Source organism: Desmodus rotundus, chromosome 2 (assembly GCF_022682495.2).
Source record: "Desmodus rotundus isolate HL8 chromosome 2, HLdesRot8A.1, whole genome shotgun sequence".
In the NCBI taxonomy this organism is placed as follows: domain Eukaryota; kingdom Metazoa; phylum Chordata; class Mammalia; order Chiroptera; family Phyllostomidae; genus Desmodus; species Desmodus rotundus.
In genome coordinates this window covers 135,181,063-135,253,151 of record NC_071388.1, presented here as the reverse complement: position 1 = coordinate 135,253,151, position 72,089 = coordinate 135,181,063, and the positions used below count along the sequence as shown (strand labels likewise).

Below are 72,089 nucleotides of genomic sequence, written 5' to 3'. Positions count from 1 at the left end.
GATTTTCTTTTCACATGCCACACAAAAAGTAATGTTACAACTGTGTTTTCACTCCCTTTAAAAAGCTCTTCTTAAGGAAGAAAGCTTTGCCGGTTTGTGTTATTTTAAGGTAGAGTTTACAAAATAACAAGATAAATATTGCCTTCACTGTATAAATGGAAGTTTAATTTCCCCAAAGGGATTTCTTGAAAAATCTGATCTATCGTGATGCAGTGATATTCTGTACTTTAACTCACATACTTAAAATCAGAACACTTAGCACTTTCCATCTTCCAGGTGCCTTAAACAGAAGACAAGGTAAAAGAATCAACCAACAAACAATTGTTAGGAAGCCAGTCTAAAGCCATTCCCATTTTGCCGAAGGAGTAAGTGAGGTAAAGTGAATTTATTGACTTCCAAGGCTTACAAAAGTCTTAGTGGCTGCAGGAGGATGAAAATCCACAGGTGTGGTTCTTATTCGAGACAGAGGAAACAATCAATCTTAAAGTGGGATCTCGGCAGTTCAGAAAGGCCTCCAGACCCAAAAATATCTCTATTACTGGAAGGCCAGGTGGCCTAAATCTCCACTCTAGCCTTCCCATCCCTTGAAAATCCTGACCTATTAAAATGTAAATATCATACTTCGTACAATAACAATACCAGCCAGCAACTCATTAGAAGGAATTCATTTCTGTTTCCTAACAAAGGAACTACAGAGAATAGAATCCAGGGCAGAATGTGAGTTAGGTAAAGAATAAAACAGGAAAAGCACTCAGTGTGGAATCCTCTTTCGGCGAACTGAATCCTGGTAGAGATCGTGGGCTGCTCTGGATAATGGTGTGGCTCAGGCCCCTGGCCCGGAAGAAGATGAAAGAATGAGAGGGTAAATCGGCCTCTCTGAACAGGATGGGCACTATCAGAAGTGTCTGCCCAGGGAAGGAAGATAAGAGAGGGTTATTATAAAACAGAAGGGAAAAAACTCTTCCAGGTATTTAACCTTGCCCTTTACCCAAATAAGTTTAAAACTTATGGCCACACAAAAATCTGCACAAGGATGTTTATAGCATCTAAAATCATAGATGCCAAACATGGAAGCAACCACAAGGTCCTTCAGTGGGTGAATAGGTAAACTGTGGTACATCCAGATAATAGAAAATGGTTCGAAGTCAAAAGAAATGAACTCCTAAGCCATGAAAGACGTGGAGGGACGTTAAATACATTTTACTAAGTGAAAGGAGCCCATCTGAAAGTCTAGATACCATACGATTCCAAGTATATGACACTCTGGAAAAAGCAAAACTATGGGGACGTAGTAAAAAGGTGAGGGGTTGACGGTAATCAGGGGAGGGGGAAGGATCAAGAGCACAGGGGACTTCTAGAGCAGGGAAAATATGCTGTATGCTACTGTCGTGGCAGTTACAGGTCACTAGACTTTTATCCAAATCCGGAGAATGCATGACAACACCAAGGGTAAACCGTAGTGTAAACTATGGATTTGGGGTGATAATGATGTCGGTGTAGGCTCATCAGCTGTAACAAATGTATCGCCCTAGTGCAGGATGTTGATGGTGGGGAAGGCTGAGTGTGTGAGGTCAAGAAACAGACGGGAACTCTCTGTACTTTTCGCTCAGTTTTGCTGTAAACCTAAATCTGCCCTAAAAAATAAATCTTACTTTTTTTTTAAAAAGAAACTGTTTAACAACTTTGTCTAGAACAGCCCTTTTTTAATTTTTACTTCTGTTTTGTTTTTAATCTTCATTATTGGTTTTTTTTAAGTTATAGACTTCTTTGATACTCCAACAACAGCTATATATTCTTTCCCACCCCCAAAATAATTACTTCCACACATTCTTACAAAACAGTGCATACAATTTCCAGTGTTCACAAAATCCCTGAAATCCATGCATACAACTAATACTAGCTAATTTTACTGCATGCTGCCAAGTGCCACACACTTGTTAAGCTCTCTGTAATGCTCTACCTTATTTGTCCCAGCAACAACATTATAAGGTAGGTATTAACATCCCTATTTACTCTGGAAGAAATTAAATTGCAGGAAAATTTTTGAACAGCTGCTGAGTGTTTGAGCAGGGACTCCTACCTGGGCTGATCCCAAGCAGCGTGTTCCTAACCATTCCTTACCAGAAAGTCTTGCTCTGGTAGATCATGGACCCCCGCTAAGCAGCCCTCATCTAAGAATGCTTCTGCTTGCCTCTTCCCAAGTTCCTATTCTTCTGTCAGTAAAGTATTTATGTAGGGCCAGCATGTGGGGATTACACAGAGCTGGACCTTCATTGAAATAGATGGTAATCCTTGCAGCTGATCCAGTTTCCACAATTGACCCTATTCCCACTCCCATCTATCCTGCCACCTACGAGGACATAAGTGATGGGAAAGAGCAGAGCCCCTCTGTTTATACCTGAGAGAAGAAAACTTGCTTATGCTGGAAGGATCAAGCATAAAACTTCAAGGACCATTGCCACAAACAGAAAAAAACTGGGTTAGCTGCACATGAGTCTCAGTGTCGGTGCCTAAAAAGGAATATTTCATAATCAACAGAGATTCATACCAGCTAACACACAAACATGTATTAGTAGAGATTTGCAAACTCTGAGTAAATTGAATCAAACATGAATAAATGAAATAAACAGCAAAAGTAAAGTCCAAATCCTTTAATATGGTACAGACAGAGTCCTCATAACCTTCTTCAGCCCCAACTTTATGGCTCTGGGTGTGAGTATCTCTCTGAGGCTAGACCACCAGAGAGAGAGCTCTCTTCTCAGTGTCTCAGAAGGACAACCAGCCCAAGGTGTGGAAAAGAGAATGCATTGTTTTCCCGTCTGGATAGGGTTCTAACTCTAATTTTAAAATTTTAGTGAATGAAATATCTGTCCACAAGTCAAAAAAAACCAAAAAAAAACAGAAAAAACAAATGTTAATCTGAGGCACTTCCTTCTCTCATTCCCAACATTTCAATTTTCACATGTCCTAGGGATTCAATCATTAAAATATCTTTTTAGGCTCTTCCATTATTTGCCAGTATTATAAGAGCCCCTCAACTGGTCTCCCACCCCCAGCCTTAATCCCATCTGCAAGCTTCTTATCAACACTGTCAAATGAGTCATTTATTCTAAAGCATGAATCTATTGTTCTCTTACTGAAAGTTCTCCCTGTGTCCTCATTGCTTTTGTATTGCACCCAAACTCTTCAACATATCATAACAGGTCCTAATGTCCACAAATCTGTACTCCATGCTCCACCCACAGCAAACCACAGGCACCAATTTTTTCTCAATGCACATTCACAGAGAATTTACCTGCCCATAACACACATCACCCCCCAAATCCTGCCCCCTCCTGTGCCCAGCCAGAGCACCTCACCAATTCCTATCATCTACATTATCCCAAGCTCTTCAGCATTCAACTCAAGTATCACCTACTCTTGAAAGTTTTCTTTGAAAGTCCAGCCTGGGTCAGGAGTGCCCATGGCTAGATAATCTAATAGTCCCATCATGTGCTAATGGCCCCAAATAGGAAGGGCACCCAAAAAACTGAGAAAAAATATTAGTTTGAAATCCTTTGATCCCCTTTTTAAAGCAATAAAATATTTATCCAAGATAAAATCAAAATTTTGCTGATCTCCATTGCACTGGTTTTATAGTCAAACGTTACTTTTCAGTTTAATTACACAAGAGTACATGCAATGCCATCTTTACAGTGGCACACCCTGGGCATCCCTCCTTTGTCTGCCTCTAAGTAAGATTCCCTTTATAACTGTTGTTTTTCTTGAGCAGCAACCCAACTAGAATGTGAGTTTCTCGTGAACAGGAACTGTGGCTTTCCTTGTTTACACCTACTTGTCATTATGCCTGTCAAATACTAGGAGTTTCATAAATACATATGTACAGAAGGAAAAACTGAGTAAGAGAGGATGGGAGGGAAGAAGAAAAGAGAAAGAAGAAAGAGGGAGGAAAGAGGGAAGTTCCTCTTAGCCCTAATATGCTATGTTTCTAATGCTGAAAGTGAATTCTCAATGCTCCTTTTGCCCTGATATCTTTGTTAGCAACAACAGAAAGGCAGCTTTTAACTTGGGCAACCTGGAAGGCAGCTAAAGTCAGTTCTTGTCAAGCCCAGTTTACTCTAAGGATGAGCTGATCATTCGACGGCTCTAACCTAAAAAGGGTTTTAACATGAATCCAGTCTCAACTTTGAGCTCCCACAGGATACATAACTAGATGCTATCGGCCACCTTCCCTGACCTTCCTGGTTTCTAATACATACCTGTAGATATTCTCTGAGCCACCAGGGTCTCAGATACAAACCAGATCCCAGAAGCTGGACACCTCTACAAGACAACTTGCAGAGGAACCTTAACCCGAGGCAATCCAGTAAAAGCAGTGTGTTCCCAAAAGCAGTGTGTTCTGCTCACACCAAACCATGGCCTGCCCCTTCTCCCCTATTTGCAAAGTGACAAAAGCTTACAAATTCAAGGCCCTTTTTCCTCTATTAAAAAATAATAAAAGGCTAAACTGAGACACATGCTAAATGAGAGCCAAAGTATTTTGAAAACTTATAATGAATTCTTGTGACAGAAATTATATTATACATAATATAAACATCTGTATTTAAGGAAGATAATGTTTAGCCCCAGGAAATGATAGCTAAGCAGTGATGACTTAAGCAAATGTTTTACAATTAATGGAAATAAAAATTACATATCATTACAGTTAAGAGATGCTGGGAGAATGCGACAGGAGGTAACTCATACCAATGGACTTTAATGCAAGAGATAATTAAAATTTCTATAAAAAAAAGACTCCCCCAAAAAGGGAAACTGCAAAGAGATTAAACTTCTTGAAGTTCAAAAATGTTACATTCTACTACTTAAACCCCGTTACATATATAGTATAGTTACTGGCATAGCCATGTCTTACCTTCATCAGAGCCAATTTACCTTTTAAAATGAGATATTTAGAGGCAAGCTGGTGACCTGGTGTCTTGAGTGGCAGATCAGAGTTTCAAAGCACTTAAGACACTGTAGCACTGGTTCTAAGTAAGTCAAAATTGCCTTCATTAGAAGTTACATGATAGCAACAGATACAACAGAATTTGGCCAAATATTTTAGTGTTCTTCCACTTGGTAATTACTACTTTCGTGAGAAAGACACAGGGGTAGAATTTGGCTCACAAAGAGAAGCATACCAGGTAACTGGCCAAATTTATAATGCCAATAAACGGAGAGTATTAACATCTCCCCTGAAGACAGCTTCCTCCAGGACAAAACGCTGGAGGCCAGGCAGTGGCATGACCCCTCTCTGAGCGTTTTCCCACGCAGAGCAACAAAGAAATGACACAGGTTGCCCACCCTGGCGATTACCTAAGGCTTCACCCCATCCAACTTACTGATGTGCTTTTCTATAATAGGCCACCCTACCAAGACAGGAAGTCAAAGCAGCTCTACCTAATACAGAAAACAAACACAGGAAGGCTGCCAAAATGAGGAGATAAAGAAATATGTTCCAAATGAAAGAACAGGACAAAGCTCCAGAAACAGAACTAAACAAAATGGAGATAAGCAACCTATCACATGTGGAGTTCAAAACACTGGTTATCAGGATGCTCCAGGAACTCACTGGGTACTTCAACAGCATAAAAAGACCCAGGCAGAAATGAATGTTGCATTAAGTGAAATAAAGAAAAATCTACAGGAAACCAACAGTGGAGGGGATGAAGCTGAGAATCAAATCAATGTTTTGGAACATAAGAAAGGAAAAAAGTATTCAATCGGAATAGCAGGAAGAAAAAGGAGTTAAGAAAAAAAATAGGATAGTCTTAGGAACCTTTGAAACATCTTTAAACATACCGACATCTGAATCATAAGGATGCCAGAAAGAAAAGAGGAAGAGCAAGAATTTGAAAACTTATTTAAAAAAATAATGAAGGAAAACTTCCCTAATTTGGTGAAGGAAATAGACATACAAGTCCAGGAAGCAAAGAGTCCCAAACAAGATGGACCCAAAGAGGACCACACCAAGACACATCATAATTCAATTGGCAAAGGTTAAAGATCAAGAGAAAATTTAAAAGCAGCAAAAGAAAAGCAGAGAGTTATGTATAGGGGAGTTCCCATAAAACTGTCAGCTGATTTCTCAGAAGAAACTCTGCAGGCAAGAAGGGACTGGCAAGAAGTATTCAAAGTGATGAAAAGCAAAGACCTACAACCTAGATCACTCTATCCAGCAAAGCTGTCAATTTAGAATGAAGGACAGATAAAGTGCTTCCCAGACAAGGTAAAGCTAAAGGAGTTCATCATTGCCAAGCCATTATTAAGTATATGAAATGCTAAAGGGAATTATATAAGAAAAAGATCAAAATGATGAATATTAAAATGGCAATAAATTCACAGCTATCAATAACTGAATCTAAATAACAAACTAAGCAAACAAACAGAACAGGAACAAAACCATAGATATGAAGATAATTTGGAGGGTTATCAGTTGGAAGGGTGAAAGGGGAGAATGGGTGGAAAGGTGCAGGGATTAAGAAGCACAAATTGGTAGGTACAAAATAGACAGGGGGATGTTAAGAATAGTATAGAAAATGGAGAAACCAAAGAACTTATATGCATGACCCATGGACATGAACTAAGAAGAGAGGATTACTGGAGGGAATAGGGTACTGGGAGGAGGGGGTGCAAAGGGGAAAATTGGGACAACTATGATAGCATAATCAATAAAATATATTTTAAAAAGTTAAATTAAATCTCCCTTGAAGTATCCCTGTTAGTTCATTGATTTCATCACGAATATAAATTCAACCAAAGCCCTGGCTGGTGTGACTCAGTGGATTGAGCACCAGCCTGTGAACTAGAAGGTCGCTGGTTTGATTCCCAATCAGGACACATGCCTGGGTTGCTGGCCAGGTCCTCAGTTGGGGACATGTGAGAGACAACCTATCGATGTATCTATCACACATCAGTGTTTCTCTCCCTCTCTTTGTCCTTCCCTTCTCTATAAATAAATAAATAAAATAATTAAATTCAAACAAAATGATGACTCAGATCCTTTACCAATTCTCCAGAAAGGGCAGTGTGCAGGGAAAAAATACAGCAAGGGATACCAGATAACCAGCCTAGAAAGGCAACTGTGAAAAAACTAAGGAAGAGCTGGATGCTGTTTGGCAGTTTAATAAATTTTTGTTGACCACCCCCCCCCAAAGAAATAAGGAGCCATCACAGCTTTAATTTGGGCATTAAATATCTGAAGAATAAGATTTAGCCTACTTGTGCTTCAAAATGAAAACCCAATACTAGGTTAAGAATGATAGTTATAATGATAGTTGTATATTAGAATACTTCAACTTATATAATATGCAATTTTTCAGTAACATTAATCATGGAATATAACATTTCCTGAAACACAATCACAATTCTCTGTCAACAGTGTTCATATAGTTTTTAAGACCTAATTTTTGTCATAAAAATGGAGACCTTTTTTGACTGGCCTGCTTTAAGTTACAGTATTTAGTTGGAAACTAATTTTAGGGCATTATCAATTTGATATTTGAGTTTAAAGAACATTCAGAATCACAAACTGACACAGAATATAGAAAGACCATATTTTTCTTTTTTTTTATAAATCTTCAGCTGAAGGCAAGTGTATTGATTTTAGAGGTGGGGGGTTGGAAGGGAGAGAGAGAGAAACATCAATTGGTTGTTTCCCACACCAGGCCTGACCAAGAATTGAACCTGTAACCTTTTGGTGTACAGGATGACACTTCTACCAACTGAGCCACCCAGCCAGGTCAGAAAGACTATATTTTTAAAATATATTCTTGCCAGTGTGCTACTTATGTTCCTCCCAGTGATTCACCTGAGGCACTGAACGAGACAACTATTTCATTTCCTGAGAACCAACCCACAATCCCCTTGATGTGGTGTCTTGGCAAGACTTTCAATTGAAGGCCCCGAACAACTTTTCCCCAGTAGCTTAGAACTGACTCTTCTTTGTCATGAAGTCTTATTCTTCACCACCAACACCTCAGTCTTCAGCAGTCCTTAATTCTCAATGGCCCTGGGCTGAGAAACAAATGAAAAATCATACGTATGCCCTACCAAGTAAGGCAGACTGCTGTCCCATTGGCCAGCTCACTCATCAACGCACCATGTTTGTTAACATTCCGAACGACATTTGTGCAGAGAACAAATTGGTGGCACGCATGTTTATATCAGAAATTTCAGAAACGGCGAGAGATTTATTCGTGGAATCTTAACACCCATTCATACTGTCATAAAACACAAAGGACCAGATTCAATAAAAACTCTGTCCAACTTTCACAACACTAAAGTCTGTGTGAGCCTTCAAAACAAAATCCATTTTTGCAGTTTTGCAAAGGGCTGTTCAGACTTCAGTAGCATGGAAGCCAGCTGGGGCATTTCTGTATTCATCCCCTAAATTAGTTTCAAAAGTGGTTTTGAGGACCACATTTGATCAGAAGAATTTCATGCTCCCTCTCCCTCTTCCTCTCTCTCTCTCTCTCTCTCTCTCTCTCTCTCTCTCTCTCTCTCTCTCTCTCCAGCATATTTCAAACTACATCACATGCAGAACAAACAACAGAACTGCGGCATATGTCTCATGCAGTTAAAAGCTTTAAAACTGGCCTGTAAAACAGAATTCTTTGGTACACAGTGAAAAATATTTTTTGATTCCATAATCCATACTGCAGTAAATTTGGGTATAATCATTTTGAAAAGTTGCTGTGTCCATAGACAGCTGTTCTTCATACATACTGGGAATGTTTCCTTAACATTCCTAAGGACATAAGAGTTTGACATTAAGCCAATACCTCTAGAAATGGTGAAAGCTAAACACACCCCATACTGATGCTTTTACTCTCCCAACAAACTTTCTCCCACAACTAAAATGTTAAAACTTTTACCCCACAGCCCACATTCAGAGATTAGTCCAATAACTAATGTTCTGTCCAAGTAAAATACATTTTGTCATAGCTTGAAAATGTTACCTTTCACAGAAGTATAGTATTTCGGACCAGCAGGGAACATATGTCAACATTATCTATTATTACCCAATGTCAGGACCAAAAAGGGAAGGTGGGTGGTGGATGTTAATAACGACTTAAGCGATTTCTAAAAGAAGCATTTGAGAAGTACAAAGCCAGAAGTTTCAAATGTTTTGTCTTATTTTCGCTGTGTCAGCAACCTGCCCCCCCACAAGAACAAACCTAATGCTGCCTCCAACCCAACGCCTAGTTCTCTTTTCAATTTTAGCCAACGCTTTGCTAAGCTGGAAAGTTTGAAAAATACCCTAGAAAACTTCTCCACCAGAAATGAAAAACAAAAACATATGACCAGCAATGATGAAAGCAACTCCCACTCGCTAAGAAAAAGATTTTTCAATCACAGAAGCACACAGCTTTTGGATTTAAAAATTTATTTTCATTTTTCAAGCTACTTGTCTGGTGTTTAGATTTGGGGGTTTGGTGTCTTGTTTGACATTGGAGGAGCTGGGGGAAATGCTGGTGGGGAGTGTAATTGTATTTAAGCAATTTTGACAAAGGTAAGCAGAAAGCATTCTCCTCCTCTAATGAGGCTGCAGAGGGGACAATGCCCATCCCCAGTTAATACGGGTTTCCCCTGCAGGAAGATCTGAAAGCCACTTTCCAAAACAGTCCAGAGGAGGAAATGCATCTCCCACTTTTCCTAAAGTCGGATCAAGGTGTGGTACAAAATATACTGTGAATCTGTGTCTCAACATAGCCTTTATCCTGGGCAGCCAAGACCATAAGCTGCAAAATGTGCTTGCAGGTATGGTGATTGGGAGCAATTAAATTCTTGTTGTTCTTTCGGGTCATGTGGTTCTACCCAGTATTTCTCAAGGAAAAGAAATTTGAGTTCTTAGCTCACACATGAGCATCTTGGGGAATTATTCTGGGTCGGAGGTAAAGGCCTGTGTCCTGGGCTGAACACGGGCACAGGAAATACTAAGGTAACATGTCCCCTGAGTCCTAGGAATTTGTACACTATCCATCAGGAGCACAGTATTTTGGATTTCTGGGCCTGTTGGAAAGTGGGTTCTCATTCACTCATTTGTTTGGTTGCTGCCAAACTGAATGTCTCCCTTTGAAGAAATCATTCGAGAAAGATTATAATACAAAAGTATTATAATCTTATATTATAAGATTATTATATTATAATACAATAATATAAATAAATTGTTCATGCTAGGAGACCCTTAGAACCCAGGAAACTCAACCCATGGCAGAGCACGTGTCTTGAGGCTGTGGAGCAAGGGGCAATGCTTACTGTGTTGACTTTTGGAGGAAGTTATCTTAATTTGTTCTTCCTCATCTCACTCAGTTTCTGAGGACAGAAGTCATGGAACTATAGGTTCCTTCTAGATATATCACTAAAGCAAAAGGATATTTCAATGCTATTATTTTACTAGCTGGCATTGCTACCCAAACAGTACTTCAATTTCTAAGTGGCAGAATTCCTTATTCATCCCACAACTGAATGGTGGATCTCAATCAAATTACAGAGAATTTTCCACTCTTCATATGATGTGATTTTGTCCAATGCCCCAAGCACTGGAGAGTGCTTTGAAGTAATTCCCAGTGTCATGGGAGGGGTGGAGCTCCCTTAGTTCCCCCAATTCATCAGTTCTCTCTGACCTGCTCCTCTGAGACCATGTTTATAACATGGTTGGTGTAGTCAAGGGTTTCATTTGTACTTGCGGTAGAGGACGAAGTTAACCGGACACCTCTCATTTAGAACATGGCTTCAGTGAAGCTCCACCCGAACTAACAAACCACAGACAATATTGTACAAAAATGACACTAACTTAGATATTAGAAAAATTGCTAAATGTTGAGATGGAAAGAATCCTTAAAAGCTCAACCTCCTGATTTTTAAAGATGAGAATTGAAGCCAAGAGACTTGGAGCAATTTGCTATGTCACACAGTATAGTAGGTGCCCTGATTCCAATCCATTTTTGTGTGACATCATGGGAAACTAAGTAGCAGTGTTGGAATTTAGGATCCTGGTCCCCTGGGGACAGAGAGAGTGAGGGAGCAGATTAGAGAGGGTGTGAGGGGATCGTCCCTGGTGCTGACCCCTGGGTAAGGACGCTGTTTACAGGGGCTTCTCCACCTACAACTTGGGCACTGTTCTGCAAGGATACTATCTTTCGATTTAAAAAAAAAGGAAAGGAAAGAAAGAGAAAAATAATTTAATACAGTAAGCTAGTTGTACAGGGTCCAGCACAAATAATGCCCCTGTTTTGTTACAAAATCTTTTATTACAAAATCATAAGCATGTAATTCTGTAACATAACAATATCACACTCAAGCACACCATATGACATTTTAGGTGAAATGTTCACCTAAACAATAATTAAAACTGTAAATTATTACACCTATATTATTACCCTACCAACCAACCACACTCAGGTAGATGTTACTTCTGCCCGACTTTGTGTGTGTGTGTGTGTATGAGTGTGTCATTTCTAGTAAAAATCTCTAGATACGAAATTTAAGATAAAATTAAACTCTACACACAAAGAGGATTGACTTAAGTTAGTTTATCATTCCAACTGCAACACTGGGAAATAAGAGTATCATAAAGAAAAACAGTAACATGCTGAACAAAATAATGATAATATTATTAATTTGTATTTGAAATGTACTAATCAGGTGACGCAATGTTCTATTACTTTATGTTCCTTGAGTTTCAAACAACCTGTTCTGTAAGAAGTTAATTCATATGATCATTTTACAGCCATGCAAACCAAAGTTCACAGAGATTTATTAACTTGCCAAGGGTGACACAGCTCATAGCTGGAACAGCAGGAAGGAAAAGCTGGGTATTTTGAGCCCGGCGTATCTAGGTGTTCTCTCCACTCCAGGGCATTGCCAGTAATAACAGTATCTTGCTTTTGTGAAAACAGGAGCACTCTCATTCATTCCACAAAACACACACAAAAGATCAGCCACTTTGTAGATTACAAACATAGAATGGAAACCTATCTTCAAGAAATTTGGTTTTTTTGTAAGGAAGTGAAACAGCTTCGTTTTTAAGATATAAATTCAATCACCAAAAATTAATCTCATGGGCCAGTTTTTGTCTTCACTTGCATTTTGAGGTGGCCAGAGTCTAAGAAAAGCTGAAGAAGCATTTTAGGCTAAAATTGCCGAGAACTAAGTTCCTTTTTGAGGCCAGAAACATTTTTAGGGGTAAAAGTGGGGGAAGATTTGATATTTTACTTTTTTTCTCTGCTGGTGCATGACTCACAGATAGACCTTTCTTCCTTACGAGGAGGTTCATAGACACTAACAAAAGTATTAGATCCGTTTTTGTTGATTTGCAATTTGGAATCAAAAAAATGTAAATGACCCATAATCTCTACCACACTCCATCTAGCAGAATTTGCAAAGAAAATTTTAAAAGCTTGGAAATGTCAAGATTAAAAGATGAAATTATGTCTGGGTCTTCTTCCTACGGATGTCATCTGAGCAGCAAACCCGAATGAGCTGTGGAAACACTGCCAGTTTTAATGTTGAGCACATTAATTTGTGTGAGAGCCTCCTGGGTGAAGAGGTCAGATGTTCTGCTTCAGAGTTATCCTTGAACCTTTTCCTGGTTAATATCATCACAATTCTTGCTTGTTATATTGGCCTATGATTAATGGATGACATTTGCCTGAATTTGGATTGAGTGTTAATATACCATGTTAGACTACAACTGACAGCTTCCTTTTTCAATTTATTTGAGGCTTCTTGCAGAAGAATTGTAAAACATAGGATGGATCCAGATACAACTAGCCAAAAGCAGACAGCAAAAAGAATGGTGCCAAATTAATATAACTCCAATAATCACGGCGCTGCAGAGTTTAGCCGTCTGTTTCTGACCCATGTATTACCAATTTGGGGCACCGCACAAGGCAGCATCCGTGGCTGCCACAAGAGGAATAGCTGTGAGGTTTAAAAATACCAAAACAATAAGCCACAAACCTAGTTCATGTGTGAATTAGTGTAACTTTCTGAAGGAAAGAGTACTAAAATGAACTAAAAGCCTAAAATCCATACATATTTTTACTCCAGCAATTCCACTTCTAGAGATATGTTTTAAAAGAATAATCAAGAGTATGGACAAATATGTGGCTACATGAAACATTGTTGCCAAGCATATTTATAATCTTGAAAAGATTGGAAACAAACGAAATGCTTAACAATAGGGACTGAACTAAATAAATAATGGTACAGCCAAAATAGTGCTGTGAAAGAACACTTAATGATACTAAAATATATTTAATATATGCTCTTTCATAAAAAGATTTTAAAAATTACAGTAGGATTTAAATTTTTTTAATGTGCATATAACATAGCATATATAGATGAAATGTTTGGAATTATGTGAACCAAAATATTAACAAGGGTTATTTATAATTGTGTAATTGTGGGTGGTTTCTAAAATTTTCATTTTGTACATCTGTACTTCCTAAATTTTATAAAATGAACATGAATTTTACTTTGGTTAAGAGAAAAACAAACTTTTTTAATAAAGAAGAACTGGTCACCAGTATATGACAGAGGTATTTGTCAACACAACAGATGCAAAAAAAAAGGTTACAGGCACATTATTTATCTTAGGTTCTTTTCCATTCCAAGTGAAAACCCTTTTTCAAAAAAATTAAAATAAAATATGATGGTTGTTTTTAATTACTCTGTTTTTCTGTGTTTACCCTATAGTGTTAAATGTTAAAATTATCTGAAGACAATAGTGCAAGTATCTGTTTAAACATAGCAGTGTTGCTCAGTAGGCTACAGCCTTGATATTTAATCTGCTGTTATAAGTTTACAAAATCTTTCAGTGTCTCAATTTAATTATTAATAAAAGGGGGACAGGTTGTGAGTCATACTCAGATAGTTGAAGAATATTAGACCAAGCAAACCAGAAGGGGGCTTTAATTTCATTTGGTCCTAGTTCCTTCATTAGAATAGGATTAAAAATAAGTACAGAGAAAGAGATGGAGAAAGTGAGTCACCTAATTTACATCTAAAATAATGCAAACAAGTATTTCTTGAATAGGTGTTCAGGAGCTGAAGTGCTAAATTATAGCAACTTAGACATAACTTCTTAATGGAAAATCTTAGCATTTTTAATCTTACTGCACATTTTTTTTACCTTGTCAACTCATAATTCATCTGATTTTGATAAAGAAAAACTTTTTACTTGGAGACAAAGTTAAGCCACAGTACACCTCAAACTAATCAAAGATGAACCTCTTCTGGAACAATGGTACAAAGGAAAAAGCAAATTATATTATACAACTCAGACAAAACAGTCATCCACCAAAAGAATATTACCTTCTTTTAGTTATTAGAATAAATCATTCCATGGAAAACTGTTTGGCACATAGTGAAGAGAAGAGAATGATAAATATATTACAAGATAATAAAAGGAGATAGATTCTTTATTCAAGCAAACTCATCCTAGTTGCCAGTGAAACCCTTGAAGGACCACACATCACAAAGTACCTCAGAGGCCTCAAAACGTCCACGGTGCTTCAGGTTTAAGACCTGGGTATAACCTAGTCTGATTAACACTGACCCCATTTAATCTTCAATAACTAGCCTTTAACAGTATTCCAACAAAAATAAAACATCTGAAACTCTTTCTCAAAAAAAAATTAGTTGTTAGGAGAAAAGATGCAGTAGGTATTTTACTCACTACGCGTGGCTTGAGTAACCCTGGAGCTGATGACTTGTGCTTGACCGGGTAGGGTACTAAGCATCTGGGGGTAAAGCAATAGATTGGAGCACAGTGTGGGCTGCTGCTTGAGTTCATTTTTAAGGAGCTTCCTTTTATCTAGAAACATTTGTGGCACTAGGAACCCAGGTAAATTTCTAGAAACTTTTCATGCCTTTGGTTTTGAGCCCCCAGCAGATACTTGGAAACTACACTTGCAACCAGAAGTCTGGTTGATTTGTCTTTTAGTTCAAAGAAAGAAAGTAAACCTAATGAGTTATTGCTGTCTCCCACCCCACTGAGCCGATTGCCCACTGATCCTCACGGTCCCTGGATGAAGTCTCTTTCTATAGGAAGATCTGCCCAATCTATGACCAGGTTTTCTGGCAGTGCTGAGAGTACCACTTCTCACCTTTCCTAAAAGTTGTTTTGCTACGGAGGCTGGATCACTATTGTGCACTGACTTTCTATGAAGTCCATCCTTCAGACTCACCAGTAGCATTTTTAGCTCTGCAGAATGGTACATCACCCTGAGAGGTATCTCTTCATGCAACATATTTCCTGTATTAATAATTTAGCTCTCTCTAAATTTCTGTTTGGGTCTCCCTCAAAAAACCATACATCCCCCTTTAATCTAAGCTATGTTGACCTTGACTAGAACTCTGTCCACTAACCCACCTCCCAGTAAGGTTATTCAATATCTCCCCTCTGTAGTTCTTCCAATGATATCTGAAAGTCTGTGGAACGTTTAGGAGAAAACCTCAATTCTCTGAGGCCATGGGCTAGTTTAGTGAACTTCGGCTCATTGGCTCGTTCTCCTGAAGGACTGGCATTCATGATGAAGTGAAAGAAAGTAGATACATGAGAAATAGGAAATCTCCAATAATAACCATGGTTTGCATAGAAAAATCGAGAGCATAACATTTGACACTAGACAGCACCGGTCTCACTCTGTTCACAAACAGCAGTATTATGAGAAAAGGAAGAGAATAAATACAGAGCATATTTTTCAAGAATTTTGGCCATGAGTATAAATGATGAGCAAAAAAGAATTATTCACAGAGAGTAGAGCTGAGAAAATTTGGTGTGGTATTTCCATTTATGTTAATTTTTTTCAGTTAGGGGAAATGTGACTATAATAATATTTATAGCTTCCATTTAATGCATACTCTGTATTGGGGAGTTCTTTACCTACATTTTTCTTATTTAATATGCACAGTTGCCCTTCCTTATCCCCATTTTATGGTGAGGAAATCAAGGTTTAGAGAAATTAAATAACTCGTCCATTGCCAAACAGCTAGTAAATGAGATAGCCTTGTTCAAACTGAGGTCTACAGTCTCTGAAGCCATGCATGCAAATGAAGGCAGTGAAGAGGGAAAAAATGGTTCTGTATTAAAAGGGGACATTACAAGTAAAGTGGTATTGAATGATCATCAGACAGCTATAGTTTGTAGGAGTCTTTAAAGCTAAATGCCTGTACTGGATAGGATGCTAAAACTTTATTGAAGAGTAGAATTTGGTACAACAGGTCTGTCTTGGACATCAGCCAGTCACTTAGTTACTGATCTTATAATTAGTTTCATTCACTTTCCAAACAACCCCATAATTTAAGCCAGGAGCTATGCATACTACATTCCTTAAGTCACCATACTACAGTGTTACACAGTAATAACAATAGTTGCTGCAATATGGTTCGACAATAAGTGATTTATGTTGAGATTCAAGAGACCTAAGTTATAGCTGAAGATTTACTAACTAATTTTGTGAGTCTAAGAAATTCACTTAACTTCAATGTGACTCATATTTCCAGTCTGTGGAGGAGGAGATTAATTTATTCAACAAATATCCGTTGTGAGCCTACAATGTTATAGGCACAATTATATGTGCTACAGAGCGTATTCTATACCCAAAGTCTCCATTCCTCTGGAACTTACATCCTAGTAGTATGTAGCAGAGCCAGAAAATCACAAAGGAAGTTAATTTTAAAAAAATCTTAGAAACAAGGGGAAATGTGAGAGAATACACAGCTAAGAGATGAATTTCAGGCTCTTACCATATCAAGGTAATACACAATAGTGGGTCTTGGAAAAGTATTGAATATAGTCAAGATAGGAAAAAAATAAGATTTACTGATAGATTAGATATAGAGTGGTAAAGGTAATAAGAAATCAAGGATAAGTCCTTTTCAACACCTATATAGTTGAGGTTGGCATTTACTGAGCTAGAGAAAAATGATGAAGAGCAGGTTTGAGGGTTTGTAAATCATGAGTTTTATTGTTGATTATTAGACATTGCCCTATGTGACCTCTGAGGTTATTCCCATTATAACATTTGGTGACTCTAAACCTCTAAACTGTAATGAGATAAGTCTTTTTGAGAGATGAGAGATAATGAGAAGTAAATTCTATGTCAATGAGAGACTCATTGACATAGGATAGAAATGGTAGCCAAAAAAAAAAAAATTTAAGACGTAGAAACTGTATGTGAGCCCAGTTGGTAAAATCATGAACTCAGGTGTCTAATTCACTGAGTATTAAGATCAAGAATAGGACAAAGAAGAAAATTGTAAGTCTAGAACCAAAGTAGTCAGAGGCCTAGTACATTGCCCGGGAGATTTTTTTTTATATATTTATTGATTATGCTATTACAGTTGTCCCATTTCCGCCCCTTCACTCCACTCCATCCTGCCCACCCCTTCCCTCCCCCATTCCCCCCTATAGTTCATGTCCATGGGCCATACTTATAAGTTCTTTGGCTTCTACATTTCCTACACTATTCTTACCCTCTCCCTGTCTATTTTCCACCTATCATTTATGCTATTTATTCTCTGTACCTTTCCCCCCTCTCTCCCCCTCCCAATCCCCTATTGATAACCCTCCATGTGATCTCCATTTCTGTGGTTCTGTTTCTGTTCTAGTTGTTTGCTTAGTTTGCTTTTGTTTTGGTTTTAAGTGTTGTTGTTAATAACTGTGAGTTTGCTGTCATTTTTACTGTTCATATTTTTTATCTTCTTTTTCTTAGGTAACTCCCTTTAACATTTCATATAATTAGGGCTTGGTGATGATGAACTCCTTGAACTTGACCTTATCTGAGAAGTACTTTATCTGCCCTTCCATTCGAAATGATAGCTTTTCTGGATACAGTAATCTTGGATGTAGGCCCTTGCCTTTCATGACTTGGAATACTTCTTGCCAGTCCTTCTTGCCTGTAAGGTCTTTTTGGAGAAATCAGCTGACAGTCTTATGGGAACCCCTTTGTAGGCAACTGTCACCTTTTCTCTTGCTGCTTGTAAGATTCTCTCCTTCTGTTTCATCTTGGCTAATGTAATTATGATGTGCCTTGGTGTGTTCCTCCTTGGGTACAGCTTCTTTGGGACTCTCTGAGCTTCCTGGACTTCCTGGAAGTCTATTTCCTTTGCCAGACTGGGAAAGTTCTCCTTCATTATTTGTTCAAATAAGTTTTCAATTTTTTGTTCTTCCTCTTCTCCTTCTGGCACCCCTATAATTCGGATGTTGGAACGTTTCAAGGTGTCCTGTAGGTTCCTAAGCCTCTCCTCATTTTTCCGAATTCTTGTTTCTTCATTCTTTTCTGGTTGGATGTTTCTTTCTTCCTTCTGGTCCACACCATTGATTTGAGTCCCAGTTTCCTTCACATCACTATTGGTTCCCTGTACATTTTCCTTTGTTTCTCTTGGCATAGCCTTCATTTTTTCATCTAGTTTTTGAACAAATTCAACCAATTCTGTGAGCGTCTTAATAACCAGTGTTTTGAACTGTGCATCCGATAGGTTGGCTATCTCTTCCTCGCTTAGTTGTATTTTTTCTGGAGCTTTGAAGTGTTCTGTCATTGCCCAGTAGATTTTTACAGAGTGGACAAAAGTAGGCCTACAGTTGTGAGTACATGAAACAGAGTTTATTCTTGTATTATTATTTATTAATTATTGCATTATTTCCCATATGAACAACTGTAAGCCTACTTTTGCCCACTCCATATGATGTGCAGAGCATGGCACCTACATCTGGAAGACAGGAGGGCACAACGAAGATGGCAGAGACATCTCTCAGCCACCAGTTTGTGCAGGAGATCACATTGCCTTTTTATTCTCATAGAATAAATGAGTTAGGAGACTGTAGGAATATGCCTGGGTGGGTTTAGTGTGAAACCTGCCATTTTATTTTGTGAGGGCTGGACTTATCACCTCAGAAGTGTGAAAACAGGTGTGAAAAACATCCCCCCTTGCCTCCCCTATTTCTTCTAATAAATGCGTTCTTTTTCAAACCTTTTACTCGGACAGTGAATGATTCTAAATACCCCATGGTCCTTATTCCCCATGCCTATTCTTCTCTTCCTTCAATGGAATAGTCTAAAACTCCTGGGATAGGAATGCGGTGTCATAATAAGTTGAGGGAGATGCGGGGTTAATTGCTATGGAACTCACTTGCATTCCACTTTGCTACTAGTCACTATACTTGAAAATACTGGTTTGCAGCATCTGTTTCATGGGAGGATGCTCCTGCAATGGTGTTAGGCAGCATGAGGAATACTTTTGTCCCCTTCAAAGGAACAGTGTTGCTGGAGTCACGGCCACTGGCACAGGACAGATGATAAACTGTACTGTTCCCATTCACAACCAGAACCAGATACACTCAAGGATCATGGGAGATGTTGCAAGTCAAAGTATTTTGTAAGTTGTAGTGCATACGCAAATATAAGCTGTGATTCTTGTGTTCTTATTCAATTGTGAAGAAATGGATGTTGGGTATTAGTGGGTGGAATTCCTACCGATTTTCCGTTCCTTAAGGCTGGCTCACAAGGGTACCATCACAATCACAGCTGATTTTGAGCAATCTGAGCAAATACTATTGCTGAGCAGAATGGTGGCTTGATATGTGTAGGATTTTACCATAATAGTTTCACTTCAGCACTAGATATTTGACATTCAATAGCACTGAAATAGGTAAAGGGCGTTTTTTTCACGCCTTTTTATATTTGGTAAGTGATAGGTTCCACCCAATTAGAGTTCCAATTTATTTTAAATGATAGATTTTACAAAAAAAAAAAAAAAACCGCCTCACCTAAACCCTCCTCTCATGTATTTCTACCAAATTTAAACCTCTTTTTTTAAAGTACTGAGGATGATATAACCACTAAAATTGTGCCCTGGCATATCTGAGCAAATACATTTACCTCATACGTTTTTTCTTTTATATCTTTTTTTCCTGCTCAGAAATGCTGGCTGCACTATTTTTTTCTCTCCTAATACCATCCATTCTCTGATTCCAATTTTTCTAAGGTCATACATTATGACAGAAAATATACTATTTAGTAGTTTGACACTTCCATGTTCAATCATGTTTAAAAATTCTTTTTTCTCTACCTTATGTCAGCAAAGTTAGAAAATAAAAAAGACACATTACAACATATTTATAAAGTAAAACAAATATTTACCATCTCTGGCTTTGTTTTAGCTAATGTGCTGAACATTTCTAAATACATGCCCTCCTTTAGGAGTTGCCCATGTTACTTGAATTTTTTTCCAATGTGAGCTTTTAAACAATAAGGATCCAGTCTCCAACAAGCCGGTAGCAGTGCAGATTCTCTCACCCAGGAATTCACTGTGTTCCAACCACTGACTGCAACATGTTGGGGAACATGCTTCAAATGCAACAATTCACGTGGATTTCAAGTCTCAGCGTATAAATATGACCGGACACCTTGCCGCAGGGCCAATGCGAGCGTCCTGCCTCCATGTCCACATCGGCAGTCTGACGGCAGAAAAGTGCGACTGCTGACTTTATTTTGACCTTGTTTATTAAACTTTCCCTGTATTTGAACAAAAATTCTATTGGAGATTATTAGTAAATTCTTTTCCTTTTACTATTATCAATTGTTTTCACAGACTACAGGTATTGGGAGGAAATAACTAATTCGTACCCACTCCAAGCACGATCAACTTGTTGCCATCTTTTCATGATTTCTGGAAGTCCACTCTACACTCAGCTACAGGGGGAAAAAAAGACAAGAGCTGGACAGCAGTGATCAAGACATTCAGATCAACAAGGCTTCCTAAATTCACTGTTCTCCGGGTCAGAGTTAAGACAGAAATTCCACACAAAGGGCACTCTAGCCATCAAATTCGAAACCCGTTCAAAATACAAGGACAAAGATGAGATCAAAACACAAAGACACCACAGCTTTATTTAAGAAGTGCTATTTAAGCTATAAAGGATTTCCTGTTGTTCTTGTTTTAAATAATTTTGTAGTATTCTTTTATTCTTAGGCTACTCTATATCCAAATAATCATGTATGTAAATGACTCACTACAACAGTGGATACCACTGACAATGTAAACATCACTGTTTATCCAGAAGCATTATATGTTCATGCAAAAATGGCATTAAAAGCTTGTGGTCAGATCATAAAACCACAACTGTAATTGTTTATTTATATAGCTCACCATTACTCTGTAGTGTAAGTTTACATTTTTTTTTAAATTTCTAAACATTGCTGAGTTAGTCTTAGAAGAGTGAAAAATGCATCATTCGCCTAAATGATTAAAGACAAACAGCTTAGGCCTATGCATGCAGCAAGATGCTTTAATATGGAAATTATTTACTTCGCCCTGGCTTATAGTTTTCATTTTGATGCTGCCCTTGAAACTCTATGATAACAGAGCCATTCAGTGGAATTTCTGCATTTTTTTCTTTAGTTCAGGGCAGCTGGTTTCTTTCCTCTCTAAGCAGAAAGCTGAAGTATATTTATCACTCTAGCAGTGACTCAAAACAAACAGGAAGTCTTCATCAGCCGGCTCCTGGGCATAGCTGATATTAGGTACTGGCAGAAAGGAAACAGAGACCTCATTCTGTGGGAGTCCGACAGAATGTACACGCAGATGCAGGCGATAACAAAGTTAGGGATGCTCCAAATGACCACCGTGTTCTCCTAAGATTAAGTGCTCTTGCAATGCTCGCCAGTTTTCAGTCTGCAAAAATTCCTCAGTTTTCCTTTCCATTTCAGTCTGAAAGAGTAGTTTGAACTGGATACCACGAGCCTTAGAATCCTTGTGAACCTATGCGCCAAAGGAAACCTGGGAGGGAGCTATTCTGGGAGATTTGGCTTTGATCTGGTTGCTAGGAAAAAGCCCTGCTTTTGTCTGGAAGTATTCTGAATGGCTCCTTCAGTCAGAATGAGGCAGGCCTGCAGGTCACTGTCTGAATTAAGTGAAGAGGGTTTTTTTTTTAATGCTAAAAATGAAGTTGTCGCTGTGTGCCATAATAAAGCTGGGGAGAGAGAACTAGGCTGCGGAGCAATGGCCACGGCTCTTTGCCACCACTTAAACTCCAAGGTATACTGTGAAAATCACCGAAGCATGCTTGCAGACCAAATATATACAAATGTTCCTCAGTGGCCTGTCTGTTCCTGGAGACCTGTGTCTTCGCCTCCTTTTTCAAATAAAACCTGTTTCAGATACAAAGCCCACTTTGATTTTATTAACACAAATGTTCACTATCAAACCATTTTTTAACCTTATAAACGAAAAGGTCAAACATTCACACCTAACTTTCTGTAGCTAAACCAAACTCAAAAAATATTAGGCAGTGTGCTTTGGGAGGTCCTTCCAATATTTTTTTTTTAATTTGTTGACTAATCTCCTTAATGATAATGCTTATACCTTTGTATAAGGACTCTACAACCATTATCTAATCTTCACAGATCCTGGCGAGGTAGAAAGGGAGCAAGTCTTATCTCCATTCTACAGATGAGGAAACAGAGATGCAAGGAGGTTGAGTAACAAGCTCACATTGAATGGCAGCATGTTCTGTCCCATGGCAAAAATGACCGTAGGCCACAGGTTTGGGTTTTTAGGAGTGGGCCTGAATTTTCACCTTGTTGTTCCTATGTTCGCCAGTCCCCTTAAACACCAGAATTCCTATAGTGGCTGCATTGACTCCCCATGCACCCTGTTGGAAAAATGGCACAAGTGAGGTTCAGACCCTTCATCTTGGTACCATTGGCATCAGGTGCAGATGAGCTGAGCCATAGACTAAAAGCCTAAGTAGCTCAAAGCAGAAAGTTCCATTGCTCCCCTTCTAAATAATAGTGAGCTTATCTAGTTTTGTTCTCCCTTAAGTTGGCAACATATTTTACACTCCAAATCCTAAAATATAAAATATAAATACAAAAATAAGAAGGAGCTAAGAGGTAAACTACATGAATGAAAATGTAACTGTAGTCAGAAAAAAAATGAATGCGTGAAAAGTGTACAGAGTTTGGGACTTTCAGGAGCACAGCACTGTGGTGGGTCTGAAGTGTTTCTTCGCTTGTATTTGTACATGTAGGTCTAGGCGGTAAAGATAAGGAAAGTTTCAAAATGAAAGGGATCTCTTTCTACCTGGTGTTAGAAGTTTTCTCTCCCTCTCTCTCTCTCTCTCTCTCTCTCCCCCCCTCCCTCCCTCCTTTCCCCTTTCTCTCTTGCTCCCTCTTTCTTTTTCTCTCTCCATCTCTCCCTCCATCAGCTTTATTGATATGACTGATAGACTCCTTTAAAGGAAATAGGGGCCCTTATTTCTCAGAAAGAGTTACAGGAAGAATGTATGCAATACTACTAAAGCGTTAACCTGATGTGACCTGTATTATTAACCAGGCGATGGCTGATTATCTCACAAAAACAGGCTGGGGAAACCTCCATGATATCTGAACACCTTCTAGAGGTTTCAGAAGCAGGATGGCAGCCCAGTGTATCTTTTGGAATGCAGACTTTCCTGCAGAACACCAGGCAAAAAACTCAGGAAGCCCAAACCAGACATCTCAGCCAAAAGACAGAACAGAAGTGTTTTCAGGGTAGCATATCCTTTCTCAGTCTACCTACTTCAATTTCTTTGCAAACTGCATATAGAGCTGTAGATCTATGAACTGTGTATCTCTGAACACCACAATAATGTCCTTATTCTATCTCTGAGAGCCACGGAGCCAATCTAGGTTTTAGTATCAGATAGATGGATTCTGAACTCTCCAATCCAAGACTACTAGATGCTGGGCTCAACTCCGAATGTGGAGAGGGACCACATTGTTTTCCTGGATCCATGAAACAGCAACAGGCTAGCAGTACCAACCAGCCAGACTGCACAGTGCTTCTTCAAGCACTGCCCAAGGCCAACTCCGAAGACCCACTCCTGGGTAAGACCGAACCCTGGGCATGCACCCCCTCACTTATTCACTGTCGCCTTGTACAAACCTGCCAGCACCCAGGAGACCTTGGCATTTATTTCTGTGCATCACCATGGTTAGAGCTGAGCAAAGGCCAAAAATGAATTAGGTAAATACAGTCGGTTCAGGCACAGATTCAGCAGGTGAATTTATTTCAAATTACTCTTTTGATCCTTCTCATTTAAGATTCTCTTTGGAGACATAGAAGAGAACTTTGTCATTCTCAAAGTAAAGAAAAGCAGTGTTTGATTTCCATATTTAGTGCATATTTAATCATACAAAAATACTTAATAAAAATCCTTTTTGAAGTTATTATGCATTTATTACAGGATTATCGATTTTAATAATGAGAACTTTATGGTTAGTATTGGGTTGATATGAGACAATTTATTTCCTGGAGATTTCTCTATCACTTAATTGAGTCACTTTACTCCTTTTGGCCCAATACACAACTGTTCCTGTTATTCTTTGCATTAATCTGGATAAAAGCCTTCTGCAAAAACCATCTTCCTGGATCCACAGCCTCCTTTCTGAGCATTTGTTAACACATTATACTATACTAACGTGAATCTACCCACCAGAAATTAGACGATCTATCCTGGTTTTTCTATTTTTCAAAGGCTCACAAAGTGCTAATCACTAAAGCAGTGACCCCAGCCTTGCTTTTGTGACACCTGGGGAAGCTCCAACTACCTCATAGATTCTGAAGAAGCAAAATTCCAAAAATGTTTCCAAAGAAAATTAAATATAGTTTTATTTAATTTGAAATCTAAATATCTGCCATTGGAGGTAGGAAGTGTGTCACTGTGGGACTTGGTGGGCTGGAGACTTGTAACAATAGCCCATTGAAACTCCTCAAAGCTCAAAATCATTTTGCTTTCCCAGAAAAAAAAAGAAAGAAATGTTATTCTTATTCTTAGGAACTTAAATTCTAACACACACCTTATGACAGGCACAAAAAGGAACTAGGACAAAACCCATTCCAGGACATTTCCTCAAAAAGAATACAAATTAGGTGTGTCACACATTTTCATGAATAAAATAAACACGATAATATCTAATAATACCATTGCACTATTATATGTGGCTAAATCACAGTTGTTCTAAGAAATGAGAAAATCTCTGGAATGGGACCAGGATTGCCTTTTAATTGTCCATTAGAAAGAGCAAAGAATATAATCGCCTGCAATGGTTTTCTTTCGAGATCATTCACCTTACTTTTAAAAGACCAAATCAAAAAACATATTGAGATGCATGGTGAGGCTGAGCAATGAAACCGAAGTGAACTGTCTCCTCTCCCCAGCTCAGGCTCAGCAGCTACAGCAAGCCCACAGTGCCAGCTTGAGACTGTCAAGGCAACTAGCATTGCATGAAACAAAATCTTCATTTTTCAGTTCCAGTCTGATTCCATGGAGAACATCTCACTCTCTCTCCTCACCTTTTCTCTCTTTTTTTCTGAATTGAGGTCTTTTCTATTAAGGGTTGTTCTTCCATTATGTGAGATGCCCCCTAAGCCAGTGAAAAACAATGACAATTTTATTTTCACATGAAGATTTCTCTCCCAGGGCCATATTCCGTGAATGAATGGCTTGTAGGACACACTGCTAATAATAAACTCCACCAACTGTGCCAACACAAGTGTGAGAAAAGCACAGGGAAGCTCCGGCTGGCCAAAGGAGTTCTCCCATACCTGCCGCCGCTGACTCCTTCCAGGAAAGCTGTTGAGTCATCTTGCTTATTTACTTGCTTCCTTGCCAGGAAGGTATTCCTTTTAAAATGTAAAAATAAATAGCTGCTATACCTCTTCCTCGTCTTGAAATCACTATTTCTCTTAGAAAATAAACTCCAACTCCATCTGTTAAGATACTGGAGTACTGTGCTGGACAAAACATAACCACATTTAATGAAGGTGCAATCCTATACTGGCTAGGAAAGCAACTGGAAACAAGGAGGTCATCTCTCATTTAAATGTAAATGTCACCATGAAATACTGGCTAAAATCAAACGTATCAAGACTGATTGCACATGTCATAAACTCATCTCGTCTGACCTCCCCAACACTTGCACCGGAGTGTCACTGTCACTGAATTGTCTGGATTCCAAAGAGCATTCTGGCTGAGTTCTCACCCACCCTGTGGATTAACTAACACCATTTTTTTTTTCCTTTTAATTCTCAGGCTTGTTTACCCCCTGTAACACAAAAGCTTTATAGGCCACCTACATGCCGTCCATAAGCCAGTATGCAAACAAGAAAGCAACTTGGTTATTGAAATAGAACATAGAGAAAAATTATCTACACGATTTATTCCACAACCTACTTCATTTATTGGATAAAACATAAGCTTCTGCGCATTTTGCAAGCCATCCTCACTCCCATCCTTTATATTAATTCTTCACCCATTTAACAAATATTTATTGAGCACCTACTACTTTCAAAGCACTTTGTTTCGGTCACTGAGTTTGCAGCACTGGATACTACAAAATAAGTCCTTTGCTCTAGAGCCAAAACTCGCCTGGGAAGAGACAGACATAGACAGATATTGTTTTAGATAATTTTAGGAAATTATAAGAACTCTGAAGAAAATATACTTGGATAGAGAGATAAATACTAATTTGAACACAACACTAAATATATAGAGTGTGACTTGTTCCTTAACAAACCATGGATATAACATTTCAGTTTGCTTGTCCAGGGCAAGGCTGGGATATTTGAGCTGATTATCTTTTGGAAGATAATCAACCCCCACCCTAAAAAAGAGTAAAAATACCCTATAATGAGAATGAGCTGTTGAGTCTTAGGAACAGAAAAGATGTAGGAAGGCTGAAGCATAATAAAAAGCAAAATAAAGAAAGGCGGCAAGTTTGAGGCACTCAGACGTTGGAATTTGAAGAAACTTGATCTGATTGAGGCCTTCAAACTTCAGAGTGAGTGTCCGCTCCCTGTGGAATCTAATAGAAAATCGAAGCAAGACAGATTCAGGATATATTTGTGAGTGAGTGGAAGAAAGAGGATCAAAATAACTGTCACGTTTTTTTTTTACTTGAACAGCAAAGTAGATGGTAAGCTGTCAACTGAGATGGAGATGATCAGGGGCCATACTACTCTCCCTCTTCTAAATGTGAGAGATGGAAATTCACTTAACTCAACTTTGTCCCTCAGCAGTTCTTGAATGCATGACCAATGGACTTGTATCAGCTTTCCTCAATTTTCTTACGTTCTAGTCTCCTATTAAAATCACAGTATTCCAGTATTCTAGGTTGCTGACATGCCCTTTCTACTCCATTCCCATGAACTTAAACCCTAGTTTAAAATCCAGTTCCTCTAAGAAGGCTTTGCTGATTGAAACTCTCCTCCTACAGATTTACCCCTTATAAACATCCATCCTTTCCATTTTTATTATGATTCCTTTACTCTACATTATACTTACTTTCTTCTGGATTCAGACCAAGTTCCTTGGCCTTCTTCTGTCTTCCGGCTCCCAACTGCATCCTTTGCATATTCCCGATGCTCCGCCAGGCTCTGTGTTACCCAGGCCTGAGCTCTGCCCCCTCCACAGTTGTTCTCTAACTGCCATTCCCTCCCCATAGCTCTACCTGCCCTAGTACTACTAGTCCTATAAGACCTGGCTCAAGGGTCTCTTTTCAAGAAAATACTTTTGACCCCTACCCAACCAGAGGTGATCTCTCCCTCCCCATCCCCTAGGAGGCAGTGGAGTATAATGGTTGACATCTCTAGCTCTGGGGTCAAACTCTCAGTTCACAGGCCCACCTCTGCCATGTGGTAGCTATGTGCCTCTGGGTAACTTCTTAATATGTACAGTTCTCTACTATTTGATATGGAAAGTTAGGGTGGAGGTGAAGAAAAGAGTGCCTGGAATTCATAAAATCGTTGTGAGGATTGAGTCAACACACTTCAGATATGTCATATAGCATTTGACACATAATGAGGACTCTTCAATTCTAGATACTTCTGTCATTTCCATGTCAGTGTCCCTTGGCTACCTTGTAGAAATAGTCATGTAATTTGTATCGTGGTTGTCTGTAACCCAGCAGATTAAAGCTCTCTGAGGATATAATGGTGCCTTCTCCATCTTTCTATTCACTTTATATTTTATGAATATTTATTGACGAATGAATGCTGAACATAAAACAATTTTAAGGATTTCCATTTCTTCTGCTCCAATAGATTGATTCTTCTTCATCAGTCCACTGGATTGACAAATGACATCTTTTTGTATCTTATTTAAAATTTCATATTGCCCAGTATGCATATATACTGTGTGTGTATATATGTATATATATACATATGTATACTACATCTAGTATACATATGTATACTACATCTAGACTGTATATTGTATACAGTCCATATTTTTAAGGTTTTTTACTTTTCTGAATCAAGAAACTCTTGAAAATATCAATGTATGTAATATGTATATCTTACTAAATTCACCAGTGATTCTGCTTTTAAAAAGGAAAACTACCTCTTCATGCTTCCTTCACATAAAGAATCACCACAACGGGACATCACTCCAGCTCACAGAAGTCTTCAGGCCTCTGAAGACCCAGAGTTAGACAGAAGGCCCTTGTCAGCGACACGTGGTCTCTCGTCCACGTCAGTTAACACTTACGGGGCAAAGCGTGGGTGCAGCGCGCTGTGCTGCGTGTGGCACGTGTTTTCTAAATGTGAAGACGCTGTCTCTGCTTTCTTACGTGTTAGGAAAGACTATGCTCATGATCATAAGCCATAAAAACATACATGTCTCTGTAGGTTTATGAACAGTATTGTATCTCATCTCTCAAAAGAAAGAAAATTTTCAATGAGCAAGGAGACTGTGACTTATTTTGAGATATGACAGGGACAATGTCTGGTGGAGAAATAAAGGGAAAGAGTGTGAATTTGAAATAAAGTCAAGGGTTGATTTTAGTTTACCTTTTTTTGAAACTAAGTATAACATGCCAAAATAAGGATAAAAATTGAATTAAAAGATAAACTTAGAATCTCTACATCTTTTTCCAGAAGGTATCAGTTAAGCTAGGAAGGATTTCCTGTAGTTCCTAGTAAATAAAATTTTATTATATTCTCTGTTCCTAGATTATCCCATATCCAAATAATTATAGATCTAAATTACACAACCCCACCTAAAGAATATTATATTTTCCTAGTGATAAGCTAGTATCAAAACTCCAGAATATTTATGTCTTAATATGAGCCTTTGTAGTCTTCCCTTGTTCGCTTGCTTTTTTTCACATTTCAGTCATTATTTCTTTCCTCCTTTCTTTTCTTCCTTCTTCTGACTTTTCCAGCACTTGTGAATAATTTGGTCAACACTTCTAGCTGACAGTCTGCACCATTGGCCACTACTCAGCAGCTATATTCTGCCCCACACAGTGAGTTATTTAACTGCACAAGTTATTGTCTCCAACACACACTCTTCTTTTCTTGGGCGAAGTATAACACTCACTTTTTTCATCAACCTCTAAAAAAAGTAACAAAGACTCCATTCTTAGACGTAAACTCGAGAATGCAGGATAATTTTTCATGTAGCATCCATTTAAACTTTCAATATTGCCATACCACATTCTGACTGCCTACGGCATAGCCTGGATTCTGATCAAAACGTGTCCACTTCCGTGTGTCTGGCTGACAAACTACTGAAAATATTCGAACTGAAACAAGTGGGTAATAAAACCGCCAAGATGACCATTTTCTGCTTCGTTTCTTAATTTCTACACACTTCTTTGTATCTTCAGCGACCTCACATCTCGCAGAGACCCTATGGATTACACATTCATTTGAATTGAACACAGTTGTGGCTTATGTTTTCTGCCTCACAGTATTTCTCTGCTTGGCTACTAATAGTTATTTTTCCATTACTTTTTAAGCTAACTGACAAGACTCATAGTCTCAAATACCAAACTGTCAGTTCTATATGAAAGTAAAGTACCTCTCCTAAGTTTGCATCCTGTATTTACTCCTCAAAATAGTGGTAAGAACATAGCCACTCTTACTGCTCCTGTTTTACTTTGTGTTTTTAAAATCTCCTTCCTCAACAAAACAACGTATGTTAAAATCAAAGACATTTATTTTAACTCATCAAAATTGGTCTTTGCCACTATGTTTGTTTGCCTTTTTGCCTGCTGAAACGCGGAACTTGGAGAGGTCCATGAGTGAGATGTCTCTGGAAGGAAAGAGATTATTTGATATATTGTAATAATAGATCTCTTAGCCTACATGCTTCAAAACCGACTCAGAATTTGGAAAATGAAGAGCAATTACTTTTTGTAAGTGGGAATTTAAGTAAAAAGTAAAAAAAAAGTTTAACTACTTTATTTTGAAGTAGTAAGCTCCTATAAGGGTGAGTTTTGGTGGGTTTTATTTAATCCTGGATTCACATGCCTGGAATAGTGCCTGCAACATAGTAGGGGTTAGTTCAATAAATAAATTTTAAATAGATTAGCTACTTAACAAAAAAAATGTTGCAACTTGTTTACTATCTCTCAAAAGCAGGTTCCTTCATGCATAGAATAGCATCAACTGTGTAATTCACCCCCACTTCCTCCTTTTGCAAAAAGGAACAAAAGAACTGTAACTTTTTACCTAGGGATCAAAGGTGTCAACCTATTGGCTCATGCTACTTTAAAGTCTAGGATAAGTCTTTAGTTATTTTTAGATAATTTCTTTTGTTTCAAACTTGAAAAGAAGTGTTAACAAAGATTACAAAATAAATCACCGATTCAGAGCAGGAAAATACATATTAAAAAGTTCAAAATATATAATGTAGAGGCTGTGAGCTAAGCTTCCCAGAATACAAGTCAGATCTAGCTTTAGATACTAGAGTGCAATATTGGTCCCACTTGGGGCCCATCAGCGTAAAAGGCATGAGGATAACTTGGAGAACTGAGAGTCAGGCCAGGAAAGAAAATTAAAATTTAAAGTTGTAGAGTGACCCATGCATTCTCAATACCTGAAACAGTAAGTCAAGAGGTAGAAAAATACAACCAAGTTATAACAGTGGTGAACCGTAGATGGTGAAATTATGGGTAAATTTATTCCCACCCACAATTTTCTGTATTTCCAAATATTCTACAAGTATGTAAGACTAGCACAGTCAGAAAAACAAATACACACACTTTTTTAAAACGAGAAATTTCAATGATAAAATTCATGTGATACATGATGAAAACTTAAAGGATTGACATTATGCAAAGAGAAGGTTCATTGGTGACTCAACAGTCTTCAGTGTATAAAACAACCATTGACCTAAGTGTATTGCAACCCACATAAGATGGGCTTATTTCATATGCATGCACGCACACACACATGTGTGTGTACATATAAACACACACTTCCACAACATATTCACATATGCACATATACATACTTAAAGGGAGAAAGGCTCTTAGAGAAAGGGCAAGGGCATACAAACTGTGGAAAAAAAGCTCCTAGATAATTAGGGTATTGTTCAAGGCAGCAACTCTCAGATAGCAGTGGGACGTGAGGGACATGAACAAGGGAAAGGATGTGCCTTTCCTAAGGGATACTGAAGAATCTCAGGAAAAGGTGTGTTTATTTAAAGGAGAAATGTTTAAAATAAAGGTTAGAATAGAATGCCCATTGTACCACAATCAAGGTATACCCATGGAAGTGTCCAATATGTTAAAATATCTTCTACAGCAGGAAATTGTTTGAGAATCCCTAACCTCCCATCTTCCAGGTGAAGGACTCTGAATAGTGCAACATAATATAGGCACAGCAGTTATTCTCATGGGCTGAGTGGGTGACCTGGAATTAAAGTCTTGTCAGAAAAAAAAAGGAATAGATCCAAAATTAAGCTCTGTTTATTCCACAAAGTTGACTAAAACTTTTTTGCTACCTATATATCTTAACCCAAAATTATTTGGGGGAATACAAACCAAAACCTAGTGACCTCCCTGACCCATTCTGTGGTCAAGGTGTGGTATTAATCTTAATAAACCTCCATTCAACAGCCATTTGTATCCAGTTTTTCTTTTTCCACTTGCCACAGAGATAGTAAATAAGAAATCAACATCATCCACATAATGAAAGCTGGCATCTCTCAAGTATCCTAATTGCATCATAAAGAAGAAATTCAAGAAAACATGCTTTTACTCAGAGGAATTGTTTTACTAAATGAAATATCAAGAATGTTAACAGGTGCCATCATTAATCAGGGGAGATACTTGGAGAACATATGGGCTTTTCCAGGCTCTTAAAATTGCATTATGTGGGTAGCTGTCTCCCTTTGACCTCACCACAATGACGTGTGACCACACATTCTAGGATCAGAGTAGTTGGGTCAACTCAAACTTTGATGCTATGTCTGGACCTAAAGTCCAAGCAGATAAGTTCAAGCAGATAATAAACACAACTAAGCCTAACCCTTTTATTCAGGATAGGAGTCCCTTGCAAGCTTTCCAGTTTCCTCAGACAGTGCTACAACTGACAGACACAGCCAAAGAAAGTGTTCCACAAACAGTTCAACCGGTGTCATTCTTCAAAGAGGAATAATGAGGATTTACTCAGCATCTACTACGTGCCAGTGATTGTACTGAACACTTCCACCCACTATTTCTCCGAGGTCCTGAGGCTGTCCAGCTCTGGCTCCTCTCTCTGAACTTAAACTTAGGGAAATTCAAAGGTTCCCGTAAGTCCCCCACCAGTAGTATCCAGAGACGTATCTGGAGTAGGTCCAGGAATAAGTCTAGTGCCAACCACTCAAAGAAGATGCAACCCACAGAGGACAATTGGATGGAGAGGTCTGGAAAATTGTTTTATTATGGAAGACCTGGTGCCACTTCCTTCCGTCAGAGCAAATTCTGACGGAGTTCCAAACCTGAATCACTCTTCTCAGGGTCATTGACTTATCATACTTGGCTCTTATACATCTCTCTCTCTCTCAGCTTTGCTCTAGGAGGACAGAAAGGGTGCACAGAATTGGTACGAGGCAACAGAGATCAAAGGACAGCATCACCCTACTTGCTCCAAGGTGTTAGCCCTAGGACTATACTGTTACTCTCACTTCCGCCCACAACCCTTTCATTTTCTGTTGAGTTTGAACCTTGACCAGAAAGCTTTCCCCATTCCTATTGCCCTTCTCTCCACTCCATCTCCCTTCCCCTATCCTGCCCCCTTGAGCTACACGTGCATTCACACACGCGCAGACACACGTACACTCACGTATACCCTTACGACCCTTATGCACATCCCTTTTGCTTCAAAGTACATCGAGTACTCAAATAGAGAAAAGAAAACTGTCAGGCCTCACTGAGGCCATACTCATGTACCCCAAGTCAGAATTCAACTCGGTTTGGAGGTGGTTTCAATTTTATTAGTATCCCAGTCACTAACTGATACCACACGAGAACCAATTTCAAATACCTTTTCTTTAAATGGAGCTTTGACAGCCCAAGTTTAGGCCAGATACTAAAACTAGACGGAATTCCTTCTACATCGCTTTGGTGAACACAGCCTGTTGGCAAAAGACTATTAAAGTAACTCCTGCTGCCAGTTTCTCCGTGTTCTCCACACGCCTGAAACCTGCACCAAGCAGCTGCACCTCAAACAAGGCCCACGCGTTTTGGCGGAAGCAGCAATGCACCCTCTGGGGGGGAGGCCCCATAAGTACAGGGGAGCCCCTCTTTAAAAGTCAGCATCGCCTCCTCTATGTGTCCTTCCTGTCCCCCAATGCCACATCACGCTGCGTGCTGCTCCCTTACATTCCTCTGGGCAGCAGGCTCTTCTGGTCTGTCCTGAAGAGATGTGAGGGCAAAGCCTCAAAGGTGGGAGTTACAAGTTTACGTGCAGCAGCGGGGCAGCCGTATCCTTCTGCTTTCCCCTGAAAATCAAGCATCACCTTATCGTTTCCTCACCAAGATTAACTCCTGCTTCCTGAAGAGTATTTCTGAGGTAGAAAGCAGAGGTGGTGAAAAAGGGGGCAGCTGAAAAGTCCAATCTGTCAAGCTCCATTTTAGAAGAAAGGAAAACTGAAAAGTGAACGTATTTAACATGAGCCATTTCCTGCACTCAGGAGGGAAGAAAGCGCGCTAGTCACAGTGTGCAGAAGGGGATCCGCACTGGTGTTATCTCTGACCTGCAGCTTAGCCCCAGTGTCTCAGCTGCCAAAAAGCTCCCATTCAACGTTGTGCTGAGTTCATCAATGCTCCACGTGTCAGGATCCTAACAGGAAAAAGCAAGACAGACAGTCTCTCCATTCAACCGCCTGGGGACCCCATGGCAACTAAAATCCCCTCGCAGACCGTCCATATCAACCTTCGGCAGGTCAGAGCACGCAACCCCTTCAGAACCACAGGCACAGGCCCACACCCTTTCCCCTTGTCAACATTGTCACTTTAAACAGAACATCAAGCCTTATCACGAAACCTGAAGTAAGTATGACAATTAAGATGGATTGCAAAGCCTGCTTGTGCTTCACAATTAACAATCACTTGGCAGAGGGTTCCACGCAACTGTTGGGGGGTATGGCAAGAACTTCATCCCTGCTTAGTGCTGCATTAGCATATTTAGTAGGCTGCAAGACATAATTCCTAAGATATGAACATATTTTTTGTCTTTTTAAAAAATCTGCTATTAAACCATAACAGGGAGAAACTCCGCACCAGGCAGTCCACGTGCAAGCCCGAGATGGAGTTGGGAAAAAGAGCAAGCGAAAGAAATGTTCTCTGGGCACTGATAACGACCTGAACCGGCACTGCTTCCAGTCACGGGTCTGCTAGAAAAGCACGGCTCCTTCCTGTCTGTGACAGAACTTAGCGGGGGGCCGGTGGGGGCGGGGGCCGATGTTGCCCCTCAGCTGCTGGCATCAGGTGATCACTCTGTAACAGTATAGCTACATGCTTTAAACCCAACTAGGAAAAAAAATAAAATCAGACCCTGAGATGACCCCAGTGGTTACTTAGCAAACTATGCCTTTTTCACAGAAAGCACTTCTTGATTCTCAACCTCTGAGTAATAAAAGATGCTGATAAAAATCACAAAGGCACTACATTCAACAAATGTGAGGTCCCTTCCTCAAGCTTTCCATTATTTTCCCTTACTTGCATAGCCCGTATGTCACACTCAGGATCAGGGAGCCCTGAGACAGGACCAGACCTTACCAGAAGCCCAACCCAACCACCGTCCCAAGCTTCTCCTGCGTGTTTATTGAGTGGGTTCAGCCCTAGAGTCCAAGTATGCTGCGATGGGGGCTGGCGAGGGAAAGAAACATAGCCAGATCTCTCTGAGATAGCCAGGACTTTGTCTTTCTTGACATCTGGGTTGCAAGAAGGCAGGATATCCTGCCAAATATATTACAGCTGTGAGACCTACCTTGTGACTTAAGACACTGCCGAAGCTGAAAAACACAGAAGACTTAGTGTATTGTCTGGGAAAGCAACCTCACCTGCCTTTTACCTCTTTTCTAAAAGAAAACACACACACAGGCATGCATGCCTGCCTGCCTGCCACCAGTTTAGCTGAGCAGCTCTCCAGTTGCATAAAAGGAAGCATATGAAAGTAACAAATGCAATTTAGCCTACAAAGTCTCTCTTCACCAAACCAGAGAAGTGGCAGATTAAAGCACCTGGCACTCCTGGCACGCCGAAAGAAAATTGAAGCTGTGACAAAACAAAACAGGTGTACAGGTATAAAACTTCTGCTTTCCAGCAATGCCCCTCTCCTCCCTGGAATGTATTGACAGGTGCAGAAGTTCAAGTTACAGTGAGGAAGTGGCAAATAAATACACAGCATTAGCGTCTGACGTGCTTGCTGAGCACCGGGGATGTTAATAACTGGCAAGGTACACTAATCTCTGATTGCAACATTTGGTTTACCTTAATCTGGAGGGACAGCTGTATTAAAGAGGGAATTATACTAATCAGTTCAAGGCCCTTGCATATAAAACTTCCCATTAGGCTTAAAGTACACCAGCTTATGCTCATTCTCTAGGAGCCTTACATCTGGTTCTGAATAAGGCTGCCTCTCATTTGCAAGGTACAAACTGAAAACAAGGGGGAGTGGGGCTGGCAGTTGCTGGAGGATGGGTGATAGAAGAGCATGCTACTAATTCTTTGAAATTTTTAACAGCACAAAACTAGCTTGTAGGCATCTTAATACTAACAGGGGAGAAAAAAAAAAAAAGAACATGTATTATCAACCCTAGGCCATTTTTTCCTGTTACCGGAGGTGACCAACATAAAATAAAATTGATGATGTCAGTCAAAAACAGCTAAGCACAAAGCTTGGCTTTGTTATCTTAAGTCAGAAGGTATGATAGGCCATGCCATATGGCTCTAATCCGCCTCTATCTCCCATCACCTAACAGGAAACCTTCATGTAGCATGACCTTATTTGGCTGCTTCCAGGTTAGGGCTGCCCAAAGGGGATTTTTCTGTTTCTGCTATATCCAAAGGTTTATGTTGATTTTTTTCTGAGCCCTGCAAACTATAAATCCAACTGATTACTCTGCACTCTTTTGCTTGACTGAGCCTTTACAATCAGACATCCCCCTTAACAATAAGCTCCTAATGAATCAAACATCTATGGCATTAGTTTCACCTAGCTGCCTCTTTCCCATGCACTGTGCCGCTTTGTCAGACCTGGTTTGATGAGAAAAGCTAGTGACACTTGCTGCACCTATTGATAAACAATTCAGTAATGAGGGCATAACAAAAATTACCTAAAACAACCTGATGAAAAATGACAGGCAAGGCTTACCCCAATGCTCGATAGCAAAGGGAACCCTAGTTTCGTGTAGGGAAAATAATGGAGTGAAGTAAAATTTCCTTCTTTACCAAGGAGTCCACTTCTGGTTGTGTTTACGAAGAGATTAAATTTTTCAGTGATGTTTGGCTTTAGATTATGTGACTCTCCAATAACATTAGGAACTCATAGAATGCGGGGTGCTTGCTTTTCAACTTGCTGAGATTAACTCCCTGCTTTTTCTACTTAAACTTTCTGAGTAACCAAACTAATATCAAAATTATCACTTTATTTCTTACACGTGACTTCAGTCATTGAGAAACTCAATAGTACAAGCACTAATAATTAGAGAAACGTAGTGAAGGCACAAAGAGAGAAATTCAAAAATACGAGAAAAAAAAATTTTTAGCGAAGTAGAAAAAACTTCATGGACAAAATCAGCTCGCTGAGAGGAGTAACTTAACCTTACCGTGGACATTGAGGTTCCTTTCAGTGGGGTCACCCGGAGGCCCTTTGCAACCTGGAAACAGGCTTACACCCAGGGGAGGCCAGGCTCCGGGGAAAGCTCGATTCAAAGACAGAAATGTGTGGGCTTTGCAATTGTGTGGCAGCATGTTGGGAGGGTTTCCATCAGTGCACAGATGCACTTGAAAATCAAATATGGACATGGGGAATGTTTTTTGGAGATGGAAAATGAGTGCTGATGACATGTTTATACTTTGCAGATGGATCCAGTACAAAACCATTTTTTGTAAAGAAACAATATCCACCATTTGCTAAAAATTTTTTTTGAGTAGCTACAAAATGGTGGCACAAAAAGTGAATATTCGCATCATACATACTCCACCTGTTCCTTGGTCTTACAACTGTCTTCCATCCTGATGGTAACCATTGACTGTTGTAGTCTTATTTTTTCTCAAATGTTATCCAAAAGAATATGAAAAAAAGAAACACAATACACAAAAGCAGTTGGAAGAGCAAGAGGATTTTAAATTAATTTGCTACATATGAAAAATTGGAAATGACAAATGCTATTAAGTAACAAATGCCGAATTTAATTCTGAAAAAGTGTATTTTCTTATTGGCACATCTTCTCCTTAAATTTGATACCAAATCAACTCTGAATGTTTTCTATGTAGAGTCCAGAATGTCTCCTTTATTCCTTCTTTTGACCCAATTTAGGTCTATTAGGTATCTGAATCTCTGGAAATTGCAAACACTAGTCATGGTATTAATGTTATATGATGCCTTATTGTTGATACATTATAATGATAAATAGTTTATAATGATAAATATCAATTATGACAACTTGGAAAGGCACAATGTGTATAGGGCATGTGTTTATAAGATGATCTAAAGCATTTAACTGCCAAATAACATTATTGATAATATTGTAAACTTTGCTCAGTAGAAAATATCAGAATACATCAAATCAATTTATAGTCACTATCAGTAATATTAACTTGCTATTTCATGTGTGAAATATTGATAAAAGTGACCCACTTCAAAGATGTAGAGATTGTATAACAATAAAGAAGCTATGGTTGTGAAATATAAAAGTTAATAGTTTAATAATCTAAAATAAATTCCAGACACATTTTCATACTTGATAAGTATTTTTAAGTGTTTCAAATAATATAGGACATATTAAAATTCATTTTTCTTCATTTTGGTCAGTCAAGTTAACTTTTTCTGATCTATATTCTTATTCGATCATATTTTTATTCTGAGAATTAGCCTGAGGTTAAGAATTAGAAATAGAATAGGAATCCCCAAAATGGTCAGACAGCCTGACAGCGGATAACAAAATCTTGAGCATATACACAAATCGACATGTTCTTCTGGCCCGATAGTCTCTGGCAGTCCGCCAAACGCCAATCTGCGGTTCTACATTGTATGATCCTAACACCTGGTTATCGTCCCGGAACTAACAAAAGCCTGTGCATGCTTCTCTAAAAAAAGCAAGTGCTCATCTTATTGCTAGATTTTTGACACGTGAATAAGGCTGAAATTTATTTTATAAATTCTTAATTGTTTTGTGCCTACCCATCAAAAAACAGAAGTTTCAGTCAAAGGATTAATGTATTCTTAGAGTTCTGCAGAAAATGTTACTACTCTATGTAAATTAAACTTATTAAAAGTTGAAACAGCCAAGAAAAATGAAAGCATATCCTTCCAATTAAAGCACATCCTTCCAATTAAAGCACTTACGTAGTTATGTTTTTAATCATCGTTCAACAAATACATAGAATGTAGAGCTGGGAAAAAAATTAGTGATCATTTGTTTCAATTCCTTCATTTAAAGTATTAGGGAAATGAAGTCGGAGAGGTAATAGGAGGATTCAAGTTCACATAACTAAAGTGTGTGGGAAAATCATGTTTTCTGAGGCCTGCTTTATTCTCTCAGAGCATTGTTTGCAAATTTTGTAATATTTAGTTACAATGGACTAATTTAATGTTATTAGTCCCTTATTCTCTAAGTGCTATATCAAGTATCAGATTACATAATGATGCAGTGTTAGATATTAGCACACTTAGAGAATGAGTGAATAATAAAATAAAAAATTAATAATATAGATTCTACCAGTACCTAAATTGTTGGCTGGACATAAAGTCAGAACCTCTTTACAACCACTAGACTGTTAGTCAAAGAGTCAGTTATGTAATAATATTGTACAACAGGTCCCTGGCGACAAGCAGAAGGTATAGAAGGGTGCTGCTAACCGAAGAATAACTCAAGGTATGGGGTCCCTGTACATTGTTCGGGCCTCTGCCTAACTTTCTGGCAGAGAGATCAAGGACAAAACACTCACCCTCTAATCCTGACTGTGCCACTTCTCATTTGTAGAAGAAAGAACTGGAGACCCTTTCTACATCAAAGTCAATATTGATTTGCAAAGTAGTCAAGAGGTCAGTTTTTCAAAGCTTGAATTTATGATTGGTCCACTATTATCTTCTCACTATGCTTCTAAATGCGGAGAATGGCCAATATTCCCAAGTCATTCTTACTTAACAGAATTGAAGCAATTTCCCTGAGCTTAAGGTATAAGGTAAGAAATCATGGCTATCGCATGAGAATGTTGGGACACATCCCAAAGGGCTCATGGGTAGCTGAATAGGAGCTGGTGGGGATCCATGGCTTGTCACCTCTGTCCCTAACTTCTGGTAGTTATAGGTGATATACATGTAAAAAAATATTTCTCTCTCCTACAAAAGGACACGGGTTCATCAGACTGTCATCTGGGGCCCCGAGAATCAAACAGTTCTGATTCAAATGGTGTTTGGCATTAGTGCTGAGAAGAAAATGCTCCCATCAGTGAAAGTTAAAGCCACAAATGTTTGTCTATTGATGATGCTGAACACTTGATCGTTCACATACACACCTGTATAATTTAGGATAGTTATCTAACACCTCTACATTGGCTGAGTGCTATTACCCAAAGAATGGTTTAAATATAGACAGACTGAATACCGATTGGCTTTAGGCATTTAGGGAGAAGATGCCTTGGCCTCTCCTAAAATCTGTCTAAGAAATATTCTGGGTGGAGTCTGTTCCCACTGTGAGGGTTAGTTATGTAAACGTGTATGTGTCTAATATTTCTAATTGGATCAGTTGCATAGTTTATATTTGTTTATATATATTAACTGCAGTGATTCCTATATCCTAATTCTACTTTGGATTCAGATGTAACAACTGGTTTGTAACTAAACACATAATAATTATATTGTTTCTGTTATTTACATTTTAAGGTATCCATTGAAATTCAGCCAATCAAAATAATTTAATCTATAGGCAATGAGAAGTTTAGTTCTCATGTACAAAAAAACTTTTAAAAGTTTCTTTTAGACATTGATACACATGTTGAGGTTCCTTCTGTTTGTATCGGATCTGAAAATATTCTCGTCTAACACGTTGAACGGCAGAACATTAGATTCCCTTTTATAGTTGTATGACCCAGTAGACAGAACCTGCTTTGGCTTGTAACTGAGCTCCCATCGCTGACCAGGAAAAGACTGAGCTGCATCTAATGTTGTTATTTGTCATTGGTGTGGCTAATCCTGCCAGTGATGGTGGCACTAGGACTATGGGTAGTTTCTACTTTCACTCCAGAGGGGCTACCAGTTACTATAATTGCCAGAAGAAACTACCAATAAGCAGCAAAGCACAAAAGGAATTGCATATGTTCATCCTTTTTATTGTTCAAAACTAACAACCTCATGAAGGTTTTAGAAACCGTCACATAGTTGAACTCTTAACTGCATGGAAATTTGCAAGTTGGGGGTTCAATAAAAAATGGTTTTATTGTAAAGGCAAGTTCAGGTGAGGTGGGTGTGCGTGACGTACTTGGTAAGCCATATGACTTGGTTTTGGTGGTAGGAACAGTGGCGGAACTCTCTTCTGACAATAGGAAAAGTAAGCCTTGATGGAAGCAAAGTATCCAGTCATAGAACGAGGAGAGAACTGTGGTGCTGGGAGCAAAGGAGCATCAGGAGTACCTAGCTGGGGTGTCCCTGAATGCAGTGCCAGAAACAAGGAATTTGATGCATGTTGGTTATCCCTAGAAATAGGTGGCAGAGAATGGAAACAATGAGGCAGGCAAGTTTGGGGCCAACCCACATAATGCACCGTAAGGGGACATAAGGTCCCTGACGTTGAAGATGGGACCTCTGAGAAGCATGCCAAGTGCCTCTCCGAAATGTCTGTCCAAAAGATATGTGGCTGGAACATTTATCCACGGGCTCCTGTCTCCTATCAGGCTGCCCCTGAGGATGTTAACTACCCCATGTTTCCACAACAAGCTTCAGAAAGCGGATTGAGCAGGCTTCTACAGTTCTGGAAAAGGCTCTGAGGCAGAAATTAGAAGACTCAAAAAATGTTCCAGAGGCCTGAGCTTCCCAGGAACTGTCCACTCCCTGAAGCTATGGATGAAATTAGAAGGGGGCTTAGGGGGTGGGAAACAGGGTTTTCAAATTGTGCTACAGAGAGTCCTCACTGACAGCATCTGACAAATGCTGAGGAAAAGCATAAGGACAGTGAGAAATTGTCATGGGCCGAATGTTTGTGTCACTCCAAACCTCGTATGTTGAAGTCTCAACACCAAGTGTGATGGCATTAGGAGGTGGGCCTTTGGGAGGTGATTAGGTCAGGGGTGTGGAGCCCTTGCAAATGAGATTAGTGCCCTTATAAGGAGCAACATGGACCAGAGTGCTCTGCTCTCCACTGTGTGAGAACACAGGAAGAAGGCACCATCTGCAAACCTGGAAGGGGGCCCTCACCAGAATCTGACCAGGCCGGCACTCTGATCTCAGACTTCCGGCCTCCAAAATGACGAGAAATGCCTGTTGTTTATAAACTGCACAGTGTATAGCACTTTGTTCCAGCAGCCTGAACTGATGCTGTCTCTTGATGCTGTCAAGAGAAATCTGATTTTCTGTAAGTTTTAGCTTAGCTTCTTTCATGGCAACTAGATTATTGTAAACAGAGTAAAATAAAATAACTAAAATGAAATAAATAAAATAAAAATGCAAGGACACAGAATCTTTCCTTTCCCAGAAGACCCCACCAAAATCAGAATTACAAGGCTTTCAAACTTAGCTACGTGGGTAGTCACGACACTGCCCTGAAAGGAAAGATACGGCTTCACGAAACTAATACATTCTCATTGCATCACTCATTTCTCTATCTCTGTAACCTCCAAACACCTCAGTCAGAGCCTGGTCAGCGTAGGTAAGCTAGACCCCCTCCAGCCACCCTCTCCGAAGTCTCCATTACATTAGTCAGGAAGGAATTATTACACTCGAAATGACAAGTCACAGCTTGCCCCGGGAACATTATGGGGGAAGTTAAACTCAGCCATAATGAGTTATAAAGCCTTTGGTTTCTATTTGAAAGCAGCATGCTGGCTGGCCTAGCTAATATGACAGTGAAAGTAAACTGATCTACAAATGATAATTTATAATTTATAAATAGCTAAACCATCTATCCAATGTTGGTTGCAATATCAGAGTGTCACCTAGGGTTCCCAGATAAAATGCAAGCATTGCATGGGACACACTTACACTAAAAAAAAGTATTCACTATTCATCAGAAACTCAAATTTAACTAGGAAGTCTTGATTTTCACCTGCTAAATCTGGCAACTTTTGTGCCACCACCAAACAGGTACAAAGAAAGCAGCTTATTAAAACAAGACAGTAAATGTTCTGGAATGTAGCGTTAAGGCTCTAGAACTTTTCAGCAGCAGCAACATTTCAATAAATTAACGTGTGAATTAACTAACAATTTACATATTGTTTTGTTAGGCTTATTTCTAAAAACTTTTCAAAGCATTTCAATAATTTATTTTGTCACAATATGGCAATTTATACATTGTAAAAACACTGTGATGGTAAATAGGAAAACTCATTCCAAATCATTTCAAATGAGCTTGCAAAAGACCCCCATGTACTTACTAACAGTCAAATACACATACTTTTAAATGTTTTCATATGATTCACCTACATAATCTCCAATGAATAAAATGTAAATCAACTTCTAAATCCAAGAACAGTTCTGCAGAATTCTTCGATGAAGAGAAACATTGAAAAACCACAGGCAGAGTCACTTCGCTTTAGTTGCAAGAGTCTTGTTCCAGCTCACCTTCCAAAACAATTTCATTCAAGTAGAAATCTTCTGACAGTTCCCGCTTAGAATGGCAAATAATCCCTGCCTTTTCATTCATTCACTCATTACCTCTCTAAAAAGAGAATGTGCAGTTACCAGAATTTTATACCATTAGTGCTCCAAGAGTGGTTTAAATGCAAACCTATAAGAGGAAAGTAAAAACAAATCAAAGTTAATTGTGACTGGCTGGAACAAAATGCTTAAATCAATAGGAGGATGGCTCATCTGCTCATCATTTACGCGCATTACCTGGGAGACCAATACCTCCTGCTGGGCCTGATTTTTGATACAGATATGCCTTTACTACACTCTCCAGAGGCATGGTGAGGGAGCCCAGACGGCCTTCTCTGACTCCCCCTCTCATTATCCTCTTTGCACCTAATAACCTATTCACTTACCCTCATTTTTTTTCTGTGTTGTATATTCTTCTTTGCAGGGGTGGGTGGTCATGCACCCAGGGGACACTAGGGAGTTATAAAACTATTAAGAAGCTCAGGGCCTTCCTGCAAAGCAGGCAGAGGAAGCATCGTTTCGGTCTCTGAGTTACTGCCTTCTCTCCACCAGGCTCCTCACGGACTACGGTCATTTTCAAAAACCCCCAAAAGTAGAATGCATCTCCTTTCACAACATCCCTTGAAGAAAAAGTTTTGTTGTTATTAAGGTATTAGCCACAGATTAAGAGAAATAAAGCCCTCTAACTTGGAAGTACTGAGTGTGCCCAGGTGAAAGACACAGCGATGGGCTGTTGGAGCCTCTGGCTTGTGAAAACCATGCACGCTCCTATCTCTCGTCAATAAAACCTGATGTGTTAGGATAAAGAAAAACTCATCCCATCCCTCTGCTACCTCTCTACAAATGCCCGTCAGCATGGCCAACATCCCCCAAATGGAATGGGAAACATATCTGCCATTGAAAGTTCATGTGCATCTCTGAATCAAGCACACACACCAAATCTGAGTATGTCTGGACAAGATGATTGTGTGGATATATTACCTTATTTTGGTTTTGACAATTATCCAAATGAAAATCTTGCAACCATATGTCGTTGCTGTTATTCATGATTTCCGTGGTGGGGAGCGGGCTCAAAAACTTTTGGAATAACTAATTTTTCTTATTCTATTTCACAATTAAATGGATGATGTGTAACTGCTATCACCATATATGTACTGGCAATTATCTTCTCTTAGCTCTCTAGCTATTTTGTTTTACTTGTGTGTGTAGATTAAACACACACAAGTTTTAACAGAAAACTAAAGAGATGACCACATGTGTACAGCACATCATGCACTAAACCTACATTACATTTATAGCCAACTCACCCAAAGAAGCTAAATATGTGAAAGTTAGAAAGATAGTTCCCAGTTTAAAACGGGAGTATAAATAAACATGGAAAAGCCTAGAAGCACACTGACACAGTAGGGGGAAACGGCGTAGAGCGTAGGATGACTAGAGGAAAACCGTGCTGACGTTCGAAAGGGAAAAGGCCGAGACACATGGGACAGCCAGCTTCAGCGCTGTCAACTGGCTCTCGGTGTGTGTTCCACCCACCACTTCCTCAAAGCATCCTTTCATTATCTTTTTTAGGAAAGGACATTCATGACCAATAACAATGTTACAATGATAGTCAGTGTAGGATTTAAGATACATTTTTTTAAACCACCTTTAACAAACATTAAAAAGCCACCAAGGGGTTGGGCGAAGGGGGGTGGTGGGGAGGTAGATACCTAGCTCAAGGTTTTATTTAGTGATGGTTCCACTTTTTCACTGACTGCCTGCAAATCAGCATTTTTAGTGGACAAAGGGCTCAGCAGCGGCCTTATGATTGCTTCTTTTCAAATGGTAATGGCTATCCTAACTCCTCTGCCAGGTTTTTCTTACCAGAGCACAAATTGCAGTTTACAAGGCTCTGAGGGGGAGAAAAAAAAAAAACCTTCGCTGAATATCTTTTTTTTATTCGACAAACTGACATGTAAATTACCCTTTAAGTGCTCCACTCTAGGGCTCTGATCATCTCCTAATTGTCACAGTCAATTGTAGCCAACAGTCTCTTCAATCCCAAGCGCTTTGACAACAAGCACAAGGATCAAAGCAGAATCAGCTCCCTTCAATATCCTTCTGTTTAGGATGCTACAAAACGCCTGAAAAAGAAAGGTGTAAGGGCATTGCTGTAGAGGAAACTGAGAGTAGCAAGTATTACAATAGTCATTTTCTCCATCTCTAAAATTATGCTGTATAAGCTGAGGTGATCTCTAAACACATGTGCAGAGCAAACATATAAACCTCCCTGGCAATTAATATGCTCTTAAGATTATACTAATATGTGAGCTTAACAAACAACACTGTCCCCTCGGCTTAGGAAAACTATGACACAGTTATGGGATAGTAATCATTTCATAGCAGCTGAGCATCAAATATTATTACCAAACATATTCTGTATTAGAGCATAAATTCCAAAGCCTAGTTTTTATTACTTACTTTGGTGTCAGGATTCACTGCTCCCCTGAACCAAATAGCCCATTGAAACTTCTAGAGTTTTTTTTTTTTTTTAATTAACCCACAGATGTCCAACTGAAAATATGCCCCCAAATAAATAAGAAATGTAACAGGAAAACTAATTTCAGAAGACTGCTGTTTCCCTTACTGGAGGTAACTCTGTCTTATTGCTTTACTGGGAACAAACTAATTAAAAGTCATTACATGATCTACAAACATGATTGCTAAATAAGATGTGCTTACTAGGATCATTACTTAACACAAGATGACAATTCCTTCTGACTGAAGTAGTTACCGTACATCACTAACTTCTTCAGAAGATTATTTATGCTTTTCTCAATAGACAAAATGCATTCTATCAAACACAACACAATATAAATAATTTAATTTGGAGGAAAGAGAAACTTTAGTAATAAATCTGTATAAAATAGCCACTTCAAAAATAACCCGAAGGTCGTCAGAAAAAAATGACAAATGGAAAGAAACCAAAGGTGCGTGTGACGCCCCCTCTACAGCTTGTCCACCCCATCGTACCCAGGTATTACAAGCATGCAGCGTGTAAGGTCGCACAATGATTGACAGCCTTCCTATGCCGAGGAAAAGAACTGAAAAAAAAAAGAGGCAGCACGTACCCCAGGTTCCTTTCTCAGCTAGTTCACTCAAATTCCCCTCTCGGGGCTTCCCATCCTCCCCTCAATTTCACCTTGAATTCTCAGGTTTGATTGAAGATCTTCACAGAAGGCTCTATTACAGATTGAGGAATGATCCATTTCACATCTGAAGCTCCAAAGAGCTACTTGTGAGGAGTCTTTGAGTGCATTTATCTCACATGTGAAGCTTTCTGCAAAATCAATATGGGTATTTTTCAGTTTGACAAGTCAACATGAAATATCACATAATAATAGAAAAACAGAGTTGTACATTTAAACATACCCAATACAGTTATCTATGGCAAAGCTTATAGTTATTACTCATGGATATCCTGGAGTAGCCTAATCTAAATGTGCCTGATAGCTGGGCTGAAGTGCGGGGAAAAAGAGACTCTGACTGTCGCTGCACTGCTGGCTCCTCTGTCCTAATTAACCAGGTTTTGGGGTGCAGGGGGAGAATGGACAGGAATCACAGCCTCTGTTTCCAATCTGAGAGTGATAGGAGAAGTGGGAAGAAAATAACCAGAGGTGAAAAAGAGGAAGGAAGCAGACCGAAGGAGGACTCTAAAGAACTTCAAATTTAACTAATGGGCCATAAGCGAACAAAATGGTTACCCAGAGAATAGCAGCCACGTCTCAAATTGCCACAACCAACACAGCGAGCACTGGCAGAATAATGGGCACATTTGCTTCTGTGTCTTACGATCTCTGACTGAACTGCAGCTCCATTTTACCATCTGCAATGGCTTGAGGAAGATAATTTAACTTCTCTAAATCTCTGGAGTTTTTTGGGGTTTTTTTTTTTTTAATCTTGAAATGGGATTGATCCAATTTACCTTACAAGGTTTTGTGATGATTAAACAAGATGTTGCATACAGCACCTGGTACATGGAAAACATTCAATTATTGGTAAATATTGATGAAATTATTAGTTTCCTTAAGCCTAACCACAAGGCCCCTAGCGTTCTAATCCAGTATCATTTCTAGTGTTCCCTGGACCCTTTCCACATTCTTTAATGTCCCCAAGTTGTAGATGACAGTTTTTCTCAAAGGGTGTGCCCACTGCATTAACTCTGTTGTAGGTCCTGGTAGAGGAGGGTCTTACAAACACTCTCCCTCCAACCTGGAAGGCTGTGCCCATCAACCAAGAGAGGGAGAGAGAATTGGGTGGATTTTTGAGAAAGGGAAAGAATTCAGGTCTAGAGACCAAATCAGCTGATCAATGCAAGCAGTAAGTGAGGTAAGAGATGTAGCACATGGTTTTTATTCATATGCTGATATTTTGTAATTGAAACTGGGATTATCACTATATACTCCCCCATAGAAAGGACCCTAAAAAAATAACAGTCAGGAGTATATTGGCACCCCAGATTCAGTTAAATAGGTCACTATAACAGCTTACTCTTTTATATTATATTTTCCTATAGTCCATCATTACCTAAGTAATATTAATACCATCTGTACTTTATTATTTGTGTTTGGACCAACTAATCTGGAGATTGCTTAAAACATATTTTTTAATTTTAGGTTAACTTTCCCCACCGCTAAGAATAAGCCCGGAGTAGGTGAAACATGTGAATTTAGACACATGAAAATTTATATTAATATCAAAATAAGAAAAGCATCATTATAAAATGCAATTGAAGTTTAAAAACTCTTACCCTATATTTCAAAATCAAAAAACTAAATATAAATGTCTTTGTATTTAATTAATTCAACCAGTATGTACCAAGAACTTACGTGCAATATTGTTCATTTTTAGCTACCCTACTGTTCTCCATTATTAAAATTAAGTATAGTTTTCAATCCAAAACCAAATTAAAATATTTCATTAAATGCTGATATAGAATTACAAGAACAAATTGAAACAATTTCCTACTTAAAAAGGGTATTTCCTTGAAATTTTAAATTTATTTGTTTTGGACTCAAACTACATTTTTAGCAAGGAAACAAGTTTATAAATGATAATTAAGTTCCCAGATTGATACATAAAAACCTGTTTAATATAAAATATACCTGAAACACCCTAGAACGAAGACTTAAGTGACTCTAGGTAATAAGGTCTACAAATTTAACCCTATAGAGCTTTAAAAGTATCATCAAAACTTGAGTTTCTCAGTTGTGAGACATCAGGCAAGAGGCCTGATAGAAAGAGGGACCACCCACACATTCATATGATCACTGCTCTCATCATCTCTGCCACATCAGCGCCATCACCATCGTCATTGTGTCAGATTTCAGGCATCACTTTAATGAAGATAATGACGGTAGCCAATAAGATGGCATCTCATCATCCTCCCTTTTTAAATAAGTGATGGAGAACGGCACCAAAGCATCAGGCCCTCACTCTTTCCGGCACATAAACCTCTTCCATGGTGTTCATTTCCCAACCAGGACTCTGCACTTTTTTTTAATGCTTTTAAGGTAAGAAAATGAAGGCTGTGAGGTATCACTATTCACATTTCAACATCACCTCCTCCTGGATTTTGCCTTGTACTGTGGCCACACACGACCCCGTAAGCACAGCTTTGAAAAGTCTAGGAAAGAGGATAGTTAAGGACCTCTTAATACATCCCTTTGCTGTGCTGGTCTTCCCTTAAATCACAATGTTGAGGTGAGTATTTTCCTTTCTAATATCTCAATGGAAAATAATTTCACAATGTCTCTCAGTTATTTACATATTTCAAAAGTTATCTTCCTTCATTATCAGGGTTTTCTGCCTTATTCCATTTCTGGTTTTGATTTTGATTGTAAACCTTCCTACTCAAAACATTCCTAGACCAAAACAACTGATTTGGTCTCTAGACCTGGATTCTTTTCCTACTCAAAACAAAGGCAGGAGTGATACCTGCCTTTCAGGAACTGCAGGTGTGCCACCAGGTCCTATACTGCAACTAAAAATAAAAAAAAATAAATTAAAACCCTCACAATGAACAATCATTTCTGCCAGTTGTTCACATTTTCAAGTCAGTACATAGTGACCTACAGTTTGCAATTCATCTAAATGACCTCTGGCCTCATCAAACTATAATCACAAAACATATACAAACCCCCCTTCAAAACTGAATTGGGGGAGGAGGAAATGCAAAGTTACTGTTTAATGGGTACAGAGTTTCGATTTTGCAAGATGAAAAATTTCTCGAGCTCTGTTGCACAACAATGTGAATATTCTTAACACTACAGAACTGCACACTTAAAATGGGTAAGATGGTGAATTTTATGTTATTTTTTACCACAATTCAAAAAAATGTTAATACAGAAGTAATGTAGTGAAACTGCTTGAAAAAACTAGTGCATTAATTCAATAATAAAATGAATAATTGTGGACCATCTTCAAGAAACTGAATTAAAGATACCCTGATTTCTAAGTGTTAAGCAGCCAGAATCTTAGATTTCAATCCTAATTTCTTTTCTATGAAAATACTTCCTGCAAAATCACCTATAAAGAGTTCAAATAGAAATAGACTAACATTGAACTTAGGAGAAACTACACATGAAAATGCTGGTCAAAACTAAATAAATCAATGAAACTCAGATTATAGAATTTCACTTCTCTTCTGAAAGATTCCAACAGTGAAACACAAGAAAACCACCACTCCCAGGTGCTCTGTTCTGAGGCTGTACCTACCACGCATTGTCACCCTTTAGAATCTCAAAATTGCACTTAATTTGCAGTGGACCAAGCAACAGTTGAGGCTCACCGAGACACAAATCCCGGCACCCAGACCAGACTGGTTTCCAGTGGTTTCTCTGTTTTTCTAACAGGAGTTCCACAGTATCTTCACATTCACTTTCTGCGGGGTTGATGTTTTTAAACTTCTCATACCTTTCTTTTAAAGTTCCATTACAAAATAAAGATTTTTTTCAGGATTCAGGGTCATAATGCTCTGTTGGAACAAGTTGAGCAAATTTACATTTATCCCACACAAAGTTAGAAGACAGAAGTAGACAAAATAGGACTTGAAATAATGAGGGAAGTTTATGGAAACCACTTAACTTAAAATCCCACCTCATGAAGTCAATCAAAAGCAAAGGTAGGTGGCTATCTTTTTACAGTAAGATCCCTGAGATAAAATGATAGGATAAAAACTAATAAAAACGGTGCCCTGATTTAAAAAACTCATCAGAATTTTTCTCTCAAAATGTACGCTGTTTCAATCATTCAGTCATCTAATGGTTTGTTTTTAACATTTAATCTTACATTCTTACAGTTTATTAGATTAGGGGCAGCAAATCCTTGCAGTCCAGTGTGAACTTGAGGCTTATAATAATATTAATAGCTTTAATAGTAATACTTACCTATGGCTAACATATCTTGGCATTTACATTATCTCCTTAGAACAAACATATGAGGTGAGTATCAATATCCCTCTGAGACAGGAGGAAACTGAGGCTTTGAGAGACTAAATAACTGGGCCGAAACCACACACTAAAAACTGCTGTGCTCTTTACCACAAAGCTCCCCTGCGTCCTGATGAGCTGTTACGAGTGCAGCTTCGTTTCTGTGTAGATTATTCTTCTACATCATCTATTACCAACTCTTCCTTTATTTATCTTTTGACAAATGAGTTCCCTCTTGCTTCAGGGTCTCCTATTGCCCAATAGCTCCTGAACAGATACCAAATCTTGAACACAGGCACTTGTTCTGATTGATTCCATGACTGAACCAAATGTGGTCATCGGCTAACATGGCCGTCGAGCAGCAGCAGCCGGTCTCTTTGTTCCACTGCCACCTCTCCAAGTATTCACCAAGTAATCAGGTTACAAACCACTCGCTACAGAGAGCAACACCCATAATGACATGTACTTGGAAATCTACTTGAGTTCAGGACTATAATCACTAGCAGTTCAGGGTATTCCAGAAGACGCTACTCCCCTTGCAAGTACCATAATCAACACCAGTGAAGAACATCAAGACCAGCACAATGAGCCTTTTCATTTCCCTGCTTCACATCTGGGTTCCTTTCCCCGAGACCCTCTGCGTCCAGGTGAATATATTCATGAGCAGACTGAGAGCACACTCTCCCACCTTACTCAGGGCCAGCCTTAAAATCCAAGGATAGTAAAGCTGGCCTCCTAAGGACTCCATGGCCATGCCATAAAGTTACATATGAGAAAAAAATGTGGTCCTAAGAAGTAAAATGATTTTTTCAAGGCCATAAGCTCATGAGTTAAAAAGAGACCTTAAACTCCAAGTTCAGTGCATTTTTTACTTATTATCATGTTTTCAATCTTTTGAAAAGACCTACTATGTTCAAAGAAGATATCAGATATTTTACAAACAATATTTCATATAATTATCACAACCTTCCCCAAAACATAAATATCATTACTCTTCTTATAAATGAAAGTTAAGTAATTCAACTAAATTCACATTTCTAGAAAGTAGCAACTGCAGGGATGTGTTATTAAGACCTTTTAATACAATGGTCACATTTTTACAAAGGAAATGAATCTGAAAGAGACTATGACACTAGACAGTGGGGGATTAATGTTGAGATTGGGGTAGGAAAAGGTGTAAAATTAAGGCCTGGGGGATTAAAAGAAATTAAAATGAAGGTTTTCCATGAACACACTAGTCTTTATTTTTATTTTTTATACCCTGATTTTTACCCAAAGGTTTTACATTGGTTTATTTTTTTTAAATGATACAATAAGATGACCTAAATTTAAAACAGGTGAATAAGTCTGAAGGGAAAATACAATGAAATTAAGAGACATAAAATTCTTGCAAGAAAGTTTTATATTTTTACCAGATATAATCTACAAATTCGAATCTGAGCTTCAGATAGGTTACATGAAGAAGGGAACATTATCCATTACATAAATTTCAATGTTCTCAAAACAAAGAACAGTCCATTTGCTCAGGAGAATACAATTATTTCTGGTTATGAGATCTTAGAACAATTTGTCCCTGTGGGCCTCCTTGAGAAGGCGATGTAAGGAACGAGGAATGGTAACCCCAACAATATGTTCCCAGCATGCAGAGCAACGCATCGCATAGCGCTGTGGTTCCACCACCTTTGTTAGTGCAAGGCGCTGGTGTGACGCGAAGCAGAGTTGAGTCATGGCAATGCTTTGGAAGCAGCATGCTAGTTGTCTCAGGGAAAGGACAGAAGGAAGGACAGCATTGTGCAGAACGGGATGAATCTTGAACCAGTGGCAAGTCCTGCATAAACTCAACACTATTGCTAACTCCCTAAACACCTACAGCACCTGACCTGTCTCCACCTGGGAGATATTTAGCCCTCTTCCACCTACTCCATCTGATCCTAAAAGGAGTCATGCTTTCTAACCGCTGCTGGTGCAGAAGAGCAGATCAAACTGGTGGCCTCTGCACCGGACCCTCATCTAAGTTGTCCAGAGGAGAATGAGTGAAACGGGCAAGAGAGACATGCTGACCGGGTGTGCTCATAGCTTGAGTCAGTTCATTGATCAGACAGAGGCCCACCATTGGGGAGCTTTGCAGAGAGCCCAGTTGCCACTGGCAAAGCTCTGTTAGGAGCCATTACTCCCATTGATTTATTCACTCATTCGTTGAGTTAACAAATACTTATTAGTAATTATTACATCTTCTTTCCCCAGGGAAACCCAGGTGACAAAACACACAGAGCCCCTTCTTATTGAAACTTGTGGGTTAGCTTCTACCTGAAGATGCTCTTAACCAGGACAACTCAAGGAAAGGGCAGGGAGCTGGAGAACTAATGATTAAAACTCTACATTCCGCCTCTTTTCATAAAAGGCTGCGGGAAAGTTCATCTGGAAATCTGTAGAGGAGCCCTTCTTTGGGGATTAACTAAAAACTGTGGTCTTGTAATTCATCTCATTATTCTAGGCCTTCAGTTGTCTTATCTATCAAGAAGGAAATGCTTTATAATGTTGTTTGAAAGAAAAAGGAGTAAGTTGTGAAAGCTAAAATAGAAAACATGTGCACATTGATAAAATGGACTTTAAAGTAATTATCACAAAAGTATACCCAAGTGTCACAGTTAGAAACTTGTGTTAAGAACACAAGACAATAAAGTAAAAAACCAGAGCAATTTATTCTCTCTAAATACTAGATAGCTAGTTTAATTAAAAACATCCCATTGTTTATATATTGAAGGACTCACTGAATTACAAATACAGCTCTTCTAGAATGTTAAAAGCATAATTAGGAGTAACCTGAAATGGGAGCACCTGTGCGCTCTTCTCTGTTGATGTGCAAACAGTGTGGTCATGTAAGAAATAAAACGTACTTTAAAATCATCAGTTCCCATTATGGAACGAAGTTGAGAGCACACTCAGAAATAACGCTATTCCAGAGAGAGTGGCACATTCACTTACAGCTCCTCTAACTGAGACTAGAGTTGTCATCTCCCTTCCCCACTCACGTGTTACACCGAAGGAGTGTAGTCAGCTGGAAAACAATGAATACTTGTCTTGACTGTAGAGATTAAACCAAGTTTAAGAATTTAACATAAAAGCGCACATCATAAGATGCACCGCCCTGCATTATTTACACGAGGTCAAATTCCCCCCTTTTTCTCACGCAGACTGGCGACCACTTGCTAGGGATTGGACCTATCACTTTCAAAGTTATCTGTCTGCACGCCATAAAAGATTTCACTGAAAGTAAAGGGCTTGTTGGATACTTCACTTTCTGAAGAAATATTGCTAGGCATCTACATGTAATGTTCTCTTCGCACCCTTTAAGCTATACCTAACCTCTTACTTTTTCCTACTCAGTCTCCCAGACTTGAGGCTATTTACATGCTCTGCAGGACCCACGCACCATTTCTCCCGGAGACCAATTATATGAAACCGATTAAAACGCACCCACACCCCACATTAATCATTTTGCTGTAAAAACTTTGAAAGGATTTTTATAATTTTGTTTCTGAAATATTAGGCCTCAAGTAATACGCTGAATTTATAATCGACTATGATTTCCAAGTGTTCACCAAGCACGTAGAGGAATGCTTGAAGAGTGAAATGATGGAACTAAAAACTGTTTTCAAATGCAAAGACATTGTTCTGATACGCTTTCTGACAACGAATGACAATGTATTTTGCTTATATTTACTAATCTGGATTTTATACTACTGATAATTTGCAAACAATATAATTTGATCACCCCCCCAGGCCCATGAAACTTGGAAACTCAAGTGCCTTCACCTCGTAAGAGGTGCTCCTGCCCATGTCAGCCCCACATATCATTTTCCAAAGCGCTGGCACAGAAGTCCCTGGAGACTGAGCCACCAAAAACCCAACCCAAGGGTTGGGCTCTGTGCAATAGTGCCAGGTCTTTTCTGGTTGGAATCTGACGCTGGCTGGCCTTACAGTAAGCAGTCCACATGGAGACATGGAGATGGAAGGGATACTTCTCTGAGTGCTCAGAGCCCCACAATGTCTGGTGGCTACGCTTGGCTCCTTTTTTAAGGCTTTTTTTCACATCTTCAAGTAAAATCCTCTTTTGAGGTCCAGCTGGACATTAGAAGTAATAATATACAACTGACCACATTCCCTGTCACCCACCTAAAAAGTTATTCAGTGGGAAAACCCTCCAGAAACATTAAATAGACAAAATGCATACCTCCTTCTATCTCATATTCAGTCCTCAAGGCTTCTCAAGGCAACAGTTGCAGCTGATCTCCCCGGCTCCTCCCACTACCGTCCTTGGTAGTAAAGTGGGCTGGGGCCAGAAGTCTCCAGCCCACTACTCCCAATGCGATAGCCCCACGTTCTTTATGCTGTACGACTTTTTAAAAAAATGATCTGAAGAAATATTGGAAATTGCATAGATAAATATAATATATTGTTTTAATTTAAAATTCCAGGAAGATATTTCAGTATTTTTCATTCTGATTTTCCTGTAGATGTTCCATTAAACCTTAAAATGAATACCTATCAGTGAAATCATATGGTATTTGTCTCTCTCTCATATGTGGAATCTAATGAACAAACTGAACTAACAAGCAAAATAGAGACAGAGTCATAGATGGAGAGCAAGTGACAGCTCTGGGGTGGGAGGGTTGGGGGTGGAGGGATCGAGCAAAAAGAAAAAGGACTCATGGGCATGGACAACAGTGTGGTGATTGTTGGGAGGATGGAGGCGAGAATAAGGAAAGTAAATGGTAATGGAAAAAAATGCAATAAAAAGTTTTTAAAAAATAAAATAAAATGAATACCTTCCATTAAGACCAAATGCTTTGCCATTTATGAGCATCTCCCTAATCTGTTCTTTCTCTTCATTCATTTAATAATAGCTGAGCACCTTTTCTGTGCCCTAAGTCCTACCGAGGGCACTGCGCTGGTGAGGAAAGTAGACGACACAGTCCCAGGGAATAAAGAAGGCAACAGTTGCAACCCATTCTGCTGACTTATGTGAGTGCTTCTGCATGGCTAAACCTGTTTCACTAAAATGCAATCACTTTTCTCCCTGTTCTGCCCATGGAGTAGGTAAACAACAGCCAATCACCACCCTCTCCAACGTAGCCTTCCTGATACTTAACACAGTCAAATGTCTTTTTTGTTGTTGTTCAAAATAAATGTATTTTTCTGCAAGGAAAAGATTACATTTGATGTGCACAAGAAGCTGATAGAACTCCTTTGCTGTGTCACCACATTTCATTGATAGAAAAATACAGAATATGACTTTCAGTCACGTTAAAAACATAAAGGAGAAGATAGTCCCATGTGATCAACCAGTTTCTTAGGCATTAATCCATAGACTAATCCTGAAAATGCCATTCTAAGAAAATGTACTATAATAGAACAAAAATGTTGCATCCTTGCACTAGATGACAAAAAATAACTAATAGTTCTCTATCCCTTCTGAATAACATCAGAGTACCCAGCCCCTCAAAAACCAAGACACACTGTCACTGAACCACATTATTATCCCTTAAGAAGACTATAAAATATGTACATCATTCACTCATTGACACTGAACTTGTGCCAAAACTATTAAGAGCACATATTAATAGATATCCCAAACGTGTAGGCATGACTTCATAATAAAACACAAAAAGAAATTGGCATTCAATATTAATTTGTCTTTTATAAATGGTTAAGTAAAGCATACGCAGGAAATAAAAGGGCAATAAATACCCTTTTCTCACAAACTGAGAGATTTTTCTTACTCTGGGCTTGCACACAACCAGTTTAGAAATATACATAATTGTGTATGGTCAACATCATATCACTGCCAGATCACACACTAAACAGATAACCACTATTATTATAAAAGCGACTTCCTTGACCTCATATTTTGGTCTGGCCAGGAATTCCTGCATTTCCCCAGACCGGCTGTCGCACAGTGCTAATCTAGTGCTGTGCTTGTCAGTTTGTACCAGTGTAAGTGACTGGTGCCGTACAGAGCTTACTCCAAAACACACTTATATGCATGTGAATAGCGTAAGTTCAAGAAACATGATCATAGTTGTTCTCGCAGGGCTTTTTAAAATCTGAAGCTATGTGTGTTTTTCTATTATAGCTAAGGTACAGTGTGTGTTATTTGGCAGCTGAATTTGACATGAAAATATAAAAGGTTTGGGCAACCACATATTTGGAAATAGAAATCTTTCCTGAAAACATGGCTTTGGTTTTTAAACACAGCTAAATTTCTGGAAACTTCAATTTGTTAAAGACAGCCAAGACTTCAATCATATTTAACATATTCCTGAGGTTTACATATAGTGTTTCAAAGTAATAAACAACATCTTGTTTGGAGTAGCATGAAGAAAATGAGGCAAGCACTTCTTTAGAGTAAAAGCTCCACTTTTAAAAATAGTTTGGAGACTCATTCTTCTGTTGGTAAAATCACAAAACACTATTCAGCAAACAAAACATGATGAGCTCAATTCAAGTTGGTAAACATTTTTAGCTGGCTTCATTTGTAGCAAGAATTTTAATGTAACCATATCTTCAAGAATGCATCCCTTATAATGGAAACTTGAGGGGCACAATCTCTTTTAATTGTTAATAAGAACAGTGGTGTCAAATTTGCACTTGAAAATCAGAAGAGATGTGATGACAACGGTAAATTGATTGTCGGAACAATTTTAAAAATCACATTAGAGGGCACTAACGTGCATCTGCATTTGCTCACTGGCACTCTCACTGCAGCGACCAAAAAGCCCCCAGGCCTGCTTCAGTAGCAGAAAATAGACTCCTTCCATAAGGTAGGGTCTATATATACTTTACCTCCAGCACATAAAACTTGCAATAAAGCTGTAAATTCTTCACATGCTTTTGCCTCATTGATCTAAACATAATGGTGATGGCTAGAAACCCTTAAGTCACTTAGTAAGAATAACAATCACTTCCAACAAGCAGAACATGATGAGTCAAAATAATGCCATTCAAACAGAGAAAGGCATGGGGATGGTTCTCTACACTCTATGTAAGAAATCAGGTCGAATTTCATTCAACCAGTTTTTCTCTGCACTCAGTGAACAGAAACTCAGCAACACAGAAAGCAGAACATTTGTTATAAGACAGACAGTTTCTAGCAAACTAAGAAACATACAAATATCTTGCTCTGTGGTCAATATTCTTTTAATTTGCCTGTGTGCTATTTCTGATTATTTTTAGGTAATACGTATCTTATTTCTAGTGGTTGAAAGGTAAAACATGGAATTCATCTAAAAGTTTAAAAATTGGTGACATGTTATGCCCCATACCCACCGCCTGTAGTCGACACCATTATTGGAGGAGACCTCAAAAGTACAAAGATTTTAAATGAGTTTGCCTGGACGGTATTTTTATTTGATTGTGGGCAATTAGCACAGTGTCTATAAATGTTAATATAGCAAATGCTAAATAAATGTTAATTTGAATAGATGAACATTCATTCCTTTAGATAAAACATTGACTGCTCAAGGTATCTTCTTTTAAAAATGAAAGTATTTCTGGAACAAGAAGCACATACGTCATACTGATAGTGACCTTCAAAATCTGACCCCCTTTCACCACCTCCACTGCTACTACGCTGGTCCGAGCTATGATCATCTCTTGTTTGGATTAGTCAAAAGCCTCCTCATGGTTTCTCTGCATCCATCACTGCTTCCCTAGGGCACAATCTCAACACAAGAGCAAGTGATCTTGTTAAAACTAAATCAAATGCTGTCCCTCCCCATCTCACCCTGAGTCATTACAATGGCCTATAAGAACCATTGTCAGATTTAGCAAATAAAAATATAAAAGCCCAGTTAAATGAATAATTTTTAGTATAAGTAAGTTTCATACAATATTTGGGACATATTTATACCTTAAAAATATGTGTTGTTTATCTGAAATTAAAACTCAACTGGGCATCTATATATTATCTGGCAACCTTACCTACAAGGTTTTACCTGGTCAGGCACATGTGCACTCGTATACACACAAGCACGTGTTCCTACACACACCCCTACCTGAGTCCTCCTGCCCCACTATCCCTGCTGTCACTGGGTCCCAGCCCAACGGCATTGACTCTGGTCTTCAAGTGTACCAGGCATACGTCTGCCCTGGGGCTTTGTGCTGGTGATTTCCTCTGTCAGGACAGTTCTCTCAGATACTGCCGCCACTCGCTCCCTCACTTTCTTCAGGACTGTGTACACCTTCTTCCTGAGGCTTTTCCTAGACGCCCTATCTAAAATGTCAGTCCCTCCCCACTTCCTATCCTCCTTCCCCACTTTAGTTTTTTCCAGCACTCTTATCATTACTTAATGTATTCTACATTTTACTTATTCATTTAATATGTCTTCCCAAGTGTGAGCTCCTTGAGAAAAGAATCGTTGTCTAGTTTGCCCTCTGTTGTACCACTAATGCCTAGAATGGGCTCTGGCACAGAGGAGGAGCCATAAATAATTATCAAATTAGTGAGTAATCATTAACAACAGTAGTAGTCATATTACTATTGCTATTAATTTATTTTTTAATTGCATTTGTTTATTTTAGAGAGATGGGAATGGAGGGAGAAAGAGGGGGAGAGAAACATCAATGTGCAAGAGATACATCCATTGGTTGCCTCTCACATGCCCCCACTTGGGAACCTGCCCCACAGCCCAGGCATGTGCCCTGACTGGGAAGCAAACTGGTGACCTTTCAGTTCACAGGCCAGGGCTCAACCCATGGAGGCACACCAGCCAGGGCATTGCTATTAATTTAAAGTTGATGTAGTCCGCAAAAGACTTACACAGACATTTCTCAAAGGAGATGTACAAACGACCAAAAGGCACATAAAGTATACTTAAAATAACTAATATTAGGAGAATGCAAATCAAAACCACAATGAGATATCACTACACACAGATTAGAATAGATACTATCAAAAAAGAGAGAATAAGTGTTGAGAAGGATGTGGGGAAGTTGGACACTGTGCACTCTTGGTGGGAACGTGAAATGGTGCAGTCACTATGGAAATCAGTACATCAGTTCCTCAAAATATTAAAAATAGAATTACCATATGATCCAGCAATTCCACTTCTGGGTGTTTACCTAAGAATTGAAAGCAGGGTCTCAAAGAGACATCTGTATGCTCATAAACACAGCAACATTATTCATAATAGTCAAATGATGGGAGAAACCCCAGTGTAAATGGATGAATGAATAATTAACAGAATGTGGAATATACTTACAATGGAATATTATTCAGCCCTAAAAAGGGAAGAAATTCGGACACATGCTATCATGTCGATGAACCATGAGGACATCATGCTAAGCGAAACAGGCCAGTCACAAAACAACAGATACTGTCAGATTCCACTGCTATGAGGTGCCTTGACTAGTCAAATTCGTAGAGACGGAAAGAAGATTGGTGGTTCCCAGGGCCAGCAGTAGGAGGAATGGGAAGTTGTAGTTTAATGAGTATAGAGTTTCAGTTTTGCAAGAAAAAAGTCTTCCGTATCGGTTGCACAACAATGTGAATGTACTGGACACTACTTAACTCTATACTATAGAATGTTTAAGGTGGAAAATTTTATGTTATTTGTATTTTACCACAAATAAGTATTTTTTTAAAGTTGAAATGAAAAAACAATCAAACAAACCCTGTGTAGTCTGAAGGTCAGGGTAAGCATGTTATGTCATTTTATCCTTAAATCTTGACAGTAACAAAGGCCATGAGTGATATTATGCCATGTCACAGATGGGACAGCTGAGACCAAAAACCTCAGAACTCAGCCAAGATTACAGTGCGAGTAAGTAGAGGGTTTGGGTGAGAAATGACTCCAAGCCTGTGCTCCGTCTAGCAGTACACTGCACCTCTCAAAGTAATGTTAATACCTTATTACAAATCCCTGTGTCACTCACTCTAGGGGCCCCAAACAGCAACCATTGTCCCCATTCAATCTTTCACATATGTGTTTGCCTTCCACCCACCCATTTACGCAGCACTGACTAGGCACTGGGATACTAAGTCCCTGGCTTGCATGGCTGACAGTCCAGCAGTCAGAAACAAACACTTCACAAAGGCACAGGACTGTAACTGGAAATACAACAGACTCCTAGCTGTTAGATGGAACCCGAAGGAAGAAAGGAGAAAACCCTGACCAAGGAAAGGGTGAAGGCGAGCTCTGCCTTCTATACAGTTTCATCGAAGACCAACTCCAATTGATGCAAGGAGCCAAAGTGCTCCTGTAACTTCTATGAAGATTATCACCTTCCCTTTAGCCTTATCACCTTCACCTCCCGCTCTCCTTCATAATGAAAACATTCCCATATTTTACTACCGAGTGGAAGCTTGAATGAGCCTATGTTAAATGTCTGTTTTTCAAAAGAAGTTTCTGATCTAAAAGAAGAAGATCTATAAGAACCTCCAACCACCCACTTAGAGAAAAATTATTAGGAAATATTAAGCATTTGACTATATATCTCTTCCTACAGTCTAACAATGGACCAATGTCAGGAGAAAAGAGGAAAGTCAATATTTTAAAATTATCTGCCTGACCGATTCACAGATTTTAGACTGACTCTCAAAATCCTTATTAAAAAAAAAGAGAAAAAAATGAAACTACTTTACAGCATTTTGCAGAGGAATTAATTTTTATATGTTCCCTATGCAAGCAGAAAGTGATAAGATGGAGTAATTTTGGTAATAAACCTCAAGATAAGATTTTAAAAATTAAACAGAAAATGTCTACAGAGTAACATCCAGATACGCCTAGGAGAACTTTGAAAGCACGCATACCAAGGAGTGTGAGACCTTGCAGGGACAGAGGAGTCTTTCACTTCTTATTTCATAGGATTTTATGAATACATCATGTACTTTTTTGGCATTTTTCAAATAAAAAAGAAAACCAAAAAGTTATTATTAAGTGATTATATATGCATATTGAAGTGTAGAAGAAGGAAGTCTACAGTCAATGGCTGTGCTGATTTACATAACAGACACCTTTGTCCATCATGAACAGGAAGTACTATAGCACCGTGGTTAAAAGTAGGGGTTTTTATGTCAGGCAGATTCGGGTTTAAATTTCAACCTCATTCTCACTGGTTGTGAGACTGAAAAAATATGATTTACTCACTCAAAACTGATGTTTCCATCTGTGAAATGGGGATAATAATACCAATCTCTGAGATTTGTTGTTATGCTTTTCGAAGTCGTTATGTCTGGTGCACACTAAGCTCTCAGTTAAATACAGTTATTAGGAGATTACAGTTAACAAAAGAGACCAGGTGACTCTACAATGTTAGCATTACATTAGCTGAATATAGACATAAAAGATCAAGAAAAACAAACTGATGATAGACCGTAAGGAGAGGGTGGATTTGTTAATAAGGCAGCTTAAATCCTCAGATATTGATTAGGATAATAATGATGCTAACTTTGTATCCTGTTTCTAAAGACGCCAGGTGTTTGCTTGCTCTTCTAGTTTCCTAAATAGTCAACAATCTCAAGAGATTGTTCTTGAGATATAACCATGTATGATCAAAAATAATAGATGATAGTGAAATCATCTTGTTTAGCAAATGCTCTCAGGACTGAAAAGTCAAGGCACTAATGTTGCTCTTTAAGATAACACAAACTGCCAGAAGGAACACTGATTGAATTTCTAAAATGTAAACTGCCTAGCAGAGGAATCAGGAGTTATTTATTAAAGAATTAGAGGAGATTCAACTGAAATTTAGTTAAGTACTAAACCAAGACAAGAAAAAAATGTGATACAAATAAAAGTATTTAAACAGAGATTTTAAAAGCAAGCTGTTTGGACACTTAGTGGAAATCTTTATATGTTTATGTAATAAAATCACATAAATTAAACAAAAAAAAGCAAGGTTAGACTAAAAAGAAAATGGCAGGCAATGAACCTGAAATCTACAAAATATTTCAAATGATCCTAAATATCATCCTACAAATATTAAACTTAGCCTCCTCATTAAAGAAGAATTTTTTGAAAAGTCAGTGTTGGGTAGGAACAGGGATTTAACAATGGAGAGGTATATATCTATCTTGCTGCCTCAGCAAATATTGTCATAAAACAATTTTGCTTTCCAACTTTGTTAAAAGAGCATTTGAGCAGTGTACACACACCAGAAGAAATAATTGTGGGCAGAGAACCAAAGTTAGCACACTGGCGTTTTATTCCTCTCCTACTGTTACAGGAACCTAATCATATCTGGAACACGTATGCATAGTTGGACCAAGACACTTGGAGAGCAGGAAGCCATCTTTGCAATGGAATGCGGGGGCTTCTGCCTCCTCCAAGAAACCTGCCCCCACCAACCAACCATAGAATAACTTTGTCTTAGAGACAAATGAATCCAAGGCATGATTTCCAGAGTGCCACTCATGCTGCCCAGGAGGACACAGAACACTCTGGATATGCAGATTCTCCTGACCCTGATTTTTCTCCTCCTTGCCCATTAGCACAGATTAGTTTACTGTTCACATTGCCCCCTAGACACTAGGCAGAGAGAGCAAGTGGACTGAAACAGAAACAAGCTTTTGATGAGAACAGGAAGTGGACTAGGGGTAGGGCACAGCAGAGCAATAGCATGAGGCATCAGGCCAGGAAAAACAGGCTCTGATGGACATACGGCGTCCATATTTTCCAACCCAAATTCATGACACGTAGCTTGACAAGTATGATTGTACTTATGGGAACAACAGGACAGAGTATTTACAATCCAGGGTTGCCCTGGAAAATCTAGGGTATATAAACACCACATCCATAAAGGCATTGAAAGTGGAAAGGCTAACATAACCTACTTTAGAATTCTGCAAGTGCTGGCCAGCACATGTGAAAACAAGTTTGCTAAATCACCCTAGTCTCTATTTATTTCAATCACAAATACATTACATATTTTTGACACATTTAGGATCTCTATTCCAAAGACTTGCCATAAGAATAGCAGGTGATATCTGAATGAAATAGATTGTTACAGTTGAGTAGAAAGTATGCATCAAATTAGACTACTTGCCAAGCTTGCCAGGCTCGCCTGCCCTGGCCTTGCAGGAGTACCAAACTCACCCCGAACTTCAATGCAACATAAGAGAGCAAATATTCTCAGAAAGCCTGTGCACTCTTGGACATAACTTCTCAATTACGCTCCACAAGCTTTCAGAAAGGAAGAAAATTAAGCAATTCAAATTTGTGCCACTCTTTTCTTGCCTTACATCCGTTTAATTACTTGCATGTGAGAGTCATTGTTTCTTATATGACCCCCCGAAAAATACTTTAGTGAAAGCTTCTTGTAGAAAGAAAAACAAAGATCAGTAACCTAATATCCCCAAGCAACCCTACGACAACAAACCAGGGAGGAGAAAAAGTGAAAAAATTCTCTGAACGGGAAAAAGATCTTCATTTGTTTATTCTCTCAATAGTGAATAGAAGTTATGAATTTGCCAATAACTATAAATTGATAGTGTGCCTAACTTTTAGAGAATATATAGGGAGACCGGTAAGAAATTAGAAGAATCTTTTGTATGATGTCAGAGGTTTCTTAAGGACTAGAAATACATCAAATACAATATATCAAATTTGTCATGGCACCATGGAAATCTGAAGTGGGAAAATATCTGGGGGGTTATCTAAAAAAGGGAAAGCTCCTCTCTCTCACATAAGGAAACCGAGGTACAGCAGCAACCAAGGTTACCTTGCTAGCTATAACTGAGTCAAGGAAAAACACCCTCTCCTGCGGAGTTTACAGATGAGCTTACTCATCTGTAAAATGAGGGTGCCGAACTCTGAGGTCAATGCCAACCATGACATCCTGCATGCTGTATTGATTGATTGCTTTGTAATCTACTTATTTGTATTTTGGCTCTTACATAAAGGTAAAGCTGCCAGGTTTGACATATTTCTAGCTCTTAGAAAGCTGACCTGACAGTAAAGCCCTTCCAAAACATTTGTAGAGACAATGTTCAGAACAATTTGTCGAATTTAATAAGGTGACACGGTTTACAGCCTGGTGCAGTTACAAGCAGCCAACCTGTATGGATGCATGCAAGGAAGGTTTTGGGTTTTTTTAATTTTCATAATGTCACTGACAAGAAAGACATATGCCAAGTGCTAACACAGGACTCTATTTGAAAAGAAACCTTGGAAAAGACATGAAGAGCAATGAATGAAGATTATGACATAAGAAGAATAAGTGAAACATCAAAACAGGATATTAAGAATGAGAAAATACATTCATTAGAATCATTTGAAGTTTAAAGCCATCCAGTGTCTCTTCTTTTCCACTTATATCTGCTCCCAAAATATTGCCTTGCAGAGGTTTCCCAATATTTAATAGCCTGGTATAAATCCTGGGAAGATACTCTGAAATCAGAATATATAAATCAGCATAAAATTAGAGTGCATTTTTAAATATTCTATACTGGTTATAATGTTTCTTGTTTATCTTTACTATGGATTCTTACCAATATTTCATATAACTCTAAGGTAGAATTTATATGGTAAAAGTAAAAAAAATGACTATGTGGCATAAATATTGAATGAATGGACAAATTCTTAAAAATAGGAGTAGTCAAATTTTTGCTATCTAAAAAATGCTTCAATCGGATGTAGTACACTTGACATATATGAGGCCTGTCCAGAAAAAGTCCAACCATTTTAATATAACAAGGATGGTTTGTATGATTTCAATGTACCTTATTTTGACATTTATAATGAGCATTTCTTTGCCCAAATCTTTGAGGGAGAAATAAGGCTGGGTATTACACATGGCTAGAAATACTTTGCATCTATTCTTGTGTTTTGCAATTATTTGTTACATAAAATTTCTTGTACCATAATGTATTCAAAAATAAATGCCAGAATTCCTTTATAATACAAAAAAGTATCTAAATATAAATAAATAAATAGATGATAGATAATTGAATTAAAAATTAAAATGAAGCTTTTTTCCCTGAAAGTTTAGGCCAAAAACATGGGTGCACATCATACATGATGAAATTTGGTAATCTGACAGGCAAGGAGAATGGACTGGAATGTACATATGTGAACAGTGATGACTTCACTGTACTAGTCAGTGGGGGTAGTAGATGCCTTTGAGTAAGCATGTGTGCTGTGTGGCTGTTGCATTCAAAATGACTGAGCAAGTAGGGCAATGAATCTGCATCAAATTTTGCATTAAGCTTGAACATTTGTCCCTGGAAACTATTCAGATGACTCAGAAGGCCACAGCAATAGGCAACTGGTGATTGACAGCTCCATCACAACAATATGCCTGCTCACGCATCACATCTTGTGCAGAGCTTTTGGTGAAACATCAAATCACCCAGGGGTCTCAGCCCCCCTATAGCCCAGATTTGGCGCCCTGTGACTTCTGGCTTTTCCTCAAACTAAAATAACCTTTGAAAGGGAAGAGATTTCAGACCATTAATGAGATTCAGGAAAATGGAACAGGACAGCTGATGGCTATTGGGAGTGAGGTCCCAAGGTGCCTACTTTGAAGGGGACTGAGGGGTCATTGTCCTATGTACAATGTTTTTTGTATCTTGTATCTTCTTTAATAAATGTCTCTATTTTAAATATTGCATGGCTGGGTACTTTCTGGTCAGGCCTTGTATATCCAAAAGGAAAACAGGTCTTCAAACAAAAGTTTGTACACAAATGTTCAGAGCAGCACTATTCACAGTCACCAAAAGGGGAAACAACCTGAGTTTACATCAACAGATGAATGAATAAATAAAAGGTGGTATATCCATCTAATGGAATACTAGTCAGCCATAGTGAGGAATGAAGTACTGGTACATGCTACAATGTGAATGAACTTCGAAAATATCACGTTAAGTGAAAGAAGCAAGTTACAAAAGACCATGTGTTATGTGATTCCATGTACACAAAACGTCCAGAATAGGCAAATCTACAGACATAGAAAGTCAGTTAGTGGTTGATTAGGGCTGAGGGAGATGGAAAAATGGGAGGAGAGGGGTGATCGCTAAAGGTGACAGGGTTTCTTTATGTGGTGATGAAAACATTCTAAAATAGAATCTGGCGATACTTGCACATATCTGTGAATATGCCACAAACCAACTGTAGGCTTTACATGGGTCATATGGTATGTGAATTATACCTCAATAAAGGTATTTTTAAAAGAGAGAGAAGCTAAAAATAAAAATATTAGAAGCACACAATGTCCAGTATGACTGTTGGTTACCACTCCAGGGCTGGGGATGAAGAAAGAACAAAAAAGAAGCAAAAATAAAACGAAGAGTGTGCTAGACAGAGAAGTAAGGGTGGAACAGTATGCCCAAGCCCAAGGCGGTGAACGTCATTAACATCCTCTGAAACACTGAGGCGTGAAGGGGTAGCTGGGCCACGGGGACAGTGGCAGGAGGACAAGCCACGGAGTTGGAATAGTTGGCCCAGAGTGTAGCCGTGGAAGCTCTGTCACTCACTGGGTCTGTGTGCAAGCAGGCTTGGCATCTGATTTTCTGTAAAACAGAGACAAAGATAATGCCCACCACGCAAGATATTTCTTGAGGATTTAAAGCAGCAAGATGGGTAAAGCATAGAGGCAGAGCCTAGGAAACAGTACACACCCGGGAGAGTTTAAAATGAGAAATTTCCAGTTACCAACAAAATGTTATAGCAGATGATAAAGGTTTCAAGCTTTTTGAACTTCTGAGTAATTTTTACACATTACAACTAATTTAACTTCCTCTGATCCATCAAGAAATACACATAGATTTTTAAAAACCTCTAGAGAATTATGGTAAATGTCTCCTAGACTAATGATACTGTTCTGGCCTCAGTAGCTCAAGCTTAGCCATTTTTTTTAAAGTTCCTATTATGAGGCTATTCTAATTAAATATACCAAACTTATTCTAGGTATACACAGTCTAATATTGGCAGAGCTAATTCAACCAAGAACATTCTGACCATTAAATAATAAATTCTCAGAAGCCAAAATTTCCATTTACACCTGTAAATAGAAAATTCAATTTAATGCAAATTGTTAAATAATAAGACCAGTGGGCAATGAACCATACTAAACACATCCTGTGAAATGGATCAGTCATGCAGCATGGTGACCAGGAATGAAATGTGTGACATGTTCTGTAGCTAAACTCTACGTGTTTACACACACACGCACACACACGGAGCAGGGCACTACCACAGAGACACGGGGCGCATATGAAAATGTAGAAACGAGTGAGTGGCTGATTACATTCCTCTGTGTTTAAGATCTCTGGGTCACCTTCCATGAGATCATCTAACCACGAAGACTGTTATTTTATACAATGCCTGGCACAGCAGTCGTTAGGAAGAGGAATCCTGGAAAAGGTTTTGTTGAAGCTAAAAATCATTAAGGCGTTGGCTCGGCATGCTCTTCATTGAGACCTCCTCCTTGAGAAAGTGCAAATGTCACACTTCACAAATTTAAAATGAGTGAAATACAGAATTCTTCTAATTGTGAACCACACAGATTAAAATAACTCAATGGACATCATCCCTTCCTACCGTAATCCGGAAAACAGGATATAGTTTAGGCTTCTGAGATGTCGGAGATCATTCAAGGGACTAGATTCAGGAGATGTCTTATAGCATGTCTGCAGAGCAAGTGACTTGGGAAAGAAAGGTTTAGAAGAAAGTAGGTTTGACTTTTCCAGCTCTTTTTTGTTTGTTTGTTTGTTTTAAATAAACCATCATCTGTACAAGCTTGGAAACAATTTAAAAGAAAAAAATCCCGTGGATCATCTTCCACCACAGTCACCAAGGGGCTGACACCCGAACGCAGGCTGTTGTAACAGGAGAGCAGGCTCCGGAATGCTGGCGTAACACTTCGCTTTTTGAGTTCCCAGAGTCCGAAGAGGAGAAAGACTAAAAAACCAAGCAAGTCTCAGGGGCAAATTATTTTCATTTCTCTTACACGTGTTTGTGCAGCCCCTCTTTGCAGGGAGCTGAGGGGACTCACAGCCAAGTGGGACTTTCAGGGCTAAAAACCAGGAAATGCCAGGGTGAGCTGGGGCAGGCTGTTCATCCTACGTGTTTGTCAATAAAAAACTGAAATTGATATATAATCTCTACACATGTATATTAAATAAGCACACATATATTGAAATAATGTTTAAATAATGGCATTCAAAAATGGAAATGTAAAATATTCAACTAAATTATATACCAATTATTCATGAATTCTCCTCAGCAAGAACTCATTATTTCCAGTTTCATAAGCTCCAATCAAATCTTGATTCAAGTTTTCAAGTGCATTTTCCAATCAGAAGTTCCCATAGTCAACCTGAAACTTCACCCCAGGGCCATTGGTCTTCAGTCATTTGAAGAGTTTTGAGGAGAAGTGTTTAGTGTAAAGTCATTTTTACACTGATTCAGAGAGCTAATTTAATTTTTTGAATAATACAAGTCAAATTTATGTTATCCTGAAATACTGATATAATTAAGATAATAAAAATATCATCTGGAATGTGACTTTAACCCAACCAAAATAAAATGTCACATCCTTTTTATTACATAAGTTGAGCTTAGCATTTTCCTCTTGCTAAGAATTTTGTTGGTGAGACTAATCTAGTAAAAGAAAGTTTTATGTTTACCCACCCTAATCACTCCCCACCTACATCTTCACATCCTCAAGAAAGAGTAAAACATAGGTTAGCAAAAGAAGTCTTTTCTTCTTAAATTTGTTATAGGTGTGCTTGTTTTCTCAGTTGATTTCTTCCAAATTTCCAGTGCGGCCTGCTGTACACATTTTATTATTGAACATTTCATGTGATTAGTCAAGAAGCAGTGAAAATGTAGGGCAACTTCATCCAAAGATCCACCAGCATATGGAAAATACCGCAAATTACCAAATAAGTCCATTGAGTGCAATATAAAGTAAAAATGAGTTTAAGAGACAGCTGGACATGTTTATGTAGGCAGAAGGGGTGGAAGACATGCTGACAACACGGAGAGGTGTGTTGCAATAAACTTGAAGGAGACAGGCCATTGGGCCAACTATCCCTTTTCTATCCAGGAACTCCTTATGTTCTCATTAGTGTCTCACATCTGGACAGCTGTGTTATTAAAATTTGGCCCTAAATTTGAGTCAATGAAAGAGTTTGGTATCTCACTTTCATTCTTCCTTATACATACTAAATACACACACTCACACACACAGCCACACACACAAGTTTCAACTTTTGTTCTCGGAAGCATTTCACGTGCAGACATCAGATTTTTGTGACTCGCAGCCAAAGAGAGGGAAGGGCTTTGTGAACAAGCTTGTTCTGCTCATGTCCACCTCTGTCTGATGTGAGTCCATGTTCGTGGCACCTCACTTTCCAAATACAACATTCTAAACAGTGCTTTCAATGGTCACCTTCAGTACTGAGTTAGGCCTTCAGTTTCTATAGCTGAGTTATTTAGGAAAAGGAAATGTTTTAACGGTCAAAGGAAAAGGGCAGTTCTCTTCATTCTTTTATCTTTCCTCATCTCTTAAAATATGCAGTTAGAAAAGGTTTTGTAGAAGACTGGTTAGAAGCCAAGAGTTTCACTGACCCTTTTACTCGTTGCCATTTCCCACTCCTTGCCTCAGGACCTGGTCGAGCTGTGGAATGCATTCACGTTTCGGTCTGTGTGACGTGGATGGGCAACACCCGCGTCTGAACACAGATACCAACCACCTGCACTTGTACTTGACAGTTAACAGGACCTTGGATCCCTACTGTCTCATTTGCTCTAAATCATGATCCCATTAGGTTGGTGCTATTCTCACTTTTACAGATGTAGAAACTAAGGCCCAAAGAAGTTAGGTGACTTGGCCGAAATCACCTGCTCACGTGGTTCAGTGGTAGAGTTAATACCTGTGCTGCCTAGCTCAGCCTTTTTAAAAAAAACACCTGGGAACATAGGTTTAAGAATAAACTTACCTTCAAAGAGAAAATAAAGTCCTAGGTGAATTTCTAAAAAAATTAAGTTGAGCAAAAGCATAAACAAATGATTATCTTATAATCTATTGGGTCCTTTCAAAAGACCTAACCCACTACATGGTAACAAATGCACATGTGTGGTACTTAGTTATCCCAGGAGCAAAGACACTTAAACAAAATTCATGCATTCACTAATTCAAGATTTCTTTCTAGTCCTGTTATTTTTGTTTTGTTTTTGGTTTAAAAAGATTATAACCACTAGAGTCAATAAATAGATCAAAATATTAAAATTACTAATTTATATTTATTTTAATTTCAAGCATCACAGCCTTTGCAGAAAAAAAAAAACAAGGCTTACCTATATTTTAATAAACTGACAATTACTGAAAATATTATTTCCCAAGGAAAGCCAAATTTACACTCAAAACTATTTCTTGTTCTTGTTGCAGACAGAAGCCGTATTCAACACTTGGGTGTAAGAGGTATTGTTGGAGTACGAACAAACATACTATGGAGAGGGCAGCGATGGCAGGAGGAGGGTGCTGCGGAAGGAAAGAGACACTGTTGCACTGAGCCTGTCCCCTGGAAAGCTCAGGCACCAAACTCTCCCTAAGGAGTGGCCCCAGAACCCTAGCCCCTCTGACGCATTCAGCGTTTCTGCTGTGGTGCCCGTTGTGCACTTCGGGTCTCTGTTGGAAAACGTGCCCTGGCCTGACCCCCAGTTTGAGCTCCTCCTGTGATGCTCTGTCTAGCCCTTGTCATTGTCCCCCTGTTGGGGGGCTAGAGCATACCCATGAGACCCCGTAGCTGATTGGGGTCCTATTACAGCCAACAAAGAACCCCCAGAAAGTAAGACACACTGCTGCATAGCTGGCAAGAAGGTCCACCAGAATGAACGCTGGATACTGAGGTCAGGCTCTGGAGAGTTTTGTGCACCAGGGTCCTTTAGTCATTGTCCTATTATTTTGGGATCCAGAGCCTCCCACCCTGAAGCTCTAACACTGGGCTTTCTCCCCTCTCCCTTCCAGCCTACTCTGAGGTCCCAACCTGCCTTTAGCCCAGCCTGGCAGGGTTATAACCCGTCACAGGTGATTTAAACTAATTTCAGTGCCATTTGATGGATTTCAAAGACCTGACCTTTTGTGCATTAGGAAGATCTACTCTCGCCTTCACTTTATTTTGTAGCTATCATTTGGCTAGATGGGCCTGCCTCTTCTACTCCCAATAGCATTCATCACACTGTCTTCCCCACTAGCCTGCAAGGATTAGGTCTGTCTTTATCTATACTGTATCCTTATTCTCTGCATGGTGCCCAGCACACAGTA

At 38.9% G+C, this 72,089-nt stretch overlaps 1 long non-coding RNA gene across 1 annotated transcript; it reads right to left on the bottom strand.

Moving 5' to 3' along the window:
- Window positions 1–42,868: 42,868 nt before the first annotated feature.
- On the bottom strand, window positions 42,869–46,917 carry LOC112313097 (uncharacterized). The gene is made up of 4 exons (XR_006656757.2): window positions 46,762–46,917; window positions 46,532–46,669; window positions 45,314–45,473; window positions 42,869–43,477 (listed from the first exon to the last, which is right to left on the bottom strand). It is a non-coding gene; the product is annotated as an uncharacterized lncRNA (long non-coding RNA).
- Between the last annotated feature and the right edge of the window lie 25,172 nt (window positions 46,918–72,089).